The 68693-nt window shown below is 38.5% G+C and overlaps 5 protein-coding genes across 6 annotated transcripts; 3 read left to right on the top strand and 2 right to left on the bottom strand.

The window, feature by feature from the left end:
• Positions 1-21459: 21459 nt before the first annotated feature.
• Positions 21460-22306, bottom strand: LOC121989132 (17.0 kDa class II heat shock protein-like). The gene has a single exon (XM_042542999.1). The coding sequence runs from the start codon at positions 22189-22191 to the stop codon at positions 21721-21723; it is 471 nt and encodes a 156-aa protein (XP_042398933.1). The 5' UTR covers positions 22192-22306; the 3' UTR covers positions 21460-21720.
• A 579-nt stretch (positions 22307-22885) lies between these two features.
• Positions 22886-27791, top strand: LOC121989134 (DEAD-box ATP-dependent RNA helicase 42-like). Its single transcript, XM_042543000.1, has 2 exons — positions 22886-27438; positions 27527-27791. The coding sequence occupies exon 1, from the start codon at positions 22978-22980 to the stop codon at positions 26341-26343; it is 3366 nt and encodes a 1121-aa protein (XP_042398934.1). The 5' UTR covers positions 22886-22977; the 3' UTR covers positions 26344-27438; positions 27527-27791.
• A 1964-nt stretch (positions 27792-29755) lies between these two features.
• LOC121989135 (DEAD-box ATP-dependent RNA helicase 20-like) lies at positions 29756-37684 on the top strand. Its single transcript, XM_042543001.1, has 9 exons — positions 29756-29947; positions 30031-30281; positions 30789-30968; positions 31061-31222; positions 32560-32714; positions 33548-33640; positions 33740-33825; positions 33901-34226; positions 37351-37684. Exons 1-9 carry the CDS (start codon positions 29892-29894, stop codon positions 37398-37400), a joined length of 1359 nt encoding a protein of 452 aa, XP_042398935.1. The 5' UTR covers positions 29756-29891; the 3' UTR covers positions 37401-37684.
• Positions 37685-38978: 1294 nt separating this feature from the next.
• Positions 38979-43616, bottom strand: LOC121989136 (heterogeneous nuclear ribonucleoprotein 1-like). Of its 2 annotated transcripts, none has more exons than XM_042543002.1 (7): positions 43439-43616; positions 43059-43358; positions 42850-42890; positions 40901-41064; positions 40701-40803; positions 40460-40629; positions 38979-39637 (listed from the first exon to the last, which is right to left on the bottom strand). In XM_042543002.1, exons 1-7 carry the CDS (start codon positions 43603-43605, stop codon positions 39248-39250), a joined length of 1335 nt encoding a protein of 444 aa, XP_042398936.1. In that variant the 5' UTR covers positions 43606-43616; the 3' UTR covers positions 38979-39247. The 2 variants fall into 2 exon arrangements, with proteins under 2 accessions (XP_042398936.1, XP_042398937.1); XM_042543003.1 differs by having other exon boundaries at positions 43059-43366; positions 43439-43614.
• Positions 43617-44622: 1006 nt separating this feature from the next.
• LOC121990576 (EPIDERMAL PATTERNING FACTOR-like protein 2) lies at positions 44623-45787 on the top strand. Its single transcript, XM_042544687.1, has 2 exons — positions 44623-45444; positions 45544-45787. Exons 1-2 carry the CDS (start codon positions 45336-45338, stop codon positions 45729-45731), a joined length of 297 nt encoding a protein of 98 aa, XP_042400621.1. The 5' UTR covers positions 44623-45335; the 3' UTR covers positions 45732-45787.
• The last annotated feature ends 22906 nt before the right edge of the window (positions 45788-68693 follow it).

Consider the following 68693-nt stretch of genomic DNA (forward strand, 5'->3'; position numbering starts at 1 on the left):
AGGTTCACCCTTGTATTTGATATGTGTACCTGAGTTGTGTAAATTTACAAGATATACATATGACTCAAGTTGATGGCTTTGAGTCCGGTGAAGGATGGAGCATCTTAGGGACCGTGGAGAAGGCAGCAAGGACAATGGCCGAGGGAAGCGACTTTGAGGCATACGCGAAGGATGACATTAGGGATGAGCTGCGGGCTTGAATGCATCCGAGGGACGAGAGCTAAAGGAAGTATACTTGAAGATAAGAAGTCAAGGCTGCAATAAAGAGTCAAGTGAGTCGTGAAGGTGAGGGTCCGAGTGCTGAGAAATTGTACTCGGGTGTCGATTGGTGGTTTCATCGGTCAACTGGTTCAGTCGACTAAGAAAGAACAAAATGCCTCTGTTCACTCAGACAGTGTGGAGCAGTCGATTGATGGAAGTATCAGTCGACTGGTATCGAGTCGTTGGATTATAACGGTCGAATATCTACAGAGGGTAGTCAATTGATGGTTTTGGCAGTTGACTGGTATGCGAGATTTTTCAACCTGTAGCCTATATAACTAAGGCTTGGAAGCTTGGTTAAGATTGACGAAATAGAGGTGATTAACTCCTATTAGTAATCTACTCGTGCCCTAGCATCTCAAGTGTTTTTGTGAGAGTTGTGGTGAGGTTTCTCGACCCACAAGGAGCTACGTGAGCTAGCCGGAGTTTGCCGGGGAGTCATCTACCGACGGATCGGGATCGTCCACCTTACGGACAATCATGGAGTAGGAATCTTATCTCTAAACCACGTTGAACAATGTGTAGTGGTTTGCTTGTTTCTTCCTTATCTTTAGCTTTCATATTTGTATTGCTTGTATTCCGCTGTGTTAACAAATACATAGGAAGCAATCGAGTTGGGGGCGACGACTATTCAATCTCACTTCTAGCCGGCCACAAGATCTCCATCAAGTGGTATCAGAGCGAGGATGCTCTCCATTGGACTAATCGCCAAGGAAGCAAAAGATGTCCGACTTGATAGCACCTCTAAAGTTTGAAGGAGGATGCTTATGGGACATCACATATTGGATGATGAAGATGGAGGTCTTCTTCGATACGGATTGGGACACCATGATGGTGATCAAGGAGCCATTCAAAGTCCCAAAATATAAGAAACGGAAGAGACTCCGACCAAGATATTGGACGGAAGAGCAAACCTCATGATCGGAGGTAAACTCAAAGGTAATATCGATCTTAATAGATATATTATCGTCTAATGTGATAAGTGGTGTAGGTGAATGTGAGAATGCCCATGATTTGTGGAGCAAACTGAAGATGGTTCTAGGGGAAGAACCTAAACCTACACAAGAGGAAGAAAAATTCGAAGAAAGGGATGAAGTGGTCCAAGAGGAGGAGGAGGATCAATCGGATATGGAGACCAATTCAACATCAAAAGAGGTAGAGGAAGTGCATTCGGTCACATCTGAGGAAAAGAAAGATGAGGAAGTATCATCAACATCGGCAAGGGTTGAAGAAGAGTCCAAGACAAGTAAAGAAGAAGCAGAAGTCAACCTCGTGTGCATCTCCACTGAAGTGAAGTCAAAAGACCAGATTGTGTGCTTCAGGTGCAATGAAAAGGGACACTACAAGAGTAGATGTCCAATGGGTAAGAAGAAGGTAACTCCTAAACTCATTCAAGTTAATTTAAATACTAACAAGGGTTGTAGGAATGAAGAAACCTAAGGAAGGAGATTGCGCATCATATGCTTCACATGTGGAGAGAAAGACCACTATCACACCAAATGCCCTAAGAAGAGGGAGATCAAGAAGTTAACGCAATTGAAGAAATGAGAGAAAGAGAAGAAGAGAAGCTCAAGTCAAGGGGAGCTTCAAGAGTAAGGGAGGTATACCCTAACTTGAATCGTAATTCAAATTCTTATGTTCCCATGCATGCTAGGAAAAATAATGATAATCATTATGTAGCAATGAAAATTTTCGGATTTAGATATCAAGATAGAAGTAGGGTTAATGTAGATCAAAACCTTAAGGTATCTATGCATGATAAATCTAGAAATGGTTGACTTAAGGAGAACCAAGGTATTAATCCCAAGAAGGGGAGACACGTGCCTAGGAAGGGTAGGTCTAGGAATGTCCAATGTGGATAAGTCAATTATGTGGTTAGGAACCTAGAAAGGGAAAATCAAGCTTTGAAGCCAAAGCTTGATCAATTGGAGAAAATCCTAGATAGATTCAATATTGGATCTAGAGAGTTAAGTATGATATTGGGTAGCCAAAGACCCAACAATGATAGATCAAATTTGGAATACCGATCTAATGTCTCCCATGCTAAGGGAAAGTCTTATGCTGGGGTTGCATATGACTATAACAAGGATAAGCCAATAAATGGCAAAGGAAAGTCATTTAATGGTAAGAAGAAGTTAACCAAGGACAAGGTGTCCAAGGTTAAGAAGGATAGGTTTGTAGGCCAAGTGTTACCGGAGGTGCATCGATGTGGCCTAGCAATTATAGATGAGTCACCTAGGGAGATGGCTAAGGTTAAGAGCTCTAGGAGAAGCTCTAAGAGTCAATTTAAGACCCATTACAAATGGATCTCAAGTGGATTTTACTTGGGAGTCTAAATTGTCATGGAATGTGCTAAAAGGTTTAGAGTAGATTTGAGTCTCAACCTTAGGGAATTGACACAATTGGGTTATGTTTCAAGTAAGAAAATATGAGATTGAGGTCATATCGCATGATAATTAGATTTGGATGTATAGATATCATATAAACCAATGCTAGGGATGCATTGTGGTTTAGTATGAGCAAATACATCAAGAAGAAGTCAAAATTAAGACTTTAGGTCAAAGTTCAATTGAACCATTTAGCTAGTTTTAGGTTTTATGTCAATCTTGGGATTGGTGATAAATACATATTTTAATGTATTTTTTTCCAAGTAGACATGAGCAAACATACCTCTCCACAAAATTTAGAGATTTTTTGGACGTCTGTAGAATATTTTGCGCGCTTCTGAAGTTGAATTCAGAATGTTGTTTGGGCTGAAAATAGTGTGCCAGTCGACTGATGTTGTTACTAGTCGACTGGTAACAATATTTATCAAACATATAATGTTTCTATGGATTTATTTCAATTGTTGGGACCGATTATGTAGCTAGAAGGGGGGGTTGAATAGCTCGGCGTGCTCCTCGTGCTCTTCGTTGATTATTTCTTCAATGATATCCAGCGGAAATGCAAGAAACAAAATATACAACGCTAACACGAAGGATTTACTTGGTATCCACCTCAAGAAGAGGTGGCTAATCCAAGGATCCACACACTCACACACCCTCCACTATGTAAACACTCCTTTACGGTAACTACCGAAGGCGGAGAAGCCTTACAAGCTCTCAATACAAAAAGAAGGAAAGGGAAAGCAAGATACAAGCAAAAACTTACAAGTTTGCACACAAAATCCTAACCTAACTTTTTCCTCGCCTCTTGACTTGGACGTGCACCAGCAGAAGCCTCCAAGAACCTTCAAGAACTGGTGATCTGAACCTGAGAGAGATGCTGTGGAGATGCTGTGAGGATTAGAGATAGAAGCCGTGAGATCTGCTGAGAGAAACGCTCGCCAACAGCTATATCCTGCGCCAACGGTTGGATCCCGATCGATTGGATTGCTCCCAATCGATCAGGGAGGCTTTGGATCGATCGGTCGATCGATCCAGAGCACCTCTGTGTTCTCAGAAAATGCCTGGATCGATTCACCGATCGATCCAGGGCTTATTGCGCAGAATCGCACCTCCCAATCGATAACCCGATCGATTGGGAGCTCTGGATCGATCGGCTGATCGATCCAGCACTGTTCTGTGCGATTTTGAGCCTCTCCCAATCGATCCACCGATCGATTGGGAGGAAGCTTGTCGCGGGGACTCACCCAATCGATCGGTCGATCGATTGGGCATGAGCCAATCGATTGGCTGATCGATCCAGCTCCTTGATTTTGCTCAAAATCAAGCCCAAAGCTCCCTAAGCCAACATCCGGTCACCTATGACCTTTTGGTACATCATGCCTAGCATCCGGTCACCTTTGACCTGCTAGAGCTCGCTCACAAAGTGTCCGGTCAATCCCTTTGACCCACTTGGACTTTTCTTCGTGCCAAGTATCCGGTCAATCCCTTTGACCCACTTGGACTTTTCTTCGTGCCAAGTATTCGTGCCAAGTATCCGGTCAATCCCTTTGACCCACTTGGACTTTTCTTCGTGCCAAGTATCCGGTCAATCCCTTTGACCTACTTGGACTTCCAAACACCAGATGTCCGATCAAACTTGATCCATCTGGATTTCCTGTGCCTGGCTTCACTCACAAGGACTTTCACCTAGCTTCACTCACTAGAATTTTCCTTCTGCCTAGCTTCACTCACTAGGACTTCTTATTTGCTTGGCTTCACTCACCAGGACTTTCCATACTGCCTAGCTTCACTCATTAGGTCTTTCACCTGACTTCACTCACCAGGATTTTCCTTCTACCTAGCTTCACTCACTAGGTCTTTCACCTAGCTTCACTCACTAGGATTTTTCCTTCTGTCTGGCTTCACTCACCAGGACTTTTCAGCTGCCCGGCTTCACTCACCGGGACTTTCACCTAGCTTCACTCACTAGGGTTTTTCCTTCTGCCTGGCTTCATTCACCAGGACTTTCCAGCTGCCCGACTTTACTCACCGGGACTTTCACCTAGCTTCACTCACTAGGATTTTCCTGTCTACCTAACCTCCTAGTTAGGACTTTCACTTGGTTTCACTCACCAGGATTTTCCAGTCAAGTATCCAGTCAACCTTGACCTACTTGACTCTCCTTCACAATCACACCACATGAACAATTACACCTGCAATCTCCATGTCTTGTCTCCATGTATTGTCAAACATCGAAACCCAAACATCAAGACTCGAGCTTGAACCCAATTCAAGCTCAGTCAACCAGGTCAACCTTGACCTAGGGAATATTGCACCAACATCAATAAGGGTAATCGATTGGTACTTTTGGCAGTCGACTGGTACAAGTCTAAAACTATTTTTCAGTGTTGGATTTGACCAGGTCAGTTCATATATGTGTATGAGATCCATGGGGGATGAATACACGAGTTTAGGATCAATTTGAATGACTAGTTTCAACAATTGGGATATCGTTGAAGCTTTTTAATATTAGACAAAGGGAGAGAAGTAAGATTTAGTTACGAAAACCTTAAATGCTTTGCATAGGGGAGCCTTGTGATAGGTTCTTAAATAGCCCTGGGGTAAAATTTCTACCTCAATGGGGAGCATAGGGGCAAGGGGAGCCTTGTAATAGGTTCCAATGCATGTTTGTATTTTTGTTGCGGCAGTGTAAGTCCAAGTGTGTAGCCTTGGCAACTTAAGCCCACTCGGCGGTATAAATCCAAGTGTGTATCCTTAGCAATGTAAGTCCATTCGACGGTGTAAGTCCAAGTGTGTATCCTTGGCAACGTAGTCCATTATTTTTAGCATATTATTTTGCTATTATGTTTTCCCTAACTTAAACGTATTACTAAATATAAAAAAGGGAGAGATTGTTGGAGTAATCCCAATGATTCGTGCGACCATGTGTTTTGATGTTTAAGCAAAGGATTTAAGTTAGGTTCACCCTTGTATTTGATATGTGTATCTCAGTTGTGCAGGTTTGCAGGATACACATATGACTCAGGTTTATGGCTTCGAGTATGGTAAAGGATAGAGCATCCGATAGATCATGGACAAGGCAGCAAGGACAAGGGCCGAGGGAAGCGACTTCAAGGCATACACGAAGGATGGCATTGGGGACGAGCCGCGGGTTTGTATGCATCCGAGGGACGAGAGCCAAAGAGGAAGTAGACTTGAAGGCGAGAGGTTAAGGCTGCAACGAAGAGTCAAGTGAGTCATAAGGGCGAGGGTTCGAGTGCTGAGAGATTGTACTCGGGTACCAGTCGATTAGTGGTTTCATCAGTCGACTGGTTCAGTCAACTAGGCAGTCGACTGGGAGAGAACAGAATGCCTCTATTCGCTCAGACAGTGTGGAGCAATCGACTGATGGAAGTATCAGTTGACTGGTATCGAGCCGTTGAGTTGTAACGATCGAATATCCACATAGGACAGTCGACTGATTGTTTTGATAGTCGACTGGTATACGAGGTTTTTCAACCTGTAGCCTATATAATGAAGACTTGGAAGCTTGGTTAAGATTGATGAAATAGAGGTGGTTAACTCCTATTAGTAATCTAGCTGTACCCTAGCATCTCGAGTGTTCTTGTGAGAGTTCTGGTGAGGATTCTCCACCCACAAGGAGCTACGTGAGCTAGTCGGAGTTTGTCGGGGAGTCATCCACTGACGGATTGGGATCGTCCACCTTACGGATAGCCGTGGAGTATGAGCCTTATCTCTGAACCACGTTAAACAACGTGTAGTGGTTTGCTTGTTTCTTCCTTGTCTTTAGCTTTCGTATTTGTGTTTGTATTGTTTGTATTCCGCCGTGCTAACAAATACGTAAGAAGTGATCAAGTTGGGGGCAACGACTATTCAACCCCCCTTCTAGCCGCCCACAAGATCTCCAACACGTCACACTTAGCTCAAGTAACGCTTTCTTGTTCTACGGATTTAAATTACTCGTACATGTGTACAAGAGTCTTGTACTTTTAATATATGATATTTCGGCCAAAGACTTTGAGTAATAATCCTAATGAGTGTCCATAGGGTATACGTCTCCTCGCAAAGAGCGGTGAAGCATCTGTGGGCTATCTAAACATCTTCGGGCATTTCGACTTATACCCAATCATCTCGGGTCCACACCTCAATAAGGTGCTTATTTAAGATATCAAAGTATAAGTCTCCATGACCAAGATGACTTGTATTTCTTAAGTCGAAGGAAACTTATACTTGAGTTGCAGTAAGAACTTCACATATATATATATATATATTACAATGAGTCACTCCAATGAACTAGTTACCATAACTAGCATCACATTTAACTCTTGACATCCCAATATCTCCAGCTAATGAGAAAACAATTGCTTGGCGAACCAAGGAGTATAACTCGTGCTAGTTTTATAGAATTGATGATGTCCAAATGCATCAATTCGATGACTAGGAAAATTTAATACGTTCATAATTACACATGTAGAGATAATCACTAGTTGTGATCCAATCACAAATTCTCTCATGTTATGAATTGTATTACAGATATTTAGTAAATGAGTTTAAGATCATCAAACATATAATATGCACACAAATAGTGAATCTATATTTAGTAAAAATCGTAAGATGATTACCTTAGAACATCTCTCAAAATCTAACACACATAACCTCCACAATCGTAAGGTGGTCCTAGTACCTCAGAGTTTATTAGAAGATGAAAGAAAGTACATCATGGTTGTTTCATATAATCTGAGGAATCTTTTTCCTACCTTAGATGTACCCCTTTGTCGTTTATGCATCACGTCCTTATTGAAATGGTTAAGAGAATATGTTGCTACAATCAATATAAGAAACATAATAACTTTTGAAGAAAACCCTAAAGGAATATTCTCCGACAAGTTCTGACAGGTTGTAATATTGTCTGTTCTTGGTCTGTTGAATATATTTCGGTCGGTCAATAAGGCCGGCCGTATTATTGCCATAATATCAATATGCTCTGTCATATATTGCATGTTGTAGAGATCTGTTCTGAGACTAATATAATGCCTATAGTTTACCAAAGCTTTATTTAAGAAATCATATGACACATCATATATGTTATAGCTTTATTTCAAGGGCAATATGACATAGATTAGCTTAAACCTTGTTGACTTGTGTTTGACCAAGTGGACGTATTGAGTTTCTTAAGGATAAGTGTCTTTAAGCCTGTCTAGTCTTTACCCAGTCGGGTATACAAAGGAGGCCTTGTGTTTGATCTATCTTCATCCGACCGATCTTATACCAAGAGTTTTATAAGGTCACATGTCTTTATATTCGTCTGGGCTTTACCTGGCCGAACGTATATTAAAAGTTATATATAAGGTTAAGCACCTTTGAGCCCGGCCGGGCAAAGGTGTTCACAGAGAACCTCATGTTTGTTCAGCCTCTATCCGACTTGTAGGACTATAAATATGCTAGAGGAGGGGGTGAATAGTATTTTTCAAAAACTTGTGAATTAAAGCGAAGTACACAGCGGAATAATAAAAGCAAGAAGCTATAAAGAAAAAGGCAATCACACGCTAATACAAGTAATTTTTTACTTGGTTCAGAGCCTTTGACGACTCCTACTCCAAGGCCCACACTTGTTGAGTGCTTTCATTGGACAATCCGCTAATAGTTCGAATGATTACAAAATTAAGTATAATAACTAAAAACAATGTTATCGGCAACAGAGAAAATAGCAAAATCTTGATCGCCGGTTGTCAGAGGAGCTTCACAGCCTCGTAGGAGCTTTTTCAGAGCACTACGCAAGAGTGAAAGTCGTAGCAGTTGATATTTTGAAGCTTCTAGTCGAAGCCCCTTATATAGGCCTATTTCGAGCGTCTGGACCATGTTAACGTGCCTTGGCCAGTCGACGCGCTCCAATTCAGCTCATGGATAGATTTTTTTGTCTGAGCGCCTGGACCAACTCTGGGCGCTCGGACCACCCGGGTGCCTCCGGTACCCACCCAGGTGACACTGGTTCGAGCGCTCGAATCCCTTCTGGGCTCTCGGACTCCCTTTTTTCAACAGCTACTTCCTTACAAAAAAGGTTAGTCTATGCAACAGAAAATATAATTATCCTGTAAAATAGAGTTAGCACAACATTAATAAATAAGAGTAATAATTAGATCTTATCTCCCCAAGAGTGACCAGGATCTAGTTAAGGTCTTAGCTTAGGTTTCCCAAATGGACCTAAGTTGGACTAACACCTACAATTCTCAACGGGGAACGCGTCCTCACTAAATTTCTCCTCTAGTTGCTTGACTCCACTTACCAACTGCAGTCGGTTGACTTACCTTTGACCCACCGGGTCTTCCTACCGTTGTCATGTCCCGTGGATCTAACCAGACTTCTTGCCAGATATCGGGTCCCGCGGACCTATCTTGATTTCGCACTAGCTATATCAGGTCCCGCGGACCTAGCTGGATTTCAGCTTGGTGTTAGGTCCTTTAGACCAATTAACTTTTGCACACTTGGTAGAAAGATTAGACAAATAAATATCTAACTTTAACCTATTTGTCCTACATCAAAATCAGATTATTAGTGCAACATGCACCAATAATATCCCCTTTTTGATGTAAGGACAACCTGGGTTAAAGTTAGAAAAAAAATATAATTAAGTCAACATTAAAAATTGAGTAAAGTTAACATGATTTGATTTTTTTAACCTAACTCACTATCCTCCCCCTTTAGCATACATCAAAAGAATTAATGCATGAAGCACAAATAATTAAATAAAGGTTTAGCAAAAAGGACTTTATAAACTTAGTTTTCCAAGTAAATTTTTGAACAGTTATGACAAGTATTATAAAGAACTTTGAAAACAAGGTTTTGAAAACCAACTACTTGAAATAGAAAGTGTTATATTTTGCAAGTAATGCTTTCAAATAAAAATTTTACAAAGATAAAAACTCAGGTTCATTTTAGGGAGGAATAAACATTTTTAAGAAAATTTTGCAAGACTTTTTAAATAATTTAGTAAAACAATTTATACAATAGTATTCAAAAGATTTTATATAATAACTTTGAAAAAATATTATGAAAGAAATTATCTGAGAAAATTTGAAAGAAGTTTCAAAATTTTGCAAATGTTTAAATTTTTCAAAAAACATTTTACAAAGATAATTTTTATGAGAATTTTGTAAGTAAATTTTTAAACAGAATAACTTTTCAAAATATTTTAAAACTATTTTTAAAATAATTCTTAAAGTGTTTTTGCAGAACATTATCAAGGAAACTTCCAAAGAAGTTTTTAAAGCAATTTTAAAAATAAATTTCAAAATATGATTTTGAAAATAAACTTTTTAAAAATATTTTTCAAGGTAAAATTTCAACCATATACTTTGAAAACTTTAAACAAAAGACATTAAACATATATTTAAGTAAGTTTTAAGATATTAGTTTAAAAAATAGCGAAAAAAAAAGAAACTTTTTGAAAAGATGATACTTTTAAACATAGTTTTCAAATATCCTTCTTCTAAACTTGATATTTCTTGAAAAATATTCATTTTTAAAAGTGTTCTTAAATGTCTAGCCTTTTGTTACTAACTAACTATCGGCTAGGTTAGGAAGTCCTAGTAGGTCGGGTAGACCGAGAGGCAGGAAGACCTGGTGGGTCGAGGATCGGACGTGGGAAGTCTATGGTCCTTCGTTTGAAGGGAGATTGTTGGGTTGCAAGATTACAAACAAAATCCCACATTGAAAATACATTGGAAAAATTACAAGTTTATAAGGAAAAGATATCTCCATTGGTACGAGGTATTTTGGGTAGAGTCCAAAAATAAAACCATGAGGGCTTGAGCTTAAAGTGGACAATATCATGCCATTGTGGAGATATCTAAAATCACTTTTTGATCATAACAATTGGTATTAGAGCTAGGTCACTTTTCACTGGATTAACTGCCAGAAGATACACGAGCCAGAGTTATGATCCAAGATGGAATCATGTGAGTGAAACCTTGAATGAAGTAGGGGAGACCATGAGCAGGTAAGTGACCCAATGCTTGAGGAGAGGCCCTGAGCAGGTCAAAAGTGACCTAATACTCGAAGGGAGGCCTTGAGCAGGTCAAGAGTGACTTGATGCTTGAGGGGGGACCCTGTGATCCTTTATTTGAAAGGGGGGGGGGGAGGGATTGTTGAGGTTGAAGAGTTGTAAACATAGTCCCACATTGAAAACACATGGGAAAGATCATGACTTTATAAGAAAAAGATATCTCTATTGGTATGAGGTCTTTTGGGTAGAGTCCAAGAGCAAAATCATGAGTGTTTAGGCTCAAAGTGGATAATATCATGCCATTGTAGATATATTTAAATTTTTTTTGGTCATAACATGACCGACCACCTATTAAAAGTTATATATAAAGTTAAGTATCTCTGGGTCTACCCGAGATTTGCCTGGCTAGGTATTCACGGAGAACCTTTATGTTCGTTCGACCTCTATCCAATCGATCGTATATTTTTTGTGAGGCTAAGTGTTGCTAAGCCCGGCCAACCCTTTGCTCAACTTGGTTTTCCTTAAATTTGGTCGGCCATTAACTGATCGAACATACTACCTTTTCATTTTTAGAGTAAACCCTAAAATTTTTATATTCAACCAAGTTCGCACCCGGTCGTCCTTATCCAGACGTTCTGTTGTGGAGTTGCATGGGCAAGATCCAAGAATTCTAAGGTTGGACGATCAACAGAACCAAGTATGGAATGCTCATCCATTGTATCTTTAACTGCTACATCACCTTGACTTTAACTACTATGTCATCTTCTAGATCCGCTCATTATGACCCGTATCAAACGCCATGCAAGAAGAGTTAAAGTCTATAACAGATAATGATGTTTGAAAACTTGCCAAATTACTTGAAGGCAAGAAGCTTATTGGTCGTAAATGAATATTTAAAACTAAGCGGGATTCAAGGAGCAATATCGAAAAGTATAAGACTCATTGCCAAGAGATTCATTCAAAAAGAAAACATTGATTATAAGTAGATTTTCTTACTGTGTCGACGAAAGACTCCCTTAGAGTAATCATGACACTTGTAGCTCATTATGATTTGAAGCTACATCAAATGAATGTAAAAGTTGCATTCCTCAATGGAGACATAGATGAGTTTATATATAGATTAAAAAACACTAGAGAACTTTGAGTCTAAGGACTCAAAACACTTAGTATGTAAATTAAAAAAATCCATTTATAGTTTAAAGTAGACATTTGGTCAGTGACACTAGAAATTTGATTAAGTTGTTATCTCATTTAGATTTACAGAGAACCTTGTTGATCAGTGTATATATTGTTAGAGTGCATACTAAAAGTCTAGCTTTTGTAAATATTTATTTTGAAATCACATTGGTCAAAAATGTTTATATTTATGCTAAGTGTAGTTGTTCAATTAATTTATATTGTAGATAACATGGTGTGTGGTGTCACACATAGAAGATCATGTTATCGGTTCTTTATAAATTATAAACAGTAGCTCGCGACTAAGATGGAAAGGAACAAACCATTGAAATAGTCATAGTGTAATTAGGTATTAGTTTATCTTGACTGATAAATTACACTAGTATACTCTGAGTGTATTGAGCAGGATCATTTAAGGTAAGTCTTTTTATACTGATTTAATAAAAGAATAAGACCTTAGTTATTATGGAAGTGTGTGCTCTTAATCCTAATATAATAACAAGCACATATATTTAATATTTATTTCTTTGACTTGTCAAAGGGTGAGATTTAGCTCGATAAATCAATAGGCCCAATAAGTTGGGAAATGATATTACTTATAGTGTGTGTTGTTGATTATAGAAGGAAACTATGTCCTAGTAAATCTAGGTTGATAATGTCTCCAAGAGGAGCTCATAAGGATTGTCATGTTAAACCCTGCAGGTGGACTTAGTCCGACATGACGATAAGGTTGAGTGGTACTACTCTTGGACTAAGATATCAATTAAAGTGAGTTGTCAGTAACTTGTTTAATTAGTGAACATTCGACATCTTAAACCAAGGGAGACTAACACACTCATGATAAGAAGGAGCCCATAATGTAATTTGTGATTGGTGCGGTAGTGCAATAATAACTCTCTAGTGGAATGAGTTATTGTTGATGAACTTGAGTTGTGTGTTCGGGGCGAACACAGGATACTCGAGCTCGTCGGGAGGTCAAAACAAATTTCTCCTCTAGGTCTCTGTCATAGCCTCATTAATACCTTAAATCCACTCATGAAAAACCCATCTTGGTGTCCAAGAGAGGGCCGGCTCATGGCTTGGTGACCAAGCCATGGGGCCGGCCACTTCCTCCTCAAAGGGGCCGACCCCTTGCTTGGTGCCCAAGCAAGAAGGGGGCCGGCCACAATATTTAAAATATAGGGGGTGTTTTGAATTTTTTAAAATCTTCTCTTTATAGACATCTACAAGTTTTAAAAGAGGGATTTTAAATTTACAAAAATTTTCTTATTTGAATTAGGCCACATGGTTTAAAAGAAAGTTTTAAAAGTTTTAAAACTTTTCTTTTTTAACCATCCACATGGTTTTTAAAAATAGAGTTTTAAATTTAATATTTTTTTTTGTAACCATGTTAAAAAATAAAATTTTAGAAGAGAAGTTTTAAATTTTAAAACTTGGTTTTAATTTTTTTAGAACTTTCATTTTTTAACATCCACAATAGGAAATTAAAAGAGAGCTTGTAAAATTTTATAAGAGCTTTCCTTCTTTGCTTATAAAATTTTTTACAAGATATATTTTTCTCCTTTTAAGGGCCGGCCACCCTTGCTTGGTGTCCAAGCAAGGGGCCGGCCAATCAATTAAGAGGAGGAAAAAAGAATTTAAAAGGAGGAAAGGAAAACAAGAGGAAGATTTTAATTTTTTGTAAAAATCTTTCCTTATTTGCCTTGAGCAAGTATTATAAAAGAAGGGGAGGAGAGACCTCATGATGCATCTATTCTTTTCTCTCTTCTCTCTAGTCTTCTCCAAAGGGCTGGCCCTTGCTTCTCTTCATGCTAGGGTCGGCCACCTCTTGTGGTTGTTTTGTGTGGCCGGATACAAAGAGAAGGAGAAGAAGAGGAGAAGTAGGGATTGCATCTATTCTTATTCTATTGTTTGTGTTCTCTCTTGTGGCCGGATCTCTCCCCTTTCCTTTCCCTTTGCTATCTTTTGTTCCTTGGTGGTGGTTGTGGCCGAATCTTAGAGAAGGAGGAGGAGCTTTTGGGTGGTGTTCATCTTAGAGGATCGTCGCCCTCACGACGTCCAAGAGGAGGCGAGGAATACGACAGAAGATCAAGAGGTCGTTGTATACAAAGAAAGGTATAACTAGTAATTATTTTCCGCATCATGCTAGTTTTTCTTTGTATGAATTCCAAACACAAGAGACATATGATTCTAGATTTTCGAATTTGTAATTTGTGTTTGTGTTTTTTTTTTTAGAATTTGTGATTCGATTGTTCTTTTTGGTTAAACCTAGAGTTATATAAGGAAATTAAATATTAGATTTCTTTAAAAGGCTTTGTCTAGGCGGTGGTGGATGATCTCATACCCAAGAAGGACTAGTGTCTCGCCATGCAATCCTGGAAGTCAATTTTGGAAATTAATATTTAATTGAATTTGTAACATAGGTTGATTTAGATCAATAGTGTTAAGTTCCTCTTGCGATCCAAATCTAAACCATTAAGAACAGATAAGTTAAATTTGGAATCAATAATGTTAAGTTCCGTTTGCGATTCCGAATTTAATTTCTAAAGAACACAATAGGTTGTTAGGAAAGGTTCGACACTTGTACAAAATTTTTGTACAGTGGAACCAGTACGATCTTCCTAGGACCACTCAACATATATGTCAAGTTCAGTGGGAGCAAGTTTGTTATACTTATTTTGTACGTGGACGATATATTGCTTGAAAACTATAATAAGGGGTATATTGCATTAAAACTAAGTTATTTCTATCTAGTAATTTTGAAATGAAAGATCTTGGTGAACATCCTTTGCTTTAGTCATAGAGATCTGTCATGATTATTCAAGAGGGATTCTTAGAATTTCACAATATACCTATATTGAAAAGGTGCTTTTAGGGTATGATATACAAAACTATACACTTAATGACACACTTATGTCAAGAGGTGTCAAGTTTAGTATGCAGTAGTACCCACGACTTGAATTTAAAATAAAGAAGATGAAATAATTCTTATATACGTCAACAGTGGGAAATCTCATATATACACAAATTTGTACTCGACCATATATAACATTTATAGTGAGGATATTAGGCAGATATGTTTGTAATATAGGACTGTCACATTGAAAAGCAATAAAGAGAGTGATGCAATATTTGCAAAGAACTAAAGAACATATGCTCACGAAGATCATATCACATGTAGGTAATTGAATATTCGACACTGGTTTTACTAGATACTTGGATAGGAAGAAGTCTACTTCAGGCTATATTTTTATGTTAGCTAGAGGAGTTATATCTTAGAAGAGCGTCAAACTAATTCTACTATGGAGACAGAATTGATAGCATGCTATGAAGATGCTAATAACTACTTCTATTATGGAGGCAAAGTTGATAGCATGCTATGAAGCATCAATCATGAAATTTAGCTGCGAAACTTCATCACATCGTTGCAGATCGTTAATGACATTGATAGACCATTGAGGATCTACTATGATAATAAAGTAGTAGAACTTTATGCCAAAAACAATCATAGTTCGTCGAAGTCTAAGCACATCGACATCAAGTTTCTAGCAGTTAAAGAAAGAGTTCAGATTTGTCAAATCATTGTTGGAGTGTATACTAAAAGTCTAGCTTTTGTAAACATTTATTTTTGAAATAAAAGAATCACATTGGTCAATATCTGCATTTATTTGTTAAATGTAATTGTTCAATTAATTTATATAGTAGATAACATGGAGTGTGGTGTTACACTCAGAAGATCATATTGTCGGTTCTCTATAAATTATAAACAGTTGCTCACGACAGATGGAAAGGAACAAACCATCAGAATAGTCGTCGTGTAATTAAGTATTAGTTTATCTTGACTAATAAATTACACTGATACACTTTAAGTGTATTGAGTAGGACCAATTAGGTAAGTTTTTTTTGTACTGACTTAGTAAAAGAACTAGACCTTAGTTATTATGGAAGTGTGTGTTGGAGCAATCTGGGTACCCTAGGTTTTGATGTTTGAGAAAATGTTTAAGTTAGATTTATTGTTGTATTTGATATGCATTGTGAGTGTGCAGGATACAGGTACAACAAGGAAAGTCTAAGGGTGAGTCTTGGCAATGTAAGTCCAAGCATGTAGTCTTGGCAACGTAAGTCCAAGTGTGATCTTGGCAAAGAAGGAAAGTCCAAGGATGAGTCTTAGTGGTGTAAGTCCAAACATGTAGTCTTGGCAACGTAAGTCCAAGTGTGACTTGGCAATGGATGAAGTTCCGGAGGCGCGACCTCTTGGCAAAGGAAGACCCAACAACAATGACAAGGCCGATGGAAGCTCCAGAAGGCAAGACGTGAAGGATGGGGAGGCATCCGAGGGACGCAAGACTGATGGAGGAGGCTAGAAGGCTAGGTCTAGGTTGGTCGGGCGAGAACGAGTGCTGAGTGGATGTACTCGGGGTAAAATCCCAAAATTAGGGTTTACTGTAGCAGTACTGTAGCGTTACTGTAGTAGTACTGTAGCAGTCGACTGGTGGTTTCATCAGTCAACTGGTGCAGTCGACTGGTAGCGAACAGAGGGTTGGTATCGAGCCGTTGGGCTGCAACGGTCGAATTTCCAAGAAGGGCAGTCGATTGCATGTTTTGGCAGTCGACTTGTAGGCGGGATTTTCTAACCCGTGACCTATATAACCAAGCATTGGAAGCTTGGTTGAAGTTGACAAAATTGGACTTGGTTAAAGTCTAATTAGTAGTCTACTTGTGCTCAAGAGATCTTTGTGTGCCAAGAGGTCTTGGTTGGAGTTGTGGTGAGGTTTCTCCACCCACAAGGAGGTTGAGCTAGCCGGAGTTTGCCGGGGACTAATCCACCGACGGATTGAGGGATCGTCCACCTTACGGACACGCCGTGGAGTAGGAGCAAGTTATCTCCGAACCACGTACACGCCTTGTGTTAGGGTTTGTGTTTGGTTTGTTGTCTTCTTCCTTCTTGTTTTAGGTTAACTTTCGTATTTGTTAGTTTGCTTTTGTATTCCGCTGTGCACTAACATTATAGGAAGTAAAGATTTGGGTGAGACGCTATTCACCCCCCCTCTAGCGGACGTCAAGGTCCTAACAGTGTGTGCTCTTAATCCTAATATAATAACAATCACATATATTTAATATTTATTTCTTTGACTTATCAAAGGGTGAGGTTTAGCTCGATAAATCAATATGCCCGATAAGTTGGGAAATGATATTACTTATAGTGTATGTTGTTGATTATAGAAGGAATCTGTGTCCTAGTTATCTAGGTTGAGAATGTCCCCAAGAGGAGCTCATAAGGATTGCCATGTTAAACCCTGCAGGTGGACTTAGTCCGACATGATAATGAAGTTGAGTGGTACTACTCTTGGAGCTAGATATTAATTAAGTGAGTTGTCAGTAACTTACTTAATTAGTGGACATTCGTAATCTTAAACACAGGGAGACTAACACACTTATGATAAGAAGGAACCCATAATGTAATTTGGGATTGGTGCGGTAATAACTCTCTAGTGGAATAAGTTATTATCGATGAACTTGAGTTGTGTGTTCGGGGCGAGCACAGGATACTCAAGCTCATCGGAAGGTCAAAACCAATTTCTCCTCTAGGTCCCTGTCGTAGCCTCACTATAGCCTCAAGTCTATCCAAATGTAAGGCTCTTCTTGGTGTCCAAGAAGTGGGCCGGTCCAATGCTTGGTGACCAAGCAAGGGCCGGCCACATCCTCTTTATAGGGGCCGACCCTTTGCTTGGCGACCAAGCATGAAGGGGTCGGCCACAATATTCAAACAAGGAGGGTTGTTTTTGAATTTTTAAAATCTTCTCTTTGTAGAGAACTATAAGTTTTAAAAGAGAGATTTTAATTTTAAAAACTTTCCTTATTTGAATTTGGCCACATGTTTTAATAGAGAGTTTTAAAAGTTTTAAAACTTTCCTTTTTTAACCATCCTCATGGTTTAAGAAAAAAAGGAAGATAAGTTTTAAAATTAAAATTTTCTATCTTCATGTTAAAAAAGGAAATTTTATAAGAGAAGTTTTAAATTTTAAAACATGGTTTTAATTTTTTAAAACTTTCCTTTTTTAACTTTAGGAAAGAGAGCTTATAAAATTTTATAAGAGTTTTTTCTTCTTGTAAAATTTTATAAAAAAATATTTTTCCTTTCCTAAATATGGTGGCCGGCCACCTTGCTTGGTGCCCAAGCAAGGGGCCGGCCAAACTCAATCCTAAACCAAATAGGATTGATCACAACCATTGATTTGGTGATTGATTCAATCAAGAGGAAAGAAAAGGAAAATAAAAAGGGAAAAGGAAAATTGTAAAAAGTTTTTCCTTATTTGCCTTGGGCAAGTAATATAAAAGAAGGGGTGAGGGGGCTTCATGATACACAATTCTTATTCTCTTGCTTGGAGATCATCAGGTGGCCGACCCCCTCTCTCCCTTCTTTTTTCCCTTTTGCTTTCTTCTCCTTGGTGGTGGTGGTGGCCGAATTTTAGAAGAAGAGGAGGAAGCTTTTGGGTGGTGTTCATCTTGGAGGATCATCGCCCACACGACGTCCAAGGCGAGGCGAGGAATACGACAGAAGATCTCGAGGTCATTAGCATACAAAGAGAAGGTATAACTAGTAATTTTCTTCCGCATCATTCTAGTTATTTTCTTTGTAATAATTCCAAATACAAGAGGCAATTAGATCTAGTTTATCGAATTTATTTTTTGAGTTTGTGTTTTCTTCTTTTTCAAATTTGTGATTCGATTGTTCCTTTTGGTTAACCTAGAGTTATTTAAGGAAATAAATATTAACTTTCCTTAAAAGGCTTTGTCTAGGCGGTGGTGGTTGCTCCCATATCCAAGAAGGCCATGTGCCTCGCCATGTAGTCCTGGAAGCCAATTTTGGAAATTAATATTTATGGAATTAATAACTTAGGTAGATTTGAATCAATAGTGTTAAGTTCCGCTTGCGATTCAAATCTAAACCATTAAGAACAGATAAGTTAAATTTGGAATCAATGATGTTAAGTTCCGTCTGCGATTCTTAATTTAACTTCTAAAGAACACAATAGGTTATTTAAGGAAAGGTTCGACACTTGTACAAAATTTTTTTGTACAGTAGAACCGGTACATTTTCCTAGGACTAACCAACAATCATGATAGAGCATATCAACATAGATTTCATGTTGGCTGATCTACTCACCAAAGGTTTGGTGCCTAAGGTATTTTATGCGCATGTTGTAGATACGAGAGTCATTTTTATGGAAGAAGAACTTATCTAGTGAGTGTCTATATTTGTTGCTCTATATTTGATAATAAAGATAAATATTTTATTTTGATTATTGTATGTACTTAAAGTTTAAAATATTTATGGGATTTTATTTGTTTGTTGGACACTCTGAAATATAATATCATGATTTATTGCTGCTATTTAACATTTGATATTTGTAAATATAAATTCCATTTAGGAATCATAAGGTTTAGATCATGATTTGTTATTTAGTTTAGCATACGGTATTTGCAAATATAAACAGACCCTTTTGGATTACTTAGTAGCAGTTGAAATTATCATATATTAATCATATATCATGTAATTTCCACTTTACACATCCACATCTTGATTTATGTTGATCCTGTCGGGAAGCTGAGAAGATAAACTTGTCGGTGTGTCGTGTTTGGAAGGTTGACCGCATCCCCATGACCCGGTGGTGGGTTGTCTTCGGTGTTGACCAAGTCATTCGAAGTCCCTTGGTCAACGGTACCTGTAGCCAGCGACCAGGTTGCTCCGGTCTCTGGTACCCCGATGCTCGAGGTGGATCCCACGAATATATAAGTAGCCGCATAAATAGAGCAATAAAATGAGTGACAAGTACGAATAAGGAGTACAATAACGTACCCTGGTCCCGGGGGGCGCCCTCGGATGGATGGGTAAGTTGATCGCAGTGCTGATTGAGTCGTCGTAACCCTGTAATCTGTGTATGATGCCAAGCTCTATGCCTGCCCAGACAACCAAAGGGAGGTGGCCCTTGTTCAACTCCAGTCATGAGTCAACGAGTCATCAAGAGTGTGAAAGCATGAGCATAAAATGGAAATGGTCAGTGAATGACATTAAATTTTAATGATGCATGAATTGACTCTAAAAATGCTGGATTGTTGTGAAACTGGAACTTCTCTTGAATACGAAGATGGATGTCAATGGTCAGCAATGAGAAAGCGCAACTTTCCTAAGGAGGTAGACAACCAAAGAAGTAAAGAATAAAACACAAAAGACTATGAATCAACTTGGCCTAGGGTTTGCGACGTAGTGTCCACAACCGATCTCGATCCATCACCCTCATCAATCTCATATCTTCCAAGCAAGGCCAATCCACAAAGGGGAGCAGGAGCTTGTGGCCGGTCTATCCGGCGGTGTCGTCGCGAGGAGGAGAAGAAGTCCGACAGTGGAGTCGCGAGGGGGAGAAGTCCCACAGCAGAGTCGCGAGGAGGAGAAGGGAAATGGCGGCAGCCGGTGGCCGGTGTCGGCGCTGGCGAGGAGGGAGGAAGAAGAAGTGCGATGGCGGCGGGCCAAAAAACACGAACTGGCCCCCCTTCTCATTCGTGAACAGTGCTCTTTAAAAGAGCCAAAACCCTTAATGTGTCCAAAGACCCAAATGCCCCCTTCCTTCTCCCTAACTCCTCCTATGCCCTGAGCTACATCTGGATCATATGCCATTAATGACATAGGTATTATGATTATTGTTGGAGCTTGTTACGATCATATACAATAGTTATGACTTCTTTAGTTCTATACCAAAGAAGTTAATAAACCAGATTATTTACAGGTGTGTCTTATACTCATAAAATATGATATTAACTAAAGTTTTATTTACGTATTATTTCTAATCACATATAGTCAAAATGGGAGATTGTTGGATTTAGTATCCCTTAAGATGAGCTCACATGTGCTTTAAGGGACTTGTAATATCGAAACTCGCTAAATTATCTAACTTAAGGTTATTATGTTTCAAGTTATTGGATGCGAGTTTAATGTATAGAACCCTTTAATACAATTCGTTATTATCTATGTGCTACGGGCTGATAACGGATTAGATTCCTATTCAAAGGGGAGGACCTCAAGGATTTAGAGCATCATCCTGACCTAATTTCTTGTCTTATTGACAAGAAATTTTTTTGCATCATTATTTCCTAAACCCTCAGGATCTTCTAACGATATTAAAAGATATAACGATATTAAAAGATAAAAATATGACTTTTTAATCATATTATTTATTATACTTTTATATTATTGTATTATTTATTATACTTTTATATTATTGTATTATTCCATATTAATATCATATTTTCGATGCCATTCTTATTCTTATTTTTTATTCAAAATTTTATTTTAATTGTCTAAAATTTAAGAGAAAACTCATGTCATATCATCTTCCTTCTCTTCTCGCTAAGATGAAGCTCCGGAGAAGTTAAAATTCGAATTCGGCTTGTTAAAATTCGATTACAATTATCGGCTAGTTACAATTCGATTACAATCTATAGTTTTGTTTTGGTTTCCATTTACAAAATAATTTTATTCACTTGAATAAATAAATCATACTGTAATGTACCACGAGATTTCGATCATTTCAAGAATCAAGAGCGTTTAATGGAAGGCTCAATCACATTCAGATCTGTAAGAACTCAATGCGAACAATCCTTAATTTGTTGGAAAACAGAGGGATGGGGATATTACTAAACCATACTGCGTTCAGGTTGTTACACACATTGCTACAAACACCACACAACTACGCTACGTTTTATTTGCCGAAGCATCGAGCTTCACAAGCTAGAACAAAAGAAAGACATCCAAAGCAAACATGGAAAATAGCAGCAGATCAAGTAGCAGATGGATAATCGCAGCAGGTTTTATATGATCAATCACATGATCACTGCTCACACGACCTTGACCTCGACGACTTTGGGCTTCTTGGGCTCCGGCGGCGGCACCTTCTTGACGGTGACGGAGAGGACGCCGTCCTGGCACACGGCGGAGACAGCGTTGACGTCCGCGTTGTCGGGGAGAGCGAACTTGCGCATGAACTTGCCAACGCGGCGCTCCATCCGCAGGTACTTGGCGTTGCCCTCTTCTTCCTGGCGCTTGCGCTCGCCGCTGACGACGAGCACGCGGTCATCCTCGACCTGGACCTTGACGTCGGTGGGCCTGAGGCCGGGCATGTCGACGACGAAGACATAGGCGTCGGGGAGTTCCTTGACGTCGGCAGGGGTGGAGGCCATGGCCTTGGCGTCGCGGACGTAGGTACGGGTGGGCGCGCCCATCGCCTTCTCCACCTCTTCGGGGACGTCGATCAGGTGTTGCAGAGTGGAAAGCAGAGGGCCGTCGAAACCAAGCATTCTCACGTCCATGGCCGTATGTAGTCTTTTCGATCGCCTTCTTGCCTTTGATTTCTCTTGATGCGAGTTGAAATTGGGACGGAGAGACGAGCGTTTTATAAGAGGGAAAGGGAGGAGAAATCGCTCCTCTGGAACACTCAAGAAGGAAATGGAAACTTCTTCGACTCGGCCCGGAAGTCTCTGGACTCTAGGGCACTTGTCCATTGAACTCTTTTTTTTTTGTGTTTCTTTTTAAATGAAAGCAACAATTGTTCGATTTCACAAAGAATAACAATATTAATGATTTTTTTATCATTAATTTTTAACTCGGCTTAATTAACTTTAAATATTATAATTTTTAATAAAAATATATACTTTTATTAATTAAATGACACCAAAATGTAAAAGAATTAAACGGTGAAGCAAAGTGAAAACAAGTACAAGCAAATTTTGGATGAACTAAAAATTTCACAAACTCTGAGAGGCAGAGTCCAAACTGTATCGTATTTCTAAAACTGAGAAAAATAGAAAATTTAAAGGTTTAAATAAAAATTTTCTGGAGTATAGGAGTTAAAATATAATTTCTATATCTAAATTATATATATATATTTTTATCAAGGATAAAGTATAATTTGTGAAAAATGTACTTTAGAAATTTCTAGGTGATAATTAAACATCATTTAGAGAGAAAATCATACTTGTAAAAAAATTTAAGGGGTGAAATAAAAATTAAATATTGAAGAGTAATTTAATTCGTTCGATCTGCTTCCTGTGCTTCCCCTTCTCTGCGGTTGCTAGGGTTTCGTCGTCGTGATCGTGATGGAGGACACGAAGCCGAGGAAAGAGTCTCGGCGGAGCAAGGAGGAGAGGAGCGGCGACCGGCACCGCGAAAGGGACAGGGACACGGACAAATACCGGGACCGGGAGGATCGCGAGAGCCGGCGTTCCGATCTGGAACGCAGCGTCGATGACAAGGAACACAGGCATCGTGACAAGCACCGGGAATCTCGTCATCTCAGGGAGAGGGAGAAGGAGCGTGCCAAGGAGAGAACCAAAGATCGGGAAGAGAGGGATAGGGATAAAGAAGAAAGGGAAAGGGAGAAGGAGGAGAGAACGAGGGAGAAAGAGGAGAGGGATAGGGAGCGGGAAAAAGAGAAGGCCAGGGAGCGGGAGGATCGAGAAAGGGAGAGGGAGAGAAAGAGGGAGGAGAGAGAGCGAGATAGGGAGGAGAGGGAGAAGGAAAGAGAAAGAGAGAAGGAGAGAGCCAGGGAGAAGCGGAGGGCTCTGGACAGCGACGAGGAAGAGTATGAACGGAAGCGGCGGCGGAGGGAGAGCTCTCATGACCGTGATCGGGAGAGGAGCAGCCACAGACACGGGGAGGGCAGCGAGGATAGTAGGCGGAGCCGGGCCACGGACAAAGAGTCTGATGTTAAGGAAACAAAGACCCGTGAGGAGGTACTTGAAGAGGAGCAGCGGAAATTGGATGAAGAAATAGACAAGCGGCGACGGAGAGTCCAAGAGTGGCAGGAGATGCGGAGGAAGAAGGAAGAGGAAGAGAGGGAGAAGATGGGCTCTGAGAATGGCAAAGAGGATGAAGCCATGTTGGGAAAGAATTGGACTTTGGAAGGAGAGTCTGATGATGAGGACGCTCCTCCAAAGTCTGATAAAGATATATCTGTTGATGGAGATGGTCTCAAGCTGAAAGATGGGAGCGATAATGATGCTATGGACGCCATGGACGAGGATGCTGCGAATGGACATATTGGTACTAAGGATTCTGAAGGAGGAAATGATGATGACGAAGATGAAATTGATCCACTTGATGCTTTCATGAACTCTATGGTGCTTCCAGAAGTCGAGAAGCTGCAGAGTGCTGAGATAGCTGCCAAGCCCCATGAAAAGAAAGGTATCATGACAAAAGCTTCTAAGGAAGCATTTAGTAATGGTGATCGGTTAAGAAAAGGTGAGAAGAATGCAATGGGTAGGATAATTCCTGGTGAGGATTCTGATTCTGACTATGAGGATCCTGAGAATGAGGAGGTTGCTCTTGAAGATGAAGATGATGAAGAGTTCATGAAAAGAGTGAAGAAGACAAAGGCAGAAAAGCTTTCTATTGTTGATCACTCAAAGATACAATATCCACCGTTCAGGAAAAATTTGTACATAGAATTGAAGGAGATCGCTAGGATGTCAACTGAGGAGGTTTCAGCCTATCGGAAGCAGCTTGAATTGAAGATACATGGGAAGGACGTGCCCAAGCCTATAAAAACTTGGAGTCAAGCTGGACTGGGTACCAAAATTCTTGATACAATCAAGAAACTAAGCTTTGAAAAGCCTATGTCTATTCAAGCCCAAGCTCTCCCCATCATTATGAGCGGACGAGACTGCATAGGAATTGCAAAAACTGGTTCAGGTAAGACACTAGCTTTTGTTTTGCCAATGCTCAGGCATATCAAAGACCAACCTGAGGTGGTGTCTGGTGAGGGCCCTGTTGGACTCGTCATGGCTCCTACCAGGGAGCTTGTTCAACAGATTCATAATGACATCAAGAAATTTGCAAAGCCACTAAACATCAACTGTGTGCCAGTCTATGGAGGTTCAGGTGTTGCTCAGCAGATCAGTGAGCTCAAGCGAGGGACTGAGATTGTCGTCTGCACTCCTGGTCGAATGATAGATATACTTTGCACAAGTGGTGGGAAAATTACTAACCTACGTAGGGTGACCTTTTTGGTAATGGATGAAGCCGATAGAATGTTTGACATGGGCTTTGAGCCTCAAATCACCAGGATAATCCAGAATACAAGGCCAGATCGCCAAACAGTTCTTTTTTCAGCTACATTTCCTCGCCAAGTGGAAATATTAGCTCGCAAGGTGTTGAACAAGCCTGTTGAGATCCAAGTTGGTGGAAGAAGTGTGGTTAACAAAGATATAACTCAACTAGTTGAGGTCAGACCAGAAAGTGACAGGTTTTTACGATTGCTAGAAATCCTCGGCGAATGGTATGAGAAGGGGAAGATTCTTGTTTTTGTTCATTCTCAAGATAAATGTGATGCTCTCTTTAGGGATTTACTTAAGCATAGTTATCCTTGTCTATCCCTTCATGGTGCTAAAGATCAGACTGACCGTGAATCTACAATATCTGATTTTAAAAATAACGTCTGCAACTTGTTGATTGCTACAAGTATTGCAGCTAGAGGTTTGGATGTGAAAGAGCTTGAGCTAGTTGTGAACTTTGACGTTCCAAATCACTATGAAGACTATGTTCACCGTGTTGGCCGAACTGGACGAGCTGGGCGAAAAGGATGTGCTATCACATTCATTTCACTGGAAGATGAACGCTATGCTCCAGATTTAGTGAAAGCCTTGGAACTTTCAGAACAAGCTGTTCCAGCAGATCTGAAGGCATTAGCTAATGCCTTCATGGCAAAAGTGAACCAGGGAACAGAGCAAGCTCATGGAACTGGTTATGGAGGAAGTGGTTTTAAATTTAATGAAGAGGAGGATGAAGCAAGGAAAGCTGCTAAGAAAGCTCAAGCAAGAGAATATGGGTTTGAGGAAGATAAATCTGATTCAGACTCTGAGGATGAAGGGATCAGAAAGGCTGGTGGTGATCTGTCACAAGCTGTAGTTTCTGCCCATGTTGCAGCATTAGCTGCAGTTTCGAAGGCTGCAAATACCTCAATGCCTACCCAGGTTGTCACCCCATTGCCATTTACTGCTGCCCTACCTTCTGCAAATCTTTCCAATGTAGCTGCTCTGTCTGCTGTTCCCCCTGTCACTGCTTTGCCTGGTGAGGCTGCTGCTAGAGCGACTGCAATAGCTGCTGCTTTAAATTTGAAGCACAATTTGGCAAAGATACAAGCTGAAGCTATGCCTGAGCACTATGAAGCTGAGTTGGAGATTAATGATTTCCCACAGAATGCTCGGTGGAAGATAACACACAAAGAGACATTATGGCCAATTTCCGAATGGACAGGAGCTGCAATTACTACTAGGGGTCAATACTTTCCACCAGGAAAGATTGTTGGTCCTGGAGAACGCAAACTCTACTTGTTTATTGAAGGTCCCACTGAGTCTTCAGTTAAGAAAGCTAAAGCTGAGGTGAAAAGAGTTCTTGAAGATTACACAGCTCAAGCTTTGAATCTTTCTGGTGCTTCCCAGCCGGGCAAGTATTCTGTAATTTGACAACCATGTTCGTTATTATCTATCTTGAATGAAGTTGGTGGGCCGATTGTGCTTAGGATTCTGCTTCCTCTTATGAATTTTGCTAGCATTTCGTTTAGACATGTACGGTATATTTATTCGGCTGTTATCTTGAACATGTCTGATTTTCTCATGGTATACCACCATCTTCCTTTTGGGGACTTGGTTTTTCATACTGTTATTTTGCTCAAGCTACTATACATCACATGTAATTAATCTCTCATCAATCCATTTCTTGCTTATGGGAAACCTTTGTTAGCTGCCTATTGTGCTAAGGATCAATTGTTGCTGGTACTTTAGCTTGATATCAGTTTTGTTATGTTGGCAATCCACCTTTAAAGGCTGTCTCCATATTTTGTAAAAACTTGATGCATTTAATCTTGGTAGCTTTTCTTTGTTACTTCTTTGATGTCCTTCAACCTAGTTGCTGTAAGGTTTTAGATGGAATTTTCTTTTTTGACGGTCTAAGCCAAAATATTTAGGTCTTATAAATCATCTCAATTAGCCACTCTTTTCTTGGGAACTGATTTGACATGACTGGATAACCAAATAAGTAAAATAAATAAAGAAGAATATATCTCAGAGTTGGTGCGTTGTTTGTTAATTTGTGACTAGTTGACATTAAAATCTATAGTCGGTTGGGTTTTATAATGCAGGTTATTTTTTGGCATAGCTGATACATTGTATTTCCACAATGACTACTTTGTTGAGGAGGAATTAAATATTATTCTTTTATATTCTTTGTCATTCTCCTTTGTGTTTGAGCTTCATGAAGAGTGTTCTTTGGAAGAGTTCAATCAATGCTTGCAAATATATCAGGAAGGAAGAATCTGGCGCTAAACTCAACTACACTTAAATAACTGATTGTTATTATTTCTCTATCTTGATGCTTGCTTTTAACAAATAGCTTGCTCTTGATTGATTTGGATGCCTCTTCATGACTCTTCCCCTTTTGATTATAATTTGTTTTCCTTTATTGGCATGAGGATGTCCTGTGCTTTCTGCTTGCACTTTTTCATGGCTGATCCTGCGTTTGCACTCAGCAAGTGATGATGGCTGACATTGACATCCAATTTGGTGGGACCCAATTCTTCATCTACCTTCTCATTGTGTTTTTCTTCTCTGTTATATCATAAAGCTTTCTAACTCAAACTTGTTCTTGTAGGTTTCTATGGGAATTGTAAGAATTTTATGATTCTCCAAGCACACTCAGTTGTTAGCTTGTTGCCCTCTTGCTTATGATATTGGAATTTAATATCTGTTGGTTTAATCTGTTATGTTTTTCTGTTGGTTTGATGTTTAGAGGTTACAAATGTAACACTCATCAAACTGAAATTTTAGATTGTGGTATGATATTTTGCACCTTTTACCACACGCATTTGGTAATTCTGATTCTCCAAATTTCTTCAAAGCTTGAGCATTGAGCAATACACTCTCGTATTTGGTTTTGATCGGTTTGTTGTGATAACTTTTGCTTGTATTTTCACTGGCATTTCAGTATTTCCAGTTCTAGAAATGATGCCAGCTATTGAGAGTTTATTTGGTTGTTTATCAATGTCAAGGTCTCTATATTTTTGTTTTTCTTAACATCTTGAAATGTATGCGGTGACTGGTCTTCCAGCCTGTTTGTTCATTTGTTGTTATGATGTATCTGATGGTAGTCCCATTTAGAGTTAGTCAAATTTGATTTATTCTTCTATTAAGATTAAGTTGTTACAAGGATTGTATTATGACATCCTATATCTTCATGGTAGTGCTGCTAGAGAAGTTTTTAATTTTCTTTTATTGCTTTAAGGAATCCCAACTTTTAAACTCTTTCACCCAAATGATGGGCTGATCAGGATTATGAAAGATAAGATTTGTAATGATCTTGAAAGGTAAAACTAGTTTATTCAAGAGGTTCCAAGTTTCTTGAAAATTTCTTTTGTTTTAATTTGGATGTTAAAATTATCTCCAAGTTAATCACTAGCCGAAATAGGCACATTAGTTGTACAAAGGTATGCCCTGATTATTTTGGATTTGACAAAGTTAGTCTATTGTTTTATCATCAATAATATTTAATTGTAATAAGTATTTTTGCATCTTTTTTCATTGCTTAGTTAATCTAACCTATCCAGATTATTTGAAAGATCATTGTTATTTGCATGTATTGCCTTCATTAATTGTTTAACTTTATAAACATTATATTACACCTAATTACTCTTGATTTTAAGTATTTGGTCTCCGATTTTTGTTTTGAGCTGTTTCAAAATTAAGAATGAAGATATAAATATTATTATCATTTTTTTTAGTTGGTATCATATATTCAACTTAAGCCGATAAATCTTGGGAGTGGTTTGCTCGTATGAAAATTTTTCATTGATTATTTGGATAAATCGGAAACTTAATGCGACAAATTTTTAGAGTGATTGGTTTGTTCATATGAAAGTTTTTTTATTGGCTATTCGAATAAATTGGAAAATCATTAGTCTAATGTTTTTAAGTTCTTTATTATGACGAATTCATCTATTAATTTGTTGGGATTGAGATATTTTTAGATGTATATGAAATTAAGAAAATATTTTACCATTGTATCATTATTTTGAGAGATATTATTATTTTTTTTAGTTAGACACTAAATATTTAATTTACATTGATTAATTTTAGAAGTGATTATTGAACTTATAAATTTTTTTTTTAATTATCAGGATAAATTAAAAAGGTTTTATAGTGGATGCACTATTAGTTTTAGTTGTTTATTAAAAAAAAAATATTAATGAATTTACTGGAATCGGAAGAAATCGTGTAGATTTTTGATAGCAGGAAAGAACTTGATGTTCCATCAAAACTGTTAGATTGGCAAAGTAAATATTTAATTTAAATATTCTATAATTTTTTTAAAAATTTTTTTTATTATTTATTCAAGTAAACATTTTAGAAAAAATAAATATTTTTAAACACCAAAATTAATTTTAGCACCCAATTCAAGCAAATTTTGGAATTTAAATTTATATTGTTTATTGAAAATCTTACTAAATTCAAATTGAGATTAAGCTTTAGTGATTGTATATGTACATGAATAATTTTTTTAAAAGAATAAATAAAATTTAGATAAATTAACTAATTAACTAATAAATTTATTTATTATTTACGAGATTAGTATATAAAAGATAACGAGATTTCATATATAATAAATTTATTATGTACTGGATAATGAATTATTAAAAAAACTTATATAATATATATATTCTTAATATTTAAATTAATATAAATGAGGTTTATGTATAAATACATAATTTTAGTGTAATTCAAAATCAATTCAGATGTTGCAATCTAGAAGATTATGGGCCCAACTGAATATTTGCTTTTCGACTAAGTCAAAATAAACATGGTTAACTCCTGAAGGCCCCCTTGAATGTTCAATTTCCAACTTCTCCCCTCGACACAAAAGCCCTATTTTGCTCTGCTCTATCTCCACCCTCCGCAGAGTTCAGGCGAAGCGACGACGAGATCGTGATCTCTTCAGGTTTTCTTAGAGCAACGCAATCGGGATGAGCCGCTACGACGGTCGCGCCTCCGACCCCGGCTCCTACCGCGAACGGAGAAGGTAATCCTGCGTCCATCCTGTAACCCTAAACCCAGAGAAAAATGAAACGGTGGAGTTTCATGTTGTTTTTCTGCCCGTTTCAGCGATACGGGACTGGGAAGCGGTTCTCAGAGCTACATCAGGGGATTCGAGTCCTCTGGCAAGCGAGACACGGGAGGCGCCGCGGACTTGGACCTGCTGACCCCCTTCGAGAAGAACTTCTATGTGGAGTCGCCCTCCGTGGTCGCCATGAACGAGGAGGAGGTGGAAGCGTATCGCAGGAAGAGGGAGATAACAGTGGAGGGTCGCGACGTCCCCAAGCCGGTCAGAGAGTTTCGGGACGTTGGATTTCCAGGTTCTTCTTCTATCCTACTAAATTAGTTGTTTGCTTTTAACTCTATTTCCAGTGTCTCTATCTACTGCTTATCGAGGACGACTAGCTATTGCTGAAATGATACTACTTGTTGCTCATTTACGCCTGCATCCAAAGGTGACCTTTTTTTTTTCCTCCCTCTGGGCTCTGGACCAATTCGGATTTTAAACTTACTTGATTGTTTCTTTTTTTATTCCTTTGTTGGATTTTGATTTCAGTTCCATACTGATTCTTGGAGTAGAAATTAATTTCACTCATCACCTCGTGGATTTTGCTTGCCTATTATTCAATTCTGTAGATTGTTTATGTTCTGTTTTCAATCTTTTACTAGAGTGTTCTTGTTGGTAGATAACTAGATATAGTTTGGTGTTTTATGAATTCATAACTCCATTGTAGAATTTGTTTGGTACATCGTTATTATCTAAGAAAGTTCTTCGCTTTTTTTTTTTTTACATTGGGTAACTTTATCTGTTATCAATGACTTTCCAGAATATGTAATGCAAGAAATAGAGAGAGCTGGATTTGTTGAACCGACTCCTATTCAAGCACAAGGGTGGCCGATGGCTTTAAAGGGCCGTGACCTCATTGGTATTGCTGAAACAGGCTCTGGGAAGACACTTGCTTATCTGTTACCTGCAATTGTCCATGTAAATGCACAGCCAGTCTTAGGTATAGAGATTGAACTATTTGTCTATTATTTGTTAACTACACTTCCTATTACTTATTGCGTATAACTTGTTCCTCATTTGTACCATTTTTAGCTCTTGGCGATGGACCAATTGTTTTAGTCTTGGCTCCAACCCGTGAACTTGCTGTCCAGATCCAACAAGAAGCAACAAAGTTTGGAGCTTCCTCAAAGATAAAGAACACTTGTATCTATGGTGGGGTTCCGAAGGGACCTCAAGTTCGAGACCTTCAAAAAGGTGCACATACATGACTTCACATTCTCTCTTGTTTTTATAGAAGATAAACTTACCTATACTTAATTGCAATTCACTAGATCATTTTCCCTTTAGTTGTTGGGAATATATTGGAATGCTATAGTTTCGGCTTTGGACTGTGACACACTTCAGTCTATATCCATTTGTATCTATTCTGGGAACATCAATAAATTTTAATTCTCTTAGATAAAAGTAGATTTCGATGCTAGTGTTTATGCTTTTAAGAATTTTTAAAATGCTCAATTACCTAGTCTATTCTATGGTTTTCGAGTATTGTACTAATTGAATTTATTCTTTCATTTCCAACAAATAACTCCTATCCTATTAACATTCATAAACGTCATCGTCATCATCATAACCAAGCTACCACAACTTGTTTGGGTTGTGCAAATTAGAAATCAATTTATCCTTTGAATTTTGAATTGTAGTTGAGTCTGGTAATTGTACTATTATAGGTGTCAAAAAGTTGGTATTTTTTAGTTTGGTTGGAATTTCTTTTAATTTGGTCAGAGTATTTTGTATATGAGTTGTTGGTAAGTGTAAACAATTTGTTTCCTAAGTTGTTGAGTCATATTAGTCTACTAGGTAATTCTTACCAATTTATGTCATTTTATTTCCAATTTTAGTTGGGTTGGAGCCTTTTAAAAGGACCGCAACTCCCCCCTTGTAATAAATCATGTATTCAATAATATGTTTTTTTTGATAAGTTTATTGTTCTCGAAGCTTGGTGCTCCAATACTTGTAAACTATAGCCACAGTTAAATTATGTGTTTACACTTTAGTAGCTTCAACACTAGTAATCTTATTATCAAACCTATCTTTTACCAAATAAATATGATTACTAGATACTCCACTACTCCAATATCTATTTGTATATAAATGTACCATCCTACTACTAGGTATCCCAGTACCATGCCATCATAGCTTAAATTGTATAAAACAATAATAAAATAAAACCAATATAATAAGAAGAAAAGAGAAGCAATTCAAGAGAAAAATTAATTGGAATATGTTATCAATGTTAAGAGGATATAATAAATTCAATGTAATTGAAAGGGTATGATTATGATTAATTCATGACAGATTATTGCATTAACTTAGGAAATGACCTCTTGTAAAGCAGGATAAAGTTATGTACAATAGACCCTTCCCTGGGTCCCCGCATTGACGGGAGGTTCGTGCACCGAGTTGCCTTTTTTATTGCATTAACTCTAATGTTGATTTTGTGGTTATTGCCTTTTAAAAATCTTTTAAACCTTTGCTTTAGTATGCTAATTTCCCTTGCAATTGCATATCTGGATAATGCTTTCTTCACTCAGGTGTTGAGATTGTCATTGCTACACCTGGACGTCTTATTGATATGCTGGAATCACATAATACAAATTTAAGAAGAGTAACTTATCTTGTTCTGGACGAGGCTGATCGAATGCTGGACATGGGCTTCGAACAACAGATTAGGAAAATTGTTTCCCAGGTACCTTTTTTTTAAAAAAAATTATTAGATTGAGAAGTTTGTATGTGGAGTTACTTCATTTTGTGTCAAACATTACAGATTAATGTAGTTTATTCCTCAATGGCTTGTAATGGCAATTTATCATCAGTTCTGTCTCAATATTTATTTTTTGAGAGGTATGCTTTAGTATGTAAAATGTAATGTGGCAAAATATAGGAATAAATTTGTTATAGTCTTGCAGGTATCACTATCTAGAATGAGTATGAACGTTTTCTTGTTTTCTCTTCTTAGCATTGAAGCTCATGGTCATGGCCTCATGGGCAACCTTTTATATAACTATGCTATCTAAGTTGGCTTGCTTTTCATCTTATCTTTTCCTCTTGGTAGTGAACCTACAGATAGGTAATCTTTTCTTTATAATTTATAATCAAACAAGTTGATTCTGGTAGTTTTTTTTATTGGAGTAATCACGTGTTCTTATCTACAATATTCTAGATTTGTTTTGGTTTATATCTTGATGACTAACACCAAGATATTAGCCGCATGTGTAGCTTTGATCAAGATGTGGTGCCGCTACTTTATTCATCATAAATCTCTTTATTGTGTTGAACTTACTGCAATCTCTAGATTCTCTACATTTGGGGTGAGCCTGAATGTCTTCTGTAAAATCACAAGTTGCCACAAGTTCTTGACCTGTTTAAACTAAAATACGAGCCAACACATTTATCATTCTAATATAGTAATATTGGACTTCTTAGTTAATCTAGTCATTTAAAGTTTAGAATTTCTCTAGAAGACTGAATTTGATTATATGTTTTTTATTCTTATTGTCACTTCCTCTTTCTTTATGGTAGATTCGCCCAGATCGCCAAACTCTTTACTGGAGTGCTACTTGGCCCAAGGAGGTTGAGCAACTTGCAATGCAGTTTCTCTACAACCCATACAAGGTAATGTATTGTTCTTTGTTGCTGAACCAATCAACAGTTGAATTCACTGTGCTATATTTTTTTGCTACATCTCATCGAATCAATTATCTCTTGCTTTAGGTGATTATTGGTTCTATTGACTTGAAAGCCAATCATGCGATACACCAACGGGTGGAGATTGTCTCAGAGAACCAGAAATATAACAAGTATGATGCATTTAAATCAATTGTTTTACTGTCATGGTGGTGGAATGACATGTAGATAAAAATTCCTTTTGTCAGATTGGTTAATCTGTTGGACGACATAATGGATGGCAGCCGAATTTTGATATTTATGGACACCAAGAAGGGCTGTGATCAGATCACAAGACAGCTACGTTTGGATGGTTGGCCTGCTCTATCTATCCATGGGGATAAAAGTCAAGCTGAAAAGATTGGGTTCTCAGAATTTAAATCAGGAAGAGTCCAGGCTAAAGGCACAGCATATACATTCTTCACTGCAGCTAATGCAAGATTTGCTAAAGATCTCATCAAGATTTTAGAAGAAGCTGGACAGAAAGTTAGTCCCGAACTTGCCAAATTAGGTCGTGGTGCTCCCCCTCCTCCAGGTATGTTCTAGACAATGCCCTGCTCATGTAAATCTTTCTGAATGCTGAACGAACAAAAAAGTTATATATTCTAGTTGGGATCTTTGCTTTTTTTAATTTCTCATTTACATTAGGTTGGATAAGAACAAATATTATAGGAAAATTAATGGTCTATGGTTTGAAACATGGAAGATAGGAACGCTCACTAATAAAGCAACGGAGGTAGTTGATACAATAATTAGGAGAAAAATTAATGTTTTGTGTGTGCAAGAGATAAAATGGGTAGGAGAGAAGGCAAAGATAATAGAGAATTCGGATTTTATGTTATGGTACACACGAAAGAGTAAAACAAGATATGAAGTAGGTATTGTTGTAAATAGTTCGCTAAAAGACAAAGTAGTAGTAGTTAGAAAGGAGATAGGATCATAGCTCTAACGGCGAAAGAAATTATTAATGTAACTGGCATATATGGATCTCAAATCGAATTTAGATGAACACACCAAATTTAGATTTGGGACGATTTAGATGAGGTATTATAAAATATTTTGCTAACCGAAATGATTTTAATATGAGGAGATCTAAATGAACATGTAGGAGTGAAAAATGAGGAATATAATAGAATACATTGGGTTATGAGTTTGGAACAAGAAATTAAGAAGGGAAACTATATTGGAATTTGCATATGACTTTATATTAGTTCATACATTTTTTAGAAAATAGAAGAACGATTGGTCATGTTCAAAAGCATAAATAATAAATCACAAATTGACTTTCTTATGATTAGAAGAATGCTAGAAAGATTTGAAAAGATTGTAAGGTCATTCCCGGAGAAAATTCAACTACCCAACATAGGTTAGTAGTGTTAGATATATGTTTCAAGCATAGTATCCATAGAATAAAAATATTTATGACTTTTAGAATTACATGATGGAAGTTAAAGGATACGAAACAAAACATATCCAAGCACAGGGTAAGATTATAAATATTATGAGAAATATATGGTGACTCGATGTGGAAAAAGATGATATCAAAGTTGAAAATAGTAGCCAAGAGTATACTCAATGAGTCAAAGAGAGTGCACCATCAAGTAAATAATTTTGGTGGTGTAATGAGAATGTACAGTAGAAAGTGAAGGAAAAATAAATAGCCCATAAGGAATTACATACTTTTAAGAACGAGAAAAATTAAAAAAATATATACAATAATCAAGAAAGATGTCAAGAAAGCAATGAATGAAGCTAAGAATGAAACTTTTCAACACTTATATCGAAAATTGGATACAAAAGAAGGAGAAATATACATTTATAGAATAGTTAAACCAAGAGAGGAAAATAAGAGATTTTGTCCAAATAAGATGTATTAAAGATGAATACAATAGGGTATTAGTAAATGATGAGGAAATAAAAAAGCTATGAAAAATGTATGTTCATTAACTTTTTAATGAAAGTTTAGATAATCAACTTAATTTAAGTAATTCAAATATGTATAAAAATTTAAATTTTTATCGTATAATGCAAACTTAAGAAGTAGAGCAAACTTTCAATGATGCAAAATAAAAAAAAAGTTGGAGCGGATGATATTCCGATAGAGGTATGGAAGTGTCTTGAGAAACAATGTATTGAATGATTCACAAAGTTATTCAATCTGATATTGAAATTAAAAAAATGCTTAATCAATGGAGGATAAGTACTCTAATTTCCTTATATAAAAATAAATGAGACGTGTAAAATTGTGCAGACTATAGGGGTATTAAACTAATAAGTCATATCATGAAAATTTGAAAAAGAGTAATAGAAAAAAAAAATTAAGGAAGGAAACCACGGTGATTGAAAATTAATTTAAATTTATTACTGGGGAGGTTGACAATAGAAGTTATACATTTTCTGAGACAACTAATTGAAAAGTATAGAGAATAAAAACAAGACTTACATGTGATATTTGTCAATCTAGAAAAAGTTTATGATAGAGTTTTAAACAAAATTATATGCAGAACTCTAGAAGAGAGAGGTGTTAGCATAATGTTTATTGAATTAATTAAGGATATATGTGAGGATGTAATGACAAAAGTGAAAAATTTATGCTAATTAATCGAAGCATTTCCCATAAAAATAGGGTTACATCAAAGATCAGCTCTAATACCCTATCTTTTTACACTAATATTGGATGAACTCACTAGACACATCCAAGATACGACGATGCATGTTGTTTGCAGATGATATTATTTTGGTAGATGAGACACGCGAACGAGTAAATGTTAAATTTGAATCTTGATGGGAAATGTTAGAAGTGAAAGGTTTTACACTTAGTAAATATAGAATATATGAAGTTTAAGTTTAACAATATTAGATGTAATGAAATAATTGTTAAGATAGAAGATGACGAATTGTCTCTAACTGAGAGTTTTAAGTATTTAGAATCGTTTTTGCAAAGGGATAGAGGGATTGAGAAAGATGTCTTACATATAATACAAACGAAATGATTGAAATAAAGAAGAGTTTCAATCGTTCTTTGTGATTGTAAAGTATCTCTAAGACTTAAAGGAAAATTTTATAAAACGGTAGTTAGACCTGTTATGTTATATGAAGCTAAATGTTGGGCTATAGCATGAGTAATAGATAAGAGTTGCATAGATGATGATGTTAAGGTGGATATACGGACATACAAGGATGGATAAGATAAGAAATGAGAATATTAGAGAAAAAGTCGGAGTTGCATCTATTAAGGGAAAACTCTTGGAGATACATTTAAGATGGTACGGACATGTAACGAATCAATAAATGTTCTAGTTAGGCGATATGAAACTATGATAAATATCTATATCAAACGAGGAAGATGAAGATTTGACAAAAAATTTATTTAAATATAAATGATGATTTAGTAGGGGATAGAGTAGAATGATCTTTATAGTCACTTCATCTAGTGAGATAAGACTTGACTAGAGTTGTTATCACATTACTTCTGAACCCCAACCTCAAACAAATCAGTTTGACATAAGTTAATTGTCGTTCTGCTGTAAATTTTAGTGGGATAACCATCTCGAATTGTCCATATTTCCACCAAATGCCTTGGTTGTTTCTCATTCACTGGACTTGTTTTGGCATCAAGGATCAATCAAAATTATGGGCTGGTTATCTGGTTTGTGCAGGTCACGGTGGATTCAGAGATCGTTATGGAAGCAACCGATCTTGGAGCTGACATTTGAAGGAAGAAAAGAGGAAATTGGCCGGTTAAATTCCAAGTAAGCGAGTGGGTATTCCTCACCTGCAATTTCTAGATCGGATAACCATACTGTATGAATAATTGTGATTTTCTAATGTAGTAGTAATAGTAGTTGCTCTTTTACATTGTCTACCACTTTCCTTACTGCTTAAAGGTTAAATGGATGTTTTTGTATTCGTACAAATACGTATTCGTACAAATACATCTTATGGAGAAGATTATTTGATGGATAAACAAGATGGATAAGCATCATTCGATAATATTAAGAGCTCTTGATGGACAAACTTTGTTATTTTATCATATAATATTATATTTTAAACATATGATTTTATTGTATATACAATAGAATTGTTAGGCCTAAATCTGCAGATAATAGTTGAGTATTTTGGATTTCTCCGGTATTGTTTTTCTGATTCTTCTTCATACTGGCCTCTTATATGGGCCGTTATATCTGAATTACCCTTGTTCCAAAACGAAATCTCTAGGTATGGAAATAATCCAAGTAACTGAAAGGATGAGGTAATGGAGTTTAACCAAAGTGATTATTCTTGTGGGTATGGAAAAAAAGAAGCCCCAGTTATCAGTCCTATAATTTTTATAGATCCCTTCAATTAGGTATTTTGATTTAATTCAGCCATCAGATTAAAATATTTTAATTATACAGCTTAAAATTCATGATAAACATTATGCATTGCATTGATAAAGGTTTTATGGTTTTTATATGAATGAGCGATGAGAAAGGCCATATGTTCTCTTCATTTATGTGGCAAAAGACGAAATCGTTCGCCCCTAACGTCATAGTCGTATCCGATCCAAGGTCATCATGAGGGAAGTAAATCACAGCATCCTGAGCGAGCATGTGACATGTGGGGTGAGTTGCACAGGGACTAGCGATTTACGCTCCGACTACCCTGAGTTTCGATGTTACGACTTCATGTGACAAGCATCTCATTATATATCAATTCGAATTACCCGTGGGATTATGTTCTCTTCGTTTCTACCTGCTCTGTGAGTTGCACAGGGACTGGCGATTTACGCTCCGACTACCCTGAATTTCGATGTTACGACCTCATGTGACAAGCATCTCATTATATATCAATTCGAATGACCTGTGGAATCATGTTCTCTTCGTTTCTACCTGCTCTAGTGGTCAAGCGATCCCTCGTAAAATGTCAATGCCCGCCTCGACCTCCATCTGAAACACGATGATCGATGTGATTTCCACTTGCACTTTTGAGTAAATCCTCTATATAGTAAAACATAATCTTCCCATACTCAACTTTGGTTCAATCAAAAGAATGTTTGTAAGGGATTCACAAAAAGCACCGACTTATTTTCTTGATAAGATTTTGTAAGAGATTTGCTATTCTGAATATTTTATAAGATAATAACCAAAGGAAAGCGAAACAATTTTTTTTTAAAAAAAATACATGAATTAATTGATCAATGTTTTTTTTTACTACAATGCATGGGCGACAATGAAACTTTCCTGCAACAAAAATATTTTAAACCTAATACAGATTACAAGACAATTATCAGGCAAGCTTTAGTGGGTATGTCATAGACTCAAATTTTTGGATTAGCAACAATTCAGCAGGCAAGTCAAGAACAAAGCTAAAAGGATACACCAACAATAAAATTGCAATCTCTCAATCATATATATGTTTGGAATAATGTTGTTGCAACACTCGGCTCTCTTGGGCATTTCTCGAGAACAAGAGCAGTAAGCAGTTTAGTTGGAGAGATCAGATTGATCACCATCATGTAAGTCTACATCAGCGAACCCATAAATGCTCTTCGCTAGTTTGCTTCATAACAATAATTCATTTGGTGTATGGGTGGTATCTGCTTCCATAACCTCCTCCTCTGCCACTGCCACTGCCATAACTACCATACCACCCACCGTAGCCACCTGGGCCACCGTACATATTGCTGCCGTTGAATCCGCCACCTCCATACATGTAGCCACCATAGTTAGCTACGTAACCAGCGCCAAAACTAGGAACACCACCATAGCCATAGCCTCTGCCATAACCATAACTTGTGCCGCCGCCGCCGCCGCCGCCATAATACATGTCATAACGACCACCACCAAAGCCATAAGAGTTTGCTCGGTATCCACTGCTGCTTCCACTGCGAGCATCATAACTGGCCCTCTCGTTCATTCTCGGATTGCCACCTGATCTCTTTGGTTCGGCCCGCTTGATTTCAACCTGCAATTGAAAAAATTGGTCTTTGGAATCCTAGTGCAGAACTTACCAATATTTTCAGAACTACACTGGGTCTAGTTTTTTCATATTTAATTTTTCAAATCGGTCTTTCAGAATCCACATGATTACAATTTACAAACTAGAAAATTAAAATTAAAACTAACGCCTTTTTAGCACACAATTGAATAATAATACAATTTATCTTTTTAGAAAAAAGGCACGTTTTATATTTCAACAAAATATCAATAAAAAAAATTCTATCGAAGATCTCAAAAAATGGAAACAGACAAAGAAAATTGCCTACTTTTTCATAAGCAAACATACTCTTAATAGACAATCTTCTTATTCTGCAAGACTTAAACGAAACTACTATCCACATTTGAGATTGCCCTGATTTGCAGCTGAGATGATAGATTTCGTTCACTTTTGTCATGAAACTTGAATGGATTTCCACTTAATTTAACAAACTGGAGGAAAAACAATTTAACCATTTTAAATTATGAAAATTAGCATCACTGGCATTACCACATTTATTCTTATTAGTTTAAACTAAACTCATGCTATGCTGTTTTATTAAAATTACATACTCAAATTCCTTGCCATGATCTTGACAATTTAATGCCATCTTTCATTTCTGTCCTTTTCCATTAGCTTCACATTTTAATTTCTTTTGATCACATCATTCCATTCAAATATGTTAATGCAAAATAATGATCAGTAATTAATTCGGAGGCTTTTTATATAAGGTTTAAAGTTGAACAATAACACAGAAAAGTATAACCCTTACTATTTTAAGAGAGACAAGCTTACTTATTAAAAGCTTACTTGTTTTCCGTCGAGATCATGCATCTTGCCCTTAGAAATAATTACATCAACAGATTCTTCATCTTTGAAGGTCACAAAACCAAAACCCCTTGATCGACCAGTAGCATGGTCAAACATTATTTGGTGATCAACTACTTCACCATACATGGAAAAGTGTTCCTTAAGCTCATCTGTAATTTGTTTTATCGTGTTAATAAAAGCCATGATTAGGCAACATCTTATAACAAATATAACCTCTGACCTCCAGTTAGTGACGTGGGTATCCCTCCCACGAAGATTTTCTTTGTCTTGATTCCTGCTTTGGAAGGCATTTCTTCTCTTGGAACAGTTCTTTTAACTTCTACCTGAGCAAATCAATGAGTTGCAAAATCAATCAGTGAAGACTGTTCACAGAGTGAATGCTTAAAAAAAGGAAATTGTAGATATTCATAAGAAACCCACAGTTCTCCCGTCTATGACATGCTCATCCTCCAAAACCTTGTCAATAATAGATGGGTCAGCAAATGTGACAAACCCAAACCCTCTTGGCATGTGTGTGTTCTTGTCCATCATTATGACAGAATCAGTGATCTCCCCATACTTGCTGAAATGATTACTGAATGTTTCTGCAACAGCCAATAGGACAAAAGGCTGGCAGTTTACTCAACATATGAACCAAGAAAAGGAATACAGAACATGGTGAAAAATGAAAAATCTTACAGGAGCTTCTTACTATGCCACCAGGATCAAGCAAGATTGCTTTCTTGTATTCAAGTTATCAGTTTTCCATATAGCTGTTAGTGCTAATAAATGAATGATTCAATCCTTCTTGAACATTTGAAGCATGTTTCTCAACCTTTTGTCATATTTATACTTCTTGTGTTCATTTAGTTTCCCAAATTTTGCATCTCTCCATAATCAACTAATTTGCTAGACTAGCAACTTATACAAATCTTCAGTGTTTGTTAGCAAAGAAATGTTGTATAGCCTAGGGAGCTACATTCTTTGACTGCTATTGAAAATTTGGAAGTCGCAAGTATTATGAAACAATGAGTTGCAATCTTCAGATAGAATGACATCCTCAACTATTTAAGTTTAATTGTGATGTTTCAACATTTCATCACTAACTTTATTATACTTAAGTATCAAGCATGAATTGCACAATGGAGCTACTAGAATGTTGGTCAACATGCGACCCTGTTGCCCCAGAGCAAGTTGCACCTTTAGTAACCTTTTACACAGCTTATAATACACAAATGTTCACTTAAACATAGACACACACGACTTTCAAACTACCATTATTTTTTGGCTTTATGAAGCTTGATAAAACTAAAATGTAATAATGCTACATATTGAATGATAAATATGAAGTGTGAACTATCAGAAAGTCATTACGCAAACATATCATGACTTAACATCTCTCAAGTAGCAAGTACACTCAGTCAATCTTCATCTGGAAGCATCACGGCATGACTTTTACATGCAAAATACACATCCTTCCTAGTATATAATCTTCTAAAAACAAAGTTCTATTTTTAAAATAACTTATTTACAGCATATTTTGGGAAAGATAAAGAACTAGCAGTTTTAACTACAGGCCAAGTCACTTGTTTTGGTGTGCTAATAATTTTGCTTTGGTTAGTTTACATTATCCGTAAAATGCACCCTTAAAGTCAATTTAAAATCAATAACGTAAATCTGACAAACACCACACTTCATCAATTTAGATTTGACCACCAGTTATTAAGACAATTTTGCATAGATCCATATCATGGCTCAGGCTCATCAATTTCCTATTATTTAACAGAACTCAAATATCTGCAGAAAATCATCTACAAGAGAAGCATAGGAGACTGTTACGGATCCCAAATCAACCATGCTTCCATGAAACTAGCAATCTAAACATTTGTAGTTAGTAACAAAAAATTATCACCATTTTTTGTGGAGGAAATCACAATGTTTGTATATGTCTTTATGCCTACAATTAAATTGAAAGAGAACTGGCTGTTTAATCCGATTCAATACTCAATTGCCACTGGGGATTCAGACTGTGAGTTTAAAATACAATGAATAATTAAGGAACAAGTTATGTTTTAAGCAATATCTATAGCAAGATACTACATAAGAAAATGAATAGCACCATAAACATAAATAACTGTAAATACAATGGAAATGTACAAAACCAGCCTGATAGAAATAAAATCATTACTTTAAACCATTCATATATATCCAGTTAGGGCATTTGATAGTAATATTTAACAAAGAATTTTAATTTAATCCCCAAATTATAGTTATTTCCCCAAGATTAACACATCTAAATGACCAAAAAAATTGCTAACTGAATTGAGCAATAAAAATTGCTTGTAATATTCAAGTTAATAAAATGAAGGTTCTTAAGGGAATGGACATACCTTCCGCAGTATCCCAAGCAACACCGCCAACAAAGATTTTTCTACCACAAACAGAAAAGTAAAACGATTGGATCAATTTGTGTTCCAAGTCAACAAAAAGGCTCCTTGGCAGAGTTATCCAATCAAACTAAGTGCGAATATAACATGAAATGCTCGTTCAGGTTGATCTGAAAATAGTATATCGAAATTCCAAGAACCAAAACACTAACCCCGCTGAAGAGGAACCAGCATCAGCTTGCTTCATCTCCTCTCCACTGTTCTCCACATTTTCCGATCTCTTCCGCGGTGTGATTCCACTTTTATCTCTATCTCCAACTCCTTCTCCTTCTACCGCACTACGACCGACGCCTCCGTCTCGGTCTCCCAATTCTTCTTCATCATCATCCACTTCTTCTTCATATTCCTCGACCTCTTCTTCAATCTCCTCGACATAGTACTCGCCCTCGAACTCGTCGGAAGCGTTCTGGTTCCCCTCAGCGATCTCCATAAGTAGAGGCCGTTCCCTCGACCTAAGCACCTACAAAGTGTCAACTTTTACGAGCTACGGATCAAAGGCGCAACAGAAAGAGTTCGATATCCTAGTTAGTACCTAGAATTTGAGGATTCGACTTCGCGTCGAGAAAGAGTAAGATCAAACGCTAGGGTTTGGAAACGATTAAACGAAGATGAAGAAAACCCTAGCGAGCTCAAGCTCAGCCGCCGCTCGAAGTCTGGAAGACCAGTCGGTACGTTATCCCGCTGGAGTATACTTAACATTCACATGGTCGCGACTCAGCGAACCAGACCGGTTCAGTGGACATTAAGACAGGAATAATTTCCATTGGTTCGAGTTCCCGCATTTCATTGGCTGCAACAATGGGGAATTGTGGCCCCCAGATAACTGACCATTAACAAGTAACCTTTGTGATCGGGTCGACCTTAATGTTAACCATGTAAGATGAATACAGTTCACTATTTGAAACTGTCGACAATTTAGATACGATTTATCCCGTTCGGATATTTTGTTCTCATTTTTGTTCTGTCCCCGTGTCCTATTGTCGATCGGATGGATCACATTAAATCTCAAGACATCATGATATCTTTAAAATATGTACAGTATCCTCGTGATATGTAAAGCATCCTTGAGATTTAATGTGATCCGTCCGATCGGTAATGGGACACGGAGACAGAGAGAAATCGAGCCGGATCTTCTTATCCGCAATTTATGGACTAGAGGATGGTCCATTGTATGAGGACTATTGATTTGAATTGAGCTCACCTTTAAGTTGATAGGATCCATCCAAATCAACGGTCTATAATAATGGATCATCCCCTGATTCGTAAATTGTGGACCAGAGGATCTGTCCTCGAGAGAAATGGGGACAGAAGATCTGAACTGTGATTTATCATGGTTTAAAATTACTATATTATTTTTTTTAAATTAATAATTTATAAAATTATTTGTATGTCATCGGATTTATTAAAAATAATTATAAAGTAAAAAATATTAATCAATTAATATAATAAATATGTATATATATTTTTAATTATTAAAATAATAATATAACCAAAGAAACTAACTAATATGCGAAATACATTAATAGCCCTAGTATAATTAGTTAGAATGTTTGCTTTTAATTTGGAAGATTCTAATTTGATTCATGTACCAATAAATTAATTTTATATATATATATATATATTTAAAAAATACTAAAAACACAAATTTTAAAAACAAAACACGCCGAACACGATTAATTTGGTTTCGAATCCGGGCCGGTTTCGTTTCCGGCCCGTTGACTGGACTGCGCCCGACCGGGTCTGATTCGGACCCGGCCCGGTCTGCATAGGGGCGCAGTGCTGGGTCGGCCGTCGGGAAGAAGACGAAAAATGGAGGGAATTGGGAAAGCGAGGTGGCGATGGTGAGATCTCTACGAGCCGTCCCAACAGCTTCCACCTCGCCTCAAGCTCCGTTCGGTGGCCGATTCCTCCGCCTCATCCAGGCCTCCACCGGTGACATCGAGACTGCAAGAGCACAACAAAATCCCACACTTCCCAATGCAATTTCCATTTCTCCTACCTCTGCAAGCGATGTGAAGAGGAACTGATATGACTGCCAGGCCATAATTGCCACTGCTGCCGAGGGATTGCGTGACTTGTTGGTTAATTTTCCTGCCATTGGAGAGTCTCTCTGCTGGCATTCGAACTCCCCCGAGCCTACTCCTTCATAGCCACTGCCATGGTGGTGAAATCACAGACCTTTTGATTGACAAGGGTGAAGAAGCGATCGCTTGTTCAAGGCTTAGGAGTGACCGGCTGATATAGACTGATCATATGGTACTTGAACTGAACTGATAATAAGTGGGATTGCAGGTTCTCGGAGAAAGGAAATTAAGCCGTTCGTTATTCTTCGATCGGCTACCTTTTTGAACCTTTTAAGTAGCAGACAGTAGGAAGGCAGGAAAGAACTAGGATTGAGTCCACACAATTTAGAGATCATTGTGGGCATCATGCGGTGCTGGAAGTACAAAAGATTTGGTTTCTTTCTACTTGTGATCACACTCCAAATGAGCAGAGCTGCAGCTGGAACTGGAAGGCCTTCTCCGTGTGGGTTCCAGGGTAAGTAAATAAAATGCTTTTGCTGATGTAGAACAAATTTCTTTTCTTCAGCTAGCAAATTGAGTTGTGGTTTGTTGTTTGTTCTTGTGGATGCACAAGACGAGGAGTACAAGCACTTTGGTACGCTGGGCTCACGGCCGCCCATCTGTGAGCACAAATGTGAGGGGTGCGCGCCTTGCCGGGCCTTTCAGATTCCAACAAATATGAACCGGTTAGGGACTCAGTATGCTAACTACGAGCCTGAGAGTTGGAAATGCAAGTGTGGCTCCACATTTTATGATCCATAGCATGTACAAGGAATCCAAATGATAGATTTTATGGAGAGTTCAGTTGCTTCGGTCTGTGCGATGAGAAGTTTTGAGTTAAAAGCAGAATGTCGTTTGCAGTTTTCCTAAACAAATTAACAGACAGATCATGAATAACCGAAACATTCTAAGTTCTGGATTAACCTCAGGATAATTTTAAAGTCCATCCTTTTTCGTGAATTAAATCATTCATACACGTCTCTGGTAATTCCTTCCATACAGATCTCTGTAGATGATTTCATATTCATTGTTGGATCAACTTCACAGAACAACCTCGGATCAGCAAGAATGCCAGATTGATAATCCTTCATCTTCATGTGCATCGCATAAAGGTTGTACAAGAGGATACACTAAGCTTCTATTAACGCGGGATCCCGGACAATCCATTATATGCCGTCTTATCTATCAAAAAGACGATATTATTGTTGTTGGATATTGCCTTAGTCAACCACCCTATCTGATTGGGAATAGAAAAATACTTTTTTGTTGTTTCTAAAATATCATTAATAATACGAAACCTACATAATGATACATTTTAATATAGGACAAGTTTCATTGATGAAACCATGGTGATACTAACTTGTAATCATATGTGCTGAGAAGATCACTAAAATAAAAGAGAATCTACTAGCGTTTTTTACTTTAGGAAAGTCGAGCGTTGGGACATTTATAAAATTAAGCGTGCTGTGTAGTTAATTTTAACTAGAGTTTTACCATTGTCCAATTGATAGTTCATGGGCATTGCATGCTCCGCTTACGCATCATGCTCAACTTTGTTAGTATAAAGAGTATCAAGGATTGAATTTAAGTTTTGATTATAATAAAAGGATTAAAATTAAGATTTGTAATCTAATAATTATAAATAAGTTTATAGAAAAGTCTTAAGTATTTTTAGATAAAAGCCCTAGTGAATTCTGTGTAGGTGGAAAGTCCTAGAGGAGGTAACCCTAGATTTAGGGGTGGTAATTATAGGTTATGGAAAATCCTAACTGCGGTTAGACATGGCAAAGTCTTGGCGGGTCGAGTACTTTGGGCGAAGTCCTAGAGTCGGGGACTCTAGGTAAAAATTTTGGTAGTCGCGAACCAGATGGAAGACTGAACGGGTCGTGGAACGGTCGTTCAGCAGAAAAATCCGAAGTCTCGAACGCTGAGCAAAAGTTCAGACGATCTGGAGGACCGATCTGATAAAAGGTAAGCTCTCCTGAGAGGAGTGGGTGAGGATGCATTCCCTGAAGAAGGAGTAGTAGGCATCGATTCGACCTAGAATTTCAGTGAAACTCAAAATCAGAATCGGACAGTCAGAGGCTGTCAAATTCATATTATATATATTGATTATTGCCTAGACTAATTTTGTTTTGCAGAAAAAAAGGAGGCTGGAAAAGTTGGTTCACCCAGACCAAGCTCACCTCGGACGGGTCGCGGGTGCCCAGGCGGTCCGAGCGCCCGAACTCGGTCTAGGCGTCCGGACCTGAAAAAATATCTATAAGCTAACGTGGAGTGCGTCGATTGGCAGAGCCACGTAGTCCAGACACTCGGCGGGATTTCAGGTGCCCGGAACAGCTTATATAAGTAGCATTTAATCAGGGGCTAAGAATAACATTCCAAACAACTTCCGCTTTTGTAAGCTACTCCGAAAAAGCCCCTACGACGTCTAAAAACTCTGACGACGATTCTATTGAAGATTTCAGATATGTAATTGTCGGTATTCTTTATATTACAAGTTGTTTTAATATTATAATTCCATACTTGTATTTATTTGGAATTGATAATAGGTTATTCATCGAAAACACTCTCACGTGTGAGTCGTCACAAACTTGACGCCTCTTATTTTATATGATTCAAATATGGCTAACATGAGATTTTGCGGGAAAAATTTTAAAATAGATATAAACAGTAAAGTTATTACAAAAATAGGTAAAATTAAAATTTTTCACAAATATAGGTGAGAGGTGGTCATATCCGGGATTTAAATCCCGGTTCTTTTCCGGGATTTAAATCCCGGATATGATGAATTACCGGGATTTAAATCCCGGTAATTTTTTTTAATGTCATTTGCTTAAGTTTTATTTTAAAAAAAAAAATTATAATTATTACGAATTTAAATTTTTTTACAAAATAAAATTTATGCATGAAAAAAGCAATAAGGTGTTCAAAAAATTTAAAAAAAATACCGGGATTTAAATTTTTTTACAAAATAAAACTTAAGCATGAAAAAAACAATATGTTCAAAAATTTTAAAAAAAATTACCGGGATTTAAATTTTTTTACAAAATAAAACTTAAGCATGAAAAAAACAATATGTTCAAAAAATTTAAAAAAAATTACCGGGATTTAAATCCCGGTAATTCATCATATCCGGGATTTAAATCCCGGAATTTAAAAAGAACCGGGATTTAAATCCCGGATATGAGCACCTCTCACCTATATTGGTAAAAAATTTTAATTTTACCTATTTTTGTGATAATTTTACTGTTTATACTTATTTTAAAAATTTCCCCAGATTTTGCACCTACTGTCTAGCATGATCCACGAATGGTCGAGTTGTGTGACTTGTTCAAGAATAAGTCGGGCTGTGCATGGTCCATAGCTCGTCTTATTAGATGTTTGTCTTCATATTCTATAGGTTTAATTAGTTGATTTGATTATTTTGTATATTTTATTTTATTGCAGATCGTTGTAAATACAATTAATTTTCCATGGCATCCATTGATATGGGATGTTAAAAGTGGATCCCAGGTTAACATAGAAGGTGAAGTTAAGGAGAGGTGAAGGTCCAAGTTAAGGAAAGAAGATAGTTAAAGGGTCATCTTTAGATAAAGCTTAGTCTCTCATCCAATATTAGGGTGGCCGATTCAAGGACGGTCAGCCTAAGGGCCGGTCTTGCCTGAGGAATGGACATCCGAGTCCTAGGTGTAGTCGGGTAAGTCTCCATAACTCGACTGGATCTAAATAACTTAAGATATCACTTTAGTAATCAGAAACCAACCGCTAGTCATAGGGATGACCGACCAAGAGGTCGGTCGGGTCTCTTGGAGTTCAATTCCTTATACTCTAAAAACACGTAAACCAAGTATACAGTCGGGACGGTCATAAAACTACCCTGACCAGAAAGGCTCGTTTCTATTATACTCCAAAAGCACGCAGCCCAAGTATACGGTCGGACGATCATAAAACTTCCCTAACAGGAGATACTTGTTTCTATAGTTTTATTCAGATATCCAGAGTCACAACATACAGTCGAGCGACAATAAAGACAGGGCGATATTCTACTCAGATCTCCAGTCACAACATACAGTCGAGTGACGATAAAGACAGGGTGGTATTTCACTCAGAATCTCCAGTGACACATACAGTCAAACGATCCTAAAGACAGGGTAGGATTTCACTCAGAGTACCAGAATCAAGGTTCCATTCATCCTTCACCACAATGGACACCCGGTTAAGCCAACACCCAGCCGAGATATATCCAGGGAGCAAACTGGTCAGAGATATTGGTACAATTTCCCTAAATCAAGGTTGACCAGTTTAACTAAGCTTAAGCCGGTTGAAGCTTTGAGTCATGATGTTTAAGTTTGATATTTGACAATATATGGAGATTACAGGTGTAATTATCCATTAGAGAGATTGTTGGTACAATTCCCCTCTGGTCAAAGTTTGATCAATTTCATGTGAAGAAAAGTCAAGTAGGTCAAGGTTGACCTGATACTTGACTAGGAAGTCTTAAATGGAGGTTAGACAAGAGTGTAGGACCGTTGGGCTGGCTAGGAGGGGGTTGTTGGATATCCTGCTAAAAAAGACAAACCCTCCTCGAACTCTTTAAGCTAACACTTGCATAAATAAACTAAGCAGTAAATTAAAAGCATAAAGAAAAAGCGAGGAAAAAGTATTTACTTGGTTACAACCGATGTGGTTGTTAATCCAAGGAAGATTAAGCTCAATAAAAATCTCCTTCAGGCGGAGAAGCCTCGTACAGCAATGTAGCGCAGAAAACAGAAGCTTAGACTAAAAGAGAGCGTGCAAGCACTGGATTTACAATCAGTGAGTTCATTGAAAAGCTTCTAGACTAAGGCTATATTTATAGCCTTGGTCGGGGGCGCCTGGAAGGGTTCCGGGCGCCCTGGGGGGGATAAAACTTATCCACCAACGTTCAGATCGAGTCAAAACTCGATCTGGTCAACTTTACTGCTCAGGGTGCCCCGGAGGGTTCCGGGCGCCCCGGAGCCCAAAGTCAACAACGTTGACTTTTTCGCCTCCGGTTCAGCTCATCTCGGTCCGGGTCTTGTTCGCTCCGGCTCCGCTAGCTTGGATGATCTCGGTCGTCTGGAATAGGGCTCACCCGAACCCAAGTTCCAGCCTTCTCCTCGAGCAGCCTTCCTTCAAAGTTTCTCGTCCCTCGAACGCCGCGCACGTTCTTCTCGTCCACCGGTGTACTCTTCCGCGGTCACCTCGTCCCTCGGACGCACCGAGCCCGTCGGCTCTCTCCCCGTGCCGTCTTTCTCGCTAGCCGCGTCTTCCGCTCGACTTCCTGTGTTCCTAAGCTCCTGCACCCTTAGACACAAGGGTTAAACAAACGCAGGACCTAACTTAACTTGTTGATCACACCAAAACAACCTTGGGATTCCAACAATCTCCCCCTTTTTGGTGTAATCAACCCAAGTTAAGTTAGGGTTACAGATAGACATAGAAAAAACAATTTATTGCAATAACATGCAACATGATAGAAAAAATTGAATTTCAAAAATTTCAAATTTTAATTTTCAATTTTCTACCTCCCCTAGACTTATACTTTCCCTTCTCCCCCTTTGATCACAATAAAATGGGGGTTTCAAAAAAAACAATCTAAGGGTTTGACACTTAGAAAAATTATAGAAATCTATTTCAATGTTTTTCGAAGAAAAAAATATTTCCAAGTTAAACAAAATTTCTAAGTCAAAGAATAACTCTTGAAAAATTTCTAAGTTTTCACCAGAAATAAATCTTTCTAAGCCCAAAAATTTATGCAAGAAAATTTAACAAAATTGATAGCATTAAAAAAATTTTCTATGCATTTATTTATTTATTTTATACTGATACTTATATCAGTAAGTTTTAAATTTCCATTTCAATTTTTCATAACTTCTCAAATTACACTTTTTCAAATTTAAAGCCACAGATATTAAACATGCAATAATTTGTATCATGTTAATTTCTATTATTTTTTGAATTGTAACTTCACAAAAATATTCAAATAGCATAGATTCTAACTTGATAAAATTTTTCGACAATATAAAAAACTCTTTCGGCAATGTGCAAAATTTGTTCGAAAGAATATTTTGTAATTTGCAAGAATTTTTTAACAACAAAAATTCTAATTTACAGGAATCTATTAACAATAGATTCCTTAATCCGAAACACCTTTTTGGTGACTCAATTTCTAAATCGCAAAATTCTTTCGAGAGAGTAATTTGTAATTCGAAAAATTTCTTCTAATTTGCATAACTCTTTTGTCAAAATATTTTTAAATTTGCAAATTTCTTTTGATAATATTTCTAATTTGCAAGACAAATTTGACAATTGATTTTCTAATTCAAAAAACTTTTTCGGTAATTCAATTTTTAAATCGCAAAAATCTTCAGGCAATTTTTCTATTGAATTAACCGGTTGTTCAGAAGGTAGAGACCATACCTTACTTACCTCGTTGGCCGTTGGTTCTCCCCTTGTTGAATTAACTTCTTCCGAAGATTCTCCCCCTTCATTGATCTCGGGATGTACTTCGGCTGTTGGGGCTGTCTCAGTAATTTCTTCCGTCTCGAATTCTTCTGATGACGGCTCGATGTCTATTGAGGGGACGACTTCAATCGGTTCTTCGTAGAGTTTTAAGAACTTTTCCCAAAGTTCTTTTGCGTTGTTGTATTCGCCAACTCTATCAAAGTCTTCGTTTGGTATTGCTGTTAAAATGTGAAACTCTGCCCGACCGTTTGCCATTGACTCGTCACGTTGCTTCTTGTTCCATAGGCGTAGATCGAGTTCTTCTCCATTCGTTGTCTTTGGTGCTTCATAACCTGTTTTCATTATTAGAGAAATACCAATATCAGAGTTAAGAAATACCGTCATTTGTTGCTTCCAAGAAGCAAGCTCCCCCTCGAATGTTGGTGGGTAGTCGCTAGCTCCGGCCATTGTTTTGTTGCTTCAGACGGCGGTTAGTCCTTCTGAGGCGTCTCGGCTCTGATACCACTTGTAGGACCGTTGTGCCGGCTAGGAGGGGGTTGTTGGATATCCTGCTAAAAAAGACAAACCCTCCTCGAACTCTTTAAGCTAACACTTGCATAAATAAACTAAGCAGTAAATTAAAAGCATAAAGAAAAAGCGAGGCAAAAGTATTTACTTGGTTACAACCGATGTGGTTGTTAATCAAAGGAAGATTAAGCTCAATAAAAATCTCCTTTAGGCGGAGAAGCCTCGTACAGCAATGTAGCGCAGAAAACAGAAGCTTAAACTAAAAAAGACCGTGCAAGCACGGGATTTACAATCAGTGAGTTCATTGAAAAGCTTCTAGACTAAGACTATATTTATAGCCTTGGTCGGGGCGCCTAGAAGGGTTCCGGGCGCCCTAGGGGGGATAAAACTTATCCCCCAACTTTCAGATCGAGTCAAAACTCGATATGGTCAACTTTACTGCTCAAGGCGCCCTGGAGGGTTCCGGGCGCCCCGGAGGGCTCCGGGCGCCCAGGACTGCTCCGGGCGCCCCGGAGCCCAAAGTCAACAACGTTGACTTTTTCGCCTCCGATTCAGCTCGTCTCGGTCCGGGTCTTGTTCGCTCCGGCTCCGCTAGCTTGGGTGATCTCGGCCATCCGGAATAGGGCTCACCCGAACTCAAGTTCCAGCCTTCTCCTCGAGTAGCCTTCCTTCCCGGTTTCTCATCCCTCGAACGCCGCGCACGTTCTTCTCGTCTACCGGTGTACTCTTCCGCGGTCACCTCGTCCCTCGGATGCACCGAGCCCGTCGGCTCTCTCCCCGTGTCGTCCTTCTCGCTAGCCGCGTCTTCCGCTCGACTTCCTGTGTTCCTAAGCTCCTGCACACTTAGACACAAGGGTTAAACAAACGCAGGACCTAACTTAACTTGTTGATCACACCAAAATAACCTTGGGGTTCCAACAAAGAGTAAGACCAATGGGAAGGTTGACAGAAGAAGAAAATCCAAGTGAGTCAGTGTTGACAGGACACTTGGTGTGGAAAGTCCTGGTGAATGAAGCCAAGTAGTTGAAAAATCTTGGTGAGTGAAGCCAGATGAAAATTCTAGTGAGTAAAGCTTGGTGATGGAAAGTCCTGGTGAGTGAAGCCAGATAGTTGGAAAATCCTAGTGAGTGAAGCTAAGTAAAAATCCTAGTGGGTGAAATTAGGTGATGGAAAGTCCTGGCGAGTGAAGCCAGGTAGTAGAAATCCAGGTGAGTCAAGGTTGCTCAGACACCTAGTAATTGGAAGTCCTAGTAGGTCAAAGGATTGACCGAACACTTGGTGAAAAAGTTCCAGCAGGTCAAGGTTGACCAAATGCTAGGCAATGAGAAGTCTCAATATGTCACGGTTGACCAGATGTTGGGTAAGGAAACCTAGATTTAGGTTTGGAAGCTAGACTTTGGTAATCGATTAGGTAATCGATTATATAGTGTGAAGCGATTAAGCATTTTGATTAATCGCTTAAGGAACTTTTTGTGAGGAAACAAAAAGTGTCGTAATCGATTAGGGGCAATCGATTACGGAATGCTTAATTGATTAAGGTAATCGATTAAACTTGTTATCACGAGAAACAGAATAAAGCTAAATCGATTAGGGTAATCGATTCAGCAAGCCTTAATTGATTGGGGTGATCAATTAAGGTGTTCTGCAAAGAAACAGTAGCTTTGATAAGTGATTAAGCAAGGTTGCTTAATTGCTTACGGTCTGTTCTCATGTCAAAATAGAACATGCCTAATCGATTAGGCTAGTCGATTAGGCATGTGTAATCGATTAGGGTAATCGATTACGTTTAAAAAACTAGCCGTTGTGCGCCCGATAAAAGGATTTCACGTGCAGTGTTCAGAGCTCTCTCTCGATAGCATCTCTTCCACTCTCTACATCGAGCATAGATCTTCACACCAGTTCTTGGAAGCTTTATGGAGACAAGTATTGTTGCACTTCCAAGGTTTAAGAGGTGTCTATAAGCAAGAAGAGAGCAAGCTAGGGTTTTTTCATTATAAATCTTGTAAAATTTCATTTGTATCAGCTTGTATCTTTCTCTTCTTATATGGTGCAGGTAGGCCGGTAAGAGGGGATGAATTGTCTGTAAAATAAAATAAACCTTTCTCGATCTTTCAACTCTAATTAATAGCACAATTATTATCATGCCCCGAGGGTAAGGTTGTCCGATGAAAATCGGACAGCACTTCCCTTGTAGCAGTGACAAATAAAATCAATATACATTGCCACAAGGCTACTCACAAGCCATCAACAACAGCCCACATGGCTTGAACATACACAACCACGCAGTTATATACACAGTTCACACGGTTGGAACATACACAACCACGCAGTTATATACACAGTTCACACGGCTGGAACAAAAAGAACATAACCACGCAGTTATATCATAAGCAGCTCACACGACTGTAGCAAAACACAGCGGAAGTCACAAAATAACAAACGCAAAATCACAATACAACTAACTGCGAGCCGGCTCAGCTTGACACCACAACATCAAACTAAATAAAAGAAACCACAAAGCCAAACTCCATACAAAAGATACATATACACAAACAAGTCTAAAGCCAATAATGCGAACGGAAGCGATAACAGAAGAAATCGCTCGATGTGACATGAGACTGGCAAACAGGATCTCCAGGCGACTCCATAATCCTTTACCTACTACCTGGCGAAAGAAAACTACTTTATAGGGTGGTGAGTGCTGGGACTCAGCGGGTAATAGAGAGATAGTGTATGGACATAGTAAAGAATTAAAGATACAAAGGTATATAGTCTCATAGGAAAAATAGCAGATACTATAGTAATATCATAGTAAATGTCCATGTTGGTGCGGGACGCATCCGACGATCAAATCTTAGTTTTGATAATGGAAAAAGGGATTCAAAATTAAGGTTAATTGTTATCTAACGAGCTTAAACAAGTTTACAGGAAAGTCCTAACTGTGGTTAAGCAGGAGAAAAACCCTAGGGGGTGGTAATCCTAGGTCCTAGGGGGTGGTAACCCTAGGTGGAGAAAAACCCTAGGGGGTGGTAACCCTAGGTCCTAGGAGGTGGTAACCCTAGGTGGAGGAGAAATCCTAAGAGGGGGGGTAACCTTAGGTTCTAAGGGGAGGTAACCCTAGGTGGAGAAAAACCTTAGGGGGTGGTAATCCTAGGTGAAAAGTCCAGTTGGTCTGGAGGACTGAACTGGCATCAGGTATGCTCTCCTGAGTGGAGTAGGTGAGGACGCACTCCCCGGAAGAGGGAACAGTAGGCGTCAGTTCGATCTAGGGTTTTTGGTCAGAAATCCGAAGTCAGAACCGGACAGTCTGGAGACTGTCAAACACTTCATGTATTTATATGTGCTAACTTTGTTTTGCAGGATATGTTTGTGTTTTGGGACTAACATGTCTTGCAGGTACAAAAGAACAAGGCTTTCTCTCGGATGAACAGTATCTGAGGCGCCTCCATGGAGCTTGGAGGCGCCTCGAGTGTAAGGGGTAAGCTGGTTGCGAAGTGGAGCTGGAGGCGCCTTGGACCGCTGCTTGGAGGCGCCTTGGACTGGCATGGAGGTGCCTTCAAGAGGATCAGTGACGACGATTTCAGCTCTCATCCACGCGGCTGACTCAGCAACATTGAGGCGCCTTGGAAGAGGTTTGAGGCGCCTCCAATGACATTTATAAGGGGTCTCGAACAGCATGTTCAAGACATCAATTCACAAGTAATATAGCCATTGTTTGCTGCCTAAGAGACGCCCAGAAGTGCTGTTACAAGTCCCCGACGACCCGGAGCTTCAGAATCTACTATTCTTGTTGTCGGTATAGTTTTTAATTACTATTAAGTTGTAATACTTGTGTAAACTTTTGCGCGATACAGTTGTTGCCCAAAGTAAACGCTCAAAGAGTGTGGGTCTTAGAGTAAGAGTCGCCCTAAGCTCCGAACCAAGTAAATACCTTGGTCTTCTGTGTGTAGTTGTTTATTTATTTCCGCTGTGCTTAATTCTCGATCGTTTTACGAATCTGAAATGCATGAAAGCCACGAGCGCTATTCACCTCCCCCTCTAGCGCGGTCTCGATCCAATAATTGGTATCAAAGCAGGGTAGCTTAGATTTGGTATAACCACCAATCAAGCATTCTTTTCATAGTGATTTCAGTTTTTCGGAGTCGATCGGAATCAGTATTCTTGTCGTCTTCCGATCTTATTTTTTTTGTAATCGTACTCTTTTCTCGAAGTTGGTGCAACATCACTCGAGAACATAATTTACTCTTATTTTTATACCACACTGCTAATCCAGGATCAAGTCCTGGGACATTCTTTTCGTTCGTTTTCCTTGTGCTAGATCTAAAATGGCTTTCTAAGAAGGGTTCAGCACTGCTCGCCCACCGCTCTTCTCCAGAGATGATTTCGGGTATTAGAAGGGTCGGATGGAGGCGTATCTCCAAACTCACTTTGAAGTCTGGGTGATCGTCAAAATCGGGCTGGAAATACCAACTGACGGCGTCGGCAAGCCACTACCATATGAAAACTGGGATGCAACCCTTATCAAAAAGGTAGAAGCCAACGCTAAAGCGACCTGCACCCTCCAATGCGGACTGACGAAGAAGGAGTTGAACCGCGTCGGCCCGTTCACAAACGCTAAAGAACTTTGGGAGAAGCTGATCGAGCTTCATGAAGGACCGTCCGACACCAAGGTAAGTAAGAGGGATTTATTATTTAATAAATTGTATAATATTAAAATGCAAGAAGGTGAGACGACTAGCCAGCTTCACGCCCGGATACAAGATCAACTCAATGGTCTACATGCAATCAGACAAAAAGTAGAGAACCGGGACATCTTGAGGTATGCCTTAAATGCCTTTCCAAGGAATACCTTGTGGGCATCCATGGTAGACGCTTACAAGGTTTCTAAGGATCTCTCTTCCATTAAGTTAGATGAATTATTTGCAGAGTTTGAATTACATGAACAAGTAAACTCACGTCCAGCCGAGAAAGATGTTGCTTTGGTTGCAGGTACAAATAGAACCAGGGAAGCAAAACTAAAGCGTAGAACCGAACCAGAATCGGAAGAAGAAACGGACTCTAATGACGACGACGAACTCACAACCGAACTCGTCAACCTGGTGAAGAAACTCTACAGAAAGAAGAAAGGCTTCAATAAAAAGGATGTTAAAAAGGTAATTCAGTCGAAGGAGGCCCAACCAAAGGTAAAGTTCGAGGTGACGTGCTACGGATGTAATCAGAAGAGACACATCAAGGCGAACTGCCCAAATCAGAAAGATGTAAAGAAGCCAAGAAGGAAGAAAGCTCTGAAGGCAACCTGGGACGAGTCATCCTCAGAAGAGTCCGACGACGAAGAACTCGAACAGACGAGTTTTCTCACGATGACGGTCCGGGACTACGTCAACTAATTCGTAAGCGAGGGCAAATCGGAAACAGAGTCCGAGAGAAGCCACAGATCCACATCCGTTTCCGAAGGGGCAAACCCCTCTATAAATGCAAATCGTCTATATAATTTAATTAATTATTTAATGCATAAGTTAGCAAAATCCAATGTTCGGATCAAGTCGCTTCTAAAGGAGGTAACATCCCTTAAAGAAGTGACTAATATCGAATCCTTGCTTGACCCTGTTCAGATTGGAACCTCAACTCAAGTCCAAAAACTTGAGGAAGAGAATTCCAGCCTGAAAAGTCAAGTCAAGGATTTGAAGGTTGCATTGGAATGGTTTACACTGGGTTCCAAGAATCTTGACTTGATTCTTAGAAAACAAAAGGTCGTATACAATCGATCCGGACTACGATATAAGGCTAAAAAGAAATATCGGTCTTATTTATCACTTATTAACAGACCGAATAGTAAGATACTCCAAGCATGGGTACCTAAGTCTAACTTAGTCAATCAAGTTGAACTTGGTCAATATTGGGTCCCTAAGGATCAAGTTCTTTACCTTGATAGACCTATCGAGGCTATGATTCAGGGGAAGTCAATAGAAAAACTATCCTAATAAATAAATAAATTGTTTGATGATTGTTTATTTACTTTTAATATGTATGTTTAGATTAGGATAGTAGGATAGATTAAGAACCTAGGCATAATTTACACTTGTTCAGTTAAACCTAGGGATTTCAAAAATAAAATTAAATATGTCATTTCTTTGAGCGGTTCTGTCTAGGAAGTGGTGGATGATCCCATACCCAAGAAGGCCTAGTGCCTCGTCACGACCTGAGAACCAATATTTGAAATACATATTTAATTGACTAATTGAAAAACCTAAGTTTAACTCAAATGTAAATTAATTCTTAGAAATAACCTAAATTAAAAATAACCATCTTACGAAATTACTTAAGATTACCTGATTGATAACTTAGAATCGGGTGAGATGGATCTAGGTTGAACTTAGTCTAACAAATAACTTCAATTTAATCAAAATAAAATCAATTTAATCAAATTCAATTTAATCAAAATAAATTCAATTTAATTTAATAAAATTCAGTTTAATCAAAATAAATTCAATTTAATCAAAGCCATGAGCATTATTCACCCCCCTCTAGAGCGGTCTCGATCCAACAGTCCATACCTAAAACCATATCCTAGGCTAGTAATAGTAGGTCAAGGATAATGAGGATCTGTCATAGTACCGCTCATTACTACAAGAGTAACATGTGAGGTATATACATACTACTAAAAAGTAAGCCAGTGTCTGCAACAGGTATATAACTCAGCAAATGTAAGCATATCACATGGATATAATAAAACAACTGAATAAGTAAGCAATCAACAACATCAGCAGGTATAATAATAAAAGCATATGCACGGATGATCACTCCCGCCCACCCCTCTGCACCATAACTCCTGTATGGTCGAGAGGCAGGGTCAGTGACAAACTGTACACCACTCCAGCTACTATTACTCTCGAGTGGCCGAGGGGACAATTGCATAGTAGATAACTAGCTACGTAGTGATGGGCTCCCTATTGCCCGCAACTCCAGCTATCACTATCCATGAGTAAGTGAGTGGGGGCACGACAAGACAAGCGATATCTTCTCTAGCTACCACTATCCATGAATGGCCGAGCGTGCACCCCTGGCCAACGACCCTCTCAACCACAAGGGAAACATGGTCGCGGACATGAACGCATTGACATGATGCGTAAAATGCATCAATCATTATATATATAAATAGAAATCAGGTATGCTACATGAAGCCCGTATGCTCAATAAGATACATGGATAAACAAAAATCAAAATAAGCATGGTATCTAGTATCTGCTAAATATCATAGATGACAACGAGAGACTGTATAGATATGGAAACGAGTATCTCAAAGATCGAGTGGATAAGTATTAAGCATAGGAAAAATATGAATGGAGTCAAGGTAAACACAACAACTATCCAAATATATAACTCATGTACTAAGATCAAAATACTAAAGAGACAAAGAAGAAAGTACCTGCCTCAAATATAGTGCATGCCAAGTATTATCCCCATGTCAAGCGGCTCATCGTAAATCAAGGTCATGTAACAATATATATATATATATATATATAAATCAAAATTTCTATTTAAACCAAGAAACCCTAATTCATTCATTAATCTCGGTTAACTAAACTCATCGGTTCTAACCCGAACCTTAGATTAAATTCAACATCTACCCTCAATCATTTTGAACAATCACCTGGATTAATTATCCCTAATCATACCAACTAACAATTTAGATTTACACTAAAATAAGAATCAAATTTCCATCATCTTACCCTACTACAAGGTCTCCCCTATTGACCCACGGTCGGGGAGAGTAGCTACTGGAGGATGCTAGCCGGGGGGAACTACTGCCAGAGATCTGTGGCCGGAGCTACCAAGAAGCTACTGCCAGGAACATCTACCCCAATTAGCACAACATCCTATATTGAAATCAAACCATAGATCTCTACAAACACCAAAACCCAAAGATACCTTATTCTACCTTAGTGTCGGTAATCTCTACCCAACAAAAAACCACAGCAATCGGCCGTTGGGGTTGACGAAGGAAAGATCGGCGGTGGAAGCTTGATGTTAGGCCACGAGAGGTAGAGACAACCCTTTGAAATGCTTGATTACAACTGGAGCTCAAACCTCTTCTTCCAGTCGAGGATGAACTAGCGCGGCGCAACGATTCAGAGAGGAGAACAACTAGTAGGACTCCACGTGTAGGATGGAGGAGATCGGGGGCTCAGCGGGTTGGACGACCCTGATGATTGAGTGCTGAGGAAAGAATGGTCCAGGGGAGAACCCAAGGCAAAAAAAAGCACTAAAAAAAAATTTTCGGTTGTTAATCCATGACAAAAGAAAGCACTAAAAATCTCCTTCGTTAAGGCGGAGAAGCCTTTTACACTCGTTGAATGCTCAAAAAGTTGCTAAGAAATGATACAAGAGTTGATAAGTATTTCATAAGTTCAGGAGTCTTTTTATAGCCCTTGGAAATTCTATCTGAAGTTGGAAGGCACCTTCAATAGGGTTGAAGGTGCCTCCATCATGGTAAATCTTATTGCTAAAGATAAAGTTTTATCTTCGACTATCGGCTAGGGAAGACACATTCAATAAGATGGAAGGCGCATTTGCACTGTTCATTGAAGGCACCTTCCATAGGGCACCTCAGCTCAAAGCTGATCTCTTCACGTAGGTGATTCTCTAGCTAACCAGAGTTTAGTTCACCCGAACCTAACTCCGACCTTCTCCTCAAGCAGACTTCCTTCCTGGCTTTTCGCCCTTCGAATGCCGCGCACGTCCTTCTTGTCCACCGATGTACTTTTCTACAGCATCTCGTTCCTCGGATGCACCAAGCTCGTCGGCTTCTTTCCCATGTCATTTTTCTCGTTAGCTACGTCTTCTGCTCGACGTAGCAAATCTTATCGCCAAAGATAAAGTTTTATCTTCGGCTAACTGTTAGGGAAGGCACCTTCAATAGGCTGGAAGGCACCTTCGCACTGTTCATTGAATGCGCCTTCCACAGGGCAACTCAGCTCAAAGCTGATCTCTTCGCGTAGGTGATTCTCCAACTAACCAGAGTTGAGCTTACCCGAACCCAACTCCGACCTTCTCCTCAAGCAGGCTTCCTTCCCGGCTTCTTATCCCTTGAACACCGCGCACGTCCTTCTCTCCCACCAGTGTACTTTTCCACAACATCTAGTCCTTCGAATGCACCAAGTTCATCGATTTCTTTTCCATATCATCATTCTTGTTAGCTGCGTCTTCTGCTCGACTTCTTATGTTTCTAAGCTCCTGCACACTTAGACACGAGGATCAAATATAACAGGATTTAACTAAACTTGATTGACCACATCAAAACTACCCTGAGGTACTTACAGTATCTATTGTGTGTGTGAGTTTGTAATAGGCTTCTCGGCGCCCCCAGGGCGTAGCGTAGATGGTGGACACATGACATCTCTGGCGTAATGGTCAGGAATTGATTCTCAGAAATTGACAATCTGGGATTTACCCCACCATAGCCTATGGCCTGTGTATCTTCTTGTACCTCCTCCATAACTGTGGGGCCGACACTAGGGGGCTGCTAAGGTAGCGGATCTACCTTTGTAATAGGCTTCTCCGCTTCTAGAATATTTCTGAGAATGAGTGTTATTATAGTGGATGTATAAGAGAGGGTCAGATCCTTAGATTAGTCACCTCATTTGAAATGGATACAAAGTAAATCTTTGGCGTTAACATTAGAAAAGTTTGCTTCGAGTATTCTGCTACAAAGGATTATCATCAAAGCGAAGCGAGCTAAGTGTCCTAACAAAAGAATCCTAACAGTCTGTCAGAGAATAATAACTCACTACAAGAAAATTGAGATTTACAACACTTAAAAGACAACGTTTTTTTTTAAAAGCGTTGTCTTTTTTTTAACAACGCTTTTTGTGAAAAGCGTTGTCTATTCCTTTATTGTCTTACTAATAGACAACGTTTTTTTAAAAACCGTTGTATATTAGTTATTTTGGTGGGTCAAAGACAATGCTTTTTGAAAAACGTTGTCTATTAGCAATTTTTTAGTGTCTACGACAATGATTTTAAAAAATGTTGTCTATTGTTAAGTCCTTATCTAAATTTGGGATGATCTGAACCGTTGGATACAACTAAGGAGTAGAAAAATCCTAAATTTCACTTTGGCACCCACCTTTCTCCCGAATCTCTCTTACTGAACCCCACTCACGCATAGTCTTCTCCTCCCGAATCCCTCTCATGCTTACATACTCGTCTCCTCATCTCAGATCACTCCCTCTACAACGAGCCCCTCTCCGGCGAACTTCGCTCCGTCTAATGGTTCTCTACTGAATCCCTCTCCCACTGAACCTAAAATCTAGCTTCCGGATTCATGAGCCATCATCTCTTCATGCTACAGATTTCTCTCGATCGAGAGCAGTGCTATAACCGGCTTCATCAATCGACAACCTCTTCGTCGGCAGATCTCTTGCCGAAGAAGCTTCATCCGGCCATCCCACACAATTTCTTCATCACCAGCACAACTCAACCCACTCCATCCGGATCACACTCGCATTCCCTCTCTGATCATCTCTCATCCGTAGCTCTTCTTCCGAGAATCGGACAACAACCGTCTCTCAGTTCAGGCCTTCCAAGCTCCTCAGATCAGTTCCATCTGAAACTTCCAACAATAACCTTCAAGATCCGGATAGCATTGGTTTGATTCCTTGTGTGACTTGTTGGTTCTTTACTTTTAAGTCTTGAATTGTAATGGAGTTGTCATTTCCTCTTTTGATTGCATGCATTTTGGCTCATTTATTTCTTGCATCTTAAGTGTTTGAAGAAATGTTTGTTACATTAGATTCATTCAATTTTGCAATGTTTTAGTTTAATTGCTTGTAATATCATTTATGTTGAATTGTAGGTTGGTTATGTTTGTTAATTAGATAATCTTACTGCAACTTGGTTTGTTTCATATCATCCATTCATCATGATCATAGTTAATTGTTAGGTTTCATTTAAAGTACATTCACTTAGTTGTTCTTATTTGTTTATTGAACCTTAATTTACCAAAAACATCTTGTCTAAGGATTAGCTGTCTTTCTTTTTATTTTGAGCTTCACAGAATTATGTTACTTTTCATACAATTTTCCCTTAAAATTTAAACGTGATTAATATCGATGATTTATTTACTTCTTTCTAACTACACTGCTTCATTTTCCTTGTATTTCATCTCCTTCAAATGAGAACCAATAAGTTCCTCGAAACTATCCCTTTTATCAATCACAAGTATACTTATTCTAATTTCCTTCATTTCATTGCCAAGAACATTTTTTTTATTTCCTGTGAATTTCATTCCATGAACCAACATTCTATCATTGTACTAAATTTGCAACTTACCTGAAGGATCATCATTTTGCACGATCCAAGGATGCGTCAGGATTTCTTGAATAGAGAGCCTCTTTTATGAGTCTTTTACAAGGAGTTACTGATTCAAAATGCAGAGAAGTATCAGATGCCAAAATATCACCACATGAAATTCGATTGCTCTACTACTTACCTTGCTGATGAAATCCTTGCAATGCATTTTGCCTCATTTGTTTCCTGCATGTTAAATGTTTGAAGAAATGTTTGTTACATTAGATCCATTCAATTTTACAATGTTTTAGTTTAATTGCTGACAATATCATTTATGTTGAATTGTAGGTTGGTTATGTTTGTTAATTAGATAATCTTGCTGCAACTTGGTTTGTTTCATATCATCCATTCATCATGATCGTAATTAATTGTTAGGTTTCATTTAAAGTACATTCACTTAGTTGTTCTTATTTGTTTATTGAACCTCAATTTACCAAAAACATCTTGTCTAAGGATTATAACTCATTCTCATACTTCTCCAATACAGTGTACATGCATTATTTCATGACGATGACTAATCTTACATCATAGTTGTCTGTCTTTTTCTTTATTAGAATCTTAGTTGTTGAGTGATTAATTCTTTAAGCTTACAATGGTCATGCATTATTAAGCTTACAGTGAACATACATTATTTCATAAAAGATGATCGACACCTGGCCCTTAATTATCTATAATTTTGCTTAATAAGATTTTTAGTTGTTAATTACCTCATTCTTTAAACTTACAGTGAAACATACATTATTAAATTATTTCAACTAGTATCAATGTTTCATATCAAATCTTAAACTCTTGATTTTACGATCAACTTGTAATTCAAGCACACAAGTTGTTATAATGTTATTCTTGTTGTCTTTCATTAAATGTTGAGATTGTGAAAATTTCACATGCAGTGCCTTTTTAGATATTTTGAAGGTGAATGGAGGTATTCAAAAACTCTAGCTAAATAGCTCGGGTATGGATGATTACAAGACCAGCAACTGCATGCTATGTGGCATTGCATCCGAACCTCAGGGCTGCGACTGGGAAGTATTTCGACGAAGAACTATAAGAAGGCTTTGGGATTTAAGTGAGAAGATGGTTAAAGCTAATGAGTAAAGAATATTCAAGTCAAGAGGATAAGTAGCATCTATCAAGATCCTTTAAGTTCATGCAATAAGATATAGTCGATAGGAGTAGTTTTGAGTGTCTCGATCCTAATTAAAATTTCTTTGTATGCGAGTAATTATGTTTGTTATAGAATTGTAAGGAAGATAATTTGTATATTTATCTTGGATGTTTATTTAATAATATATTATTGATTGTAGTAGATTCATTGTCATTTATCTTTTATTTGTCTTTGGTATTAAAAGACAATAGTTTAAAACCTCTTGTCTTTTGCTAAAAAAGGCAATGCTTTTTTAATGCATTGTGAAACTATTGTCTTTGCTAAAAAAGACAACATTTTTTATGCATTGTCTTTAAAAAAGACAACGTTTTTTATGCGTTGTCTTTAAAAAAGACAACACTTTTTATGCGTTGTCTTTGTAAAAAACGACAACGCTTTTAAAGCATTGTCTTTGTTATAAAAGACAACGCTATTCAAGCGTTGTCTTTGAGTAGACTTTTAACAACAGTGTTTTTAACAACGCTTTTTCAGCCACATTAACAATGCTTTTAAAGCGTTGTCTATCAGCTTTTTTCTTGTAGTGATCATTTTTCAGAGAATATTTCTTTATGCTTCCCTTCAACCGACCTAGTATGACAACATATTCCTTGAATCGCCTCATTGATAATGCCAATAAAAAGAGTGCACACGTGTAACGAAAAATTCCTCGGACTGGGGCTATACTCTTTCCAGAATACATACACTTCATTGCTTAATAATTTTTGACACCCAACATTCTCTGTCATCTCATGATTATGGAGGTTATAGAGGTGATATATGAACGAGGTCCTCTCCGATGAAAGGTACGCATACTTGATACATTGTACTGCGTGCATCCTATTATTCATTCCTACTATTCTACTTCCCATCTTGATGATATACTAACTTGAGTATTGAAGGACATTCACCTGATCACTCAAATGAGACCCTTCCTTGGTTTTTGGCTGCTAATGTTCTATTGGTTCATTTGAGTGTACACAGGGAGGTTAGCGCACTAGCCAAGAGTCTTCGATTCAACCAGAGGTCTTCACCCAGTCAACGTAACAGACACCTACCTAGCGTTCCACCTATTGCTTTTAGGTAGGATCATATTTGGTGATGTCTGTGGGAATCTTCACCCAAATCTGAAGCTTAGAGATGAAAGAAGTTGGACGACTCACTACCGTCACATTGACTCAAGAGGAATTAGAAATGTTAGTTAACGTCTGAGTGTAAAAGTTAATGTAGCAATAGCAATAGACAACAACTGGTGATACTCTACCACCCAATCCCGACATGCCGACAACAGTGCATAGAGGAAAAGAGGAGTTCGGGAGGGAGGCCTGACGGCTGGCTTGGATCCTCCTTATGTTCCATCAGCCCATCTGCCTCCTGCGCCTCACTCACTAATCGCGTGTCATGGGCGCTCTTCTATATACCGCCCGAGTACATGGGCCAAGAAGGACTACCTCAAAAATCTTCCGGAGAAACACCTATTCAAGAGGGGCACAAAGGAAAAGCTCTAGTAATTTGTAGCTCTCCCAAGAGGATTAGCACACCTTTCACCCAGGGGGTGCTAGACGACAAACTACTAAAATATTATCATACTTTAGCAATAGGCGAATACTTGAAAGCAACTAAGTCTGAGGACCATCTACTGAAGTTTGAAAACGCCGCCCTCCTACATCAATATATGAACGGTATAAAGTGCTGAGTATTTCTCACTATCCTATTGAGCTCAACACAAAGGTGATTCAATCGGTTGCTGACCAAGTCAATACACAATTTCAAGAAGTTTCGCAAGTCCTTCCTTCATCATTTCATCAACAGTCGATGTTGCCACAAGATCCCCTTGAGTTTTTTCTCTCTCAAGCAAGGGTCCAAGGAAATGCTCTGGACTTATATTAAGAAGTTTGACCAGGTAGCCATGGATATGCCCTCGGCCACCCTGCAGATTTTGGTTAGCATCTTCTCCCAAGGGCTCATCGACAATGATTTCTTCCGCTCTCTCATTAGGCGGCCGCCCAGAGACTTCAATCATTTACTCAGCTAAACAACCAACTATATTAACGTGGAGGAAGCATAGGTGACTCAGAAAAAGGAAGCCTTCGCACCTGTCCAGGCATCTGTTCCTGAGCACCCGACACCTCCTCCGCCTCCACAGCTTAGAGGAGCCCACTCGGGTCCAACAGGAGTAACCATCGACACTGCAAGAAAAAAATAGTAATAACACCGCTTGGGGTGATTGTGGGAGGATCCACTGACAGGGACTCCAACCGGACGAGAAAGTTGCATGCCCGCAAGTTGGAGATCGATGCGGTCGGCTGCAATTAGGAGACGATGCAAGGCCCCGAAATTAACTTCGAGCCTAAGGATCTAGAAGGAATGGAAATCTCCTATGATGATGCTTTGATAATTAAGGCTGTTATAGCCAATTATAACATTCATCACACTTTTGTTGGCACAGGCAGCTCGGTCAACATCATTTTCAAGCAAGCATTCGAGCAGTTGCAATAGAGCCGAGCGAGCTTCAACCCATGATGACGTCTTTGTATAGTTTCATGGGCAATGCGGTCTTGTTGGTGCAATATTCCTCAGGTCAAGGTTGACCAAGTTGACTGAGCTTGGACTAAGTCAAGCTCGAGTCTTGATGTTTGGATTTCGATGTTTGACAATACATATAGACAACACATGAAGATTGCAGGTGAAATTGTTCATGTGGGAAGATTGTGAAGGAAAGTCAAGTAGGTCAAGGTTGACTGGATACTTGACTAGGAAATCCTGGTGAGTGAAGCCAAGTGAAAGTCCTAGTGAGTGAAGCTAGGCAGAAGGAAATCCTGGTGAGTGAAGCCAGGTGAAAGTCCTAGTGAGTGAAGCTAGGCAGAAGAAAATTCTGGTGAGTGAAGTCAGGTGAAAGACCTAGTGAGTGAAGCTAGGCAGTTGGGAGTCTTGGTGAGTGAAGCCAGGCAATTGGGAAAGTCATGGTGAGTGAAGCCAGGCACGAGGAAATCCAGATGGATCAAGATCGATCGGACATCTGGTGTTGGAAAGTCCAAGTAGGTCAAAGGGATTGACCGGATACTTGGCACGAGTTGGAAAGACCAGGTAGGTCAAAGGGATTGACTGGATACCTAGCACGAGGAGGAAAAGTTCAAGTGGGTCAAAGGGATTGACCGGACACTTGGTGAGCGAGTCCTAGCAGGTCAAGGGTGACCGGATGCTAGGTATGATGGACCAACAGGTCATGGTTGACCGGATGTTGGTTTAGGAGACTTTGGACTTATTTTTGGGCAAAAACAAGGGCTGGATCGATCAGCTGATCGATTGACTCATGCCCAATCGATCTGCCGATCGATTGGGAGAGTTCCCGCAACAAGTGGTATCAGTGCGAGGCCGCTCTTCACCGGAATCATCGCCGGAAGGGGCAAAGAGCTAGAGGGTGAAGAAGTTGGAGCAAAATTCTTCAAGTTAAAGATCTCTTCAAGCTCAACTTCAACATCGAATTCCAAGACGAACTTGGATTCGACACAAGGGTGCCTCCACCATATGTATCTACAAGCTTCGATTGTTGGAGATCAAGAATCGAAAACTTCTTGATGATGGAGATAGAGCAATGGTTTGCTCTAATGGAAGGCTTCGAGGCTCCAAAAAATTCAAAGGACAAAATCCTTAAGAAGAGCAAATGAAGCCAAGAACAAATTCAAAGGTGTGAGGCGAATAGCAAGGTAACCAAATTATTGGTTAATTTATTGCCAAGCACCATTCTTTGCAAAATTGGAGAATTTGAAGATGCAAAGGAATTGTGGAGCAAGTTGGCCACACTTCATGAAGATAAATCCAAAGAGGGCGACTCATTGGAGCAAGACCAAGAGAAGGAGGACTCCGAAGTTGAGAGATGCTCAACTTCCGAAGAAGAAGAAATCCAAGAAGCTTCATCTTCAAAGGAATGCAACGAAAAGGGCAAAGAAGGTGCATACTCTTTGTTTCTTATAGAAGATGAAGATGAAGAAGCCTCCACCTCTAGGATTGAGGGGGAGCAATTTTCGATGACACCAGATCAAGAAGAAGGAGAAGTCTCCACAAACGGCTCAAGATAAGGAGAGGATGAAGAAGCTTCCACCTTCACAAGTCGAGTCGAATCTATTGGAGGAGCATCATTATCGGATCAAGAGGAAGCCTCTACCTCCGGATCAAAAGGAGAAGATGTCATCCCTACACATGAAGGTATAAATATTTCAAATAAAAATAAAAATCAT

Source organism: Zingiber officinale, chromosome 6B (assembly GCF_018446385.1).
Source record: "Zingiber officinale cultivar Zhangliang chromosome 6B, Zo_v1.1, whole genome shotgun sequence".
In the NCBI taxonomy this organism is placed as follows: Eukaryota; Viridiplantae; Streptophyta; class Magnoliopsida; order Zingiberales; family Zingiberaceae; genus Zingiber; species Zingiber officinale.

Bases quoted from the DNA above. Each gene is read 5' to 3' on its own strand.
- LOC121989136 (XM_042543002.1), bottom strand. From the start codon at position 43,605: ATGTTAAGTATACTCCAGCGGGATAACGTACCGACTGGTCTTCCAGAC. The intron at 43,359-43,438 runs GTACTAACTAGG...GTAGGTGCTTAG, and splicing joins GTCGAATCCTCAAATTCTAG to GTCGAGGGAACGGCCTCTAC. The intron at 40,630-40,700 runs GTCAGAGGTTAT...AACAAATTACAG, and splicing joins ACCCACGTCACTAACTGGAG to ATGAGCTTAAGGAACACTTT.
- LOC121989135 (XM_042543001.1), top strand. From the start codon at position 29,892: ATGAGCCGCTACGACGGTCGCGCCTCCGACCCCGGCTCCTACCGCGAA. The intron at 33,641-33,739 runs GTAATGTATTGT...CTCTTGCTTTAG, and splicing joins TTCTCTACAACCCATACAAG to GTGATTATTGGTTCTATTGA. The intron at 33,826-33,900 runs GTATGATGCATT...TCCTTTTGTCAG, and splicing joins GAGAACCAGAAATATAACAA to ATTGGTTAATCTGTTGGACG.
- LOC121989132 (XM_042542999.1), bottom strand. From the start codon at position 22,191: ATGGACGTGAGAATGCTTGGTTTCGACGGCCCTCTGCTTTCCACTCTG.
- LOC121989134 (XM_042543000.1), top strand. From the start codon at position 22,978: ATGGAGGACACGAAGCCGAGGAAAGAGTCTCGGCGGAGCAAGGAGGAG.
- LOC121990576 (XM_042544687.1), top strand. From the start codon at position 45,336: ATGCGGTGCTGGAAGTACAAAAGATTTGGTTTCTTTCTACTTGTGATC. The intron at 45,445-45,543 runs GTAAGTAAATAA...TGGATGCACAAG, and splicing joins TTCTCCGTGTGGGTTCCAGG to ACGAGGAGTACAAGCACTTT.